We start from the raw sequence: 72,089 nt of genomic DNA on the forward strand, positions 1-72,089 counted from the left end.
CCAGACTTAAGGTGTGATGTAGGAAACTCGGATCGCTTCCTCTTTGAGATGATGTTCCACTTCAACCTTGGCATTGGCGTCGCGGAGGGAAAGCTTAAGTTTCTGAATCTCTAGGTCGGATTTATCTCTCAATGCCTTCTTCTCTTTAACGACCAACTCAAACCAACAGTGTTACACTATTACTTTTCTTCTTTCATGTTTTGCCAAAAATAAATTATTTATCGATTCAAAAACTAACAAACTAAAAATATGGTAAATATTTGAAAATTTGAAAATTGAAAGAATTATATTAACAAATAGATAAATATTTGAAAGAAATAACAATGATGATCGAAAGAATTGAATTAAATACGAGGCTCTAAACAAATAAACAAACTTAACGAATTGAATAATTTAAGATGAACAACACATACTTGTAAACAGTTACTTAACACAAGATACAATTTGAGACTTGAGGTGGACAAGTTAATAAAATAAAAAGTTAAAGAGACTTGAAAGCAATATTATAAAATTAAAAATAAGAAAAAAAGCGAAAAGAAAGAAAGAGAATGATATATTCTAATAAATATAGTTAAAATTTTGAAATTTAAAACAAGGATTTTGCTGATTTAAAGATCTGACACATCCTTGACTTAGTCTTTTAGACCATGTTTAGATATACTCCCTCTGTCTCATATTATAAGTAAAATTCACCTATATATATATATATATATATATATATATATATATATTAGATACATTAATTATTTAATAAATCTAAAAGGGTGAAATTTACTTATAATATGGGATGGAGGAAATATTAATTATTACTTGTACGTTGTTATGTTGTTACGTGTATAAATTCATTATTGATCTTATTATAGTACTCCTAATGATAATTATTCTTACGACACATTTCAAGATTTTTGTCTTATATCTGACACAGAATACGAGGCAAACTTTTTTAAACAATAATTTGAAAAATAAAGTTTTAAAAAGCCAACAATTTTAAATAATGACTTTATAAGTAGTGTTTTAAAATCTAGTCCACACATTAAATCCATTAACGTGTTATTGACCGGATTAATGGTTATTGATTAGTTAAAGTTTACTATTATTTTAGTTTATACAAATTAAAAAACAAATTATTGTTTTGTTAAGACACTTCAGTCTCAATTAATAATTATATATAAATATTATCATATTTATTCATTTTTAATAAAATGGACTTTAGTTATTAGATTATTTAAAAAAAAATTATAAATTAGTTTTTTCCATCTTTAATAAGGTGGATTCGAACCATTAAACTATATAAAAAAATAAAGTAAAATTTCAATAATAACATAACTTCTAAACATAAAAATCATAAAAATATAAATATAGCAAACATAAATAAATTAAATTATTTGTAGTCAAATGATAACATAACATAACAACAAAAATAATACATAGTCTAAAAAAGTATAATAAGGTATTCAAAAAGTACTCAAAGATATGTGAGTGCTTCCATGATTATGATTACTTTAATCAGAACGTAGAGCAAGTTGTGATTGTTTATGTCTAAAAATTTCACATTAAAAAGACAATTGTTCTGAGTCCTGTCCACATTAGAGAGAGAGAGAGAGCAATGGCGATGGCTGCACGAGACATTGATGAATTGCCAAAGAACGCAGCAAACCATACAGCATTAACGCCATTATGGTTTTTGGAAAGAGCAGCTAAGGTTCATCCAAACAGAAAGTCAGTCATCCATGGATCTCGTCATTACACATGGCATCAGACGTATCAACGTTGCCGTCGATTCGCTTCTGCTCTTTCTACCTTTTCCATCGGACTTGGAAACACTGTAATTCTCTCTATTCCTTCCATCTCTTACTTTTCTGTCAATTCATATTACACTTTTTTTCTTTCTCCCTATTCAAGTAAATGAGTATAATTTCTTGGTTCAAAGTTTATTTTTTACGATAATATTTATTTATATGTTCTAGAAAACTATCACGGTCGCGTTACGATAATATTTATTCTTTACTTTTTACTCTACTCTACTCTCCTTGAACTCTCTTCCTTCTTAGTCTCAATCTGCCTTACTCAAATAAATATTTTAAATTGATTAAAAAAACTCAAATAATTTTGAATATATTTGGATTTTCTTATATAAAAATCTTTCAGATCAGATCAGTTTTAGATTGATTTTTTTTAAGTTTATCTAAAATGGAATTATCACTTTTAGATTCACTTTTAAATCGAATTAAACTTCGATTAACTTTATTTTAAATTAAACTAATTATAAAAAATAAAACAACAAAAAGATAATAACAAACGAAAAAGATAATCATTGTGGATATTGTATAACATAACACATACAAACAAAATTTTGGACTTGATTGTTGTCGGTGCTGTACATAGCTGATATTGTTAAGTTGATAATATTATTTGGCTGTCAAAAAATATAATAAAATTATGTTAGTAAAAATACTAATAGTTGTTAATTTAAAATTTTGTTTAATTTTGTATATCAATAATAAAATTAATCAATTGATTATTTTATGAGATATTAGTGATTTATAAACAAAATTATTAAACAATTTATAACAGAAATATAATAAAAAGTTAAGATTTTTAAATATATTGTTGATTCTTTTAAATCTATAAAAAAAATTAAGATTTTTAAATTTTTTATTATAATTTAATCAATAAATAGTAATATTATTAAGTTGAATATTTTATAATAAATTTAAACTTTAAACTGCATATTGGTGGGTGGATTTCTTTTATTATTGTCATTTTATTCTAGATCAAATGAATAATACTTTTTCCAAATATTTATTTTTATAATTTTTACTCCAATTAATACTACCTGCAATTAATACTATCTCTCTGACTCACTTAATCTATCTCAAAATATATATATAACCAAAACTAAGTACTTTGTCGGGATCACCATGTTTAAAGTTGCCATTATGGATATTATTCTCGCACTCAATTATTTTGGATCTAATTGTCATCATTAATTCTTTTATTATTGTCATCTTTGTTTTTTTATGGTGTTGAAATTATCGCCACTTTATTAAACTACTTTTTTAATTTATCATTTCACGTTTTTCAATATCATATCTAATCTTAGTTTGTCTTTTTAAAGAGTTTTACTTACTTAAATCTTTTTTAAAAGTATTATTATATTAAATCGTTATTAGTTTTATTAAGCTTAAGTTGTTTAGTGTAGGTTAGTATTTTGTTTACGTGACATTATTGTTTGTATATATAAATAAGTGTGGCTGTCAACAGTGGTGTGTACAGTGAATGTGCGTAATCATTTGTTATAATTATTTTGAAGAGTAGTGGAAGTTTATTATTGTAATTCTCTCTCTTCTCACATCTTCATCTTCTTCACCTTGTGCACCAACAATTGGTATTAGGAGCTTTGATTCAGATTCACAGGAAAACACAAGTGAACGGTGAGGCGTTGTATGATTGATTTCGTTTCTTAAATTCGTGTTGATTTTTTTTATCAAAATCGTAATAGAATCACATTTATTGATTCTGCGGGATTGGGAGACATTAGTCTTTGGTGAGATCTGAGTGAATTGCACAAGGTTGAAGATGAACGGAAACGCTAATCTGAGTACTAAGCTTTCAGTGTTCAATGGCAAGAACTGGAATCGGTGGATGCTTCAGATGCGTGTGTTGTTTGGCGCTCAAGATGTTCTTGATCTCGTCAACGACTGTTACATTCCAGTTGCACTTCCGAAAAATGCAACGGATGCGCAGAGGAATGATCAGCGTGATCTGAGGAAGAAGGATCAGAAGACATTGTTCTACATCCATTAGTGTGTGGATGCGAACGTGGTTGAGAAAATCGTTGATTCTACGACAGTGAAGGCTGCGTAGGACACACTGGTATGGTGCTACGACGGTGATGCATTAGTGAAGAAGGTGAAGCTTTAGTCTCTAGTAAGAAGTATGTGAATCTCAGCATAAAAAACAATGAGAAGGTATCTTACTACATCTCTAGAGTGATTCTGAGTGAGATGAAGTTGTGTGGAGAAACTCTCTCTAAAGAAAGGATCATTGAGAAGGTACTTAGGTCTCTTACTGCTCAATTTGATTACATTGTTATAACAATTGAACATTCTAAGGATCTTAGCATCATGAGAATTAAAGAGTTGTAAAGCAGTCTAGAGGCATAAGAGTTGCGTCTGACTGAAAGAAACTCTGAAATAGAGGTAGAGCAGCAGACTCTGAAAGCAACTTCTAGTAAGAAATATCAGAAGCAGTCTTGGTCAGAAGCCAGGAAGAAATCTGATGGTGTTCAGAAGTCAGGAACCTCAACTTCTGAAAGGCAGAAGAGTGCTCATAAGGGGAAGGAGAAGTATGACAAAAGGAAAGTTTAGTGATAATGTTGTTATAAGTTTGGCCATTTCGTTGTTGGTTGTTGGTCAAACAAGGAAAGGAAGTCAGAATAAGAAAACATAGCCAGAGGAGATTCTGATGATGAACCTATGTTATTAATGGCTTCTGAGTCTGAGAGTGCATCTCTGAAAGATTGGTGGTACATGGACATTGGTTGTTCAAATCACCTTACTGGAAATAAGAAATGGCTGGTTAAGTTTGACTCTGGTAAGAGGACTAAGATCAGATGTGCTGATGATAAGTATCTGAATGCTGAAGGAATGGGAAATGGCAAAGTAGTTATGAATAATAGTAAAACTGCATTGATTCAGAACATGTGGTTTGTTCCTTGCATGAAATACAATCTGATGAGTGTAGGTCAATTAATTGAGAAATGATTTCCAGTTACCATGAAGGACAATCTTTTGAAGTTGTATGGCTGTAATCAAAAGCTGATTATGAAGTCAAAACAAGGTAGGAATAAAACATTCAAAGTGAATGTTAAAACTGCAAACTCTGAATGCCTTAGTGCAACAAGTGTTATGAAGGAAAGTGAGTTATCGCACAAAAGATTTGGTCATCTGAACTTCAGAAGCTTATGACATATGAATTCAAAGAAGTTGGTACATGGAATTCCTGCAATTAAGAAGCCAGATAAGTCATGCAATGTGCAGATGAGAGGGAAGCAACCAAGACTGTCATTTGCACCTGAAATGCCTCCAAGAGCAAAACATGCTTTGGGTATGATGCATTCTGATGTGTGTGGACCATTTCCAGTACCTTTACTTGGAGGGAATAAATACTTTGTGTCATTTGTTGATGAGCTCACAAGGATGACTTGGGTATCCCTTATAAAGTTCAAACACAAGGTGTTTTCTGAATTTAAGAAATTCATAATCAAGGTTGAGAATCAGAGTGGTCAGAAGCTGAAAGTTCTCAGAACTGATGGTATATGTGAGTATAACTCTACAAAGTTCGGAAAGTTTTGTGAGGAGAATGGAATTGATAAACAAAATAAATTATATTCTCCTTCTAGTACCACTTTATCTTTTGCTCCTTTTGGGTTATTACACAGTGATCTATGAGGCCCTTTTCCACTACTTCTATTTTAAGACATAAATATTTTTCTTACTCTAGTAAATGACTTTAGCTGGTTCACTTGGATCATCTCCCTAAAAACCAAAGATGAAACCAAAAGACACATCATGAAATTTGTTACTTACATTGAAAACCAATTAAGTACATCCTTAAAATGTTTCAAGACTAACAATGGAATTAAATTCTCCATGGACATTTTCTTTCATTCTAAAGGAACTATTCATCATAGATCTTGTGTTGAAACACCTCAACATAATGTTTTAGTAGAAAGAAAACACCAACACATTCTTAACATGGTTAAATCTATGACCTTTCATTCTAAACTGCCTTTATCCATGTGGAACTTTAACACTCACCATGTCATTAACATCCTTAATAGGCTACCTAGTCCCTTCCTCAAATAAAATGAATTTATTTATGAAGAACCACCTTCTCTCATTCACCTAAAGGTTTTTAGTTGATGCATCCACATTACAAATCCATAGAACTAAGTTTGTTTCTATAACAAGAACAGTTATTTCTCTAGGTTCAAAGATGGCACAAATGGTTATCTCATTTATGATCTTACCTCATATAATCTCTTTGTCTCTAGAAATGTAATTTCTATGGAACTTATTTTCCTTTTAAACCATCTCACCTTGTGCCACCCTCACCTATCATTAAACCTCCCATATATGTTCTATCTTTATCAGATGACTGTGTACGTGTACCTCTAAGAATGTTCCTGACATTACGCTTAGTCTTGAACTTGTGTGTCGTATTGAACCTATGTTTAATCCTACACATGGCCCTGATTCCCCTCATAATCATGATACTTTTATTCCCTCGTCACCCCTTAACACATCTTCATTTGAACCTACAATAGTCATGAATGATGTCATTTCATCTCCTTCTAATCCAACATGATTGAGAAAGTCTACTAGAATGATTAAGAAATCTGGATATTTGCAAAATTTTCATTGTAATTCTTTAACTAATTTTGTTACATGTCATTTATCTTCTGTTTTGTCTTAACAACATTACATTCCTAAATATAAAACCTTTTATTGTTCCATATCCACACATTCTGAACCTAAAACCTGTAACCAAGCCTCTCAACTTGATTATTGGAAGCAAGTCGTGACTACTGTGTTACTTACTCTTGATAGAAAAAAACTTAGACCATTGTTGATCTTCCCACGGGAAAAAGTCCAATTGGTTGCATGTGGATTTACAAGATAAAAAGCTAGATTGGTAGAAAAAGGTTACACTCAATTCGAATGAGTTTATTTCTTTAACATATTCTCTCTGATGCCAAAACTATAACAATTAGAGTTCTTCTAGCGTTGGCATCTATTAACATTGACATCTTGAGCAATTAGATGTCAACAATTATTTTCTCTATGGTTATTTGAATGAAGAGGTATATATATGTACTAACCTCCTCGTCATCCTGCTTACAATGCTAACTCTTCAAAGGTATGCAAACTCCACAAACCTATATATTGTCTTAAATAGGCTAGTAGACAATGACACTTCAAACCATCATTAGTCTTACTCACTTTGAGATACAAACAATCTCAAGTAGGTCATTCTCTATATATCAAGTTAGATGGATCCTATTTCAGGACTATTTTAGTATATGTTGATGATATTGTATTAGTCAGAATCATATACCAAAAATTCACAAAGTTAAGATAAGATGCTCCTTGATCAATAATTATGTATTAAAAATCTTAACAATTTTCTTTCTTGGTTTAGAAATTATAAGATCATAATGAGGCATCATTATTAACCAAAGGAAATATATTATTGTGTGACTTAAAGATATTGGCTACTTGAGTGTCAAGCCATCTACTATCCATTTTAATCTAACCACCAAACTTTCTCCTCATGATGGTAATCCCCTTGCAAATCCTATATCGTATCGCATGCTCGTTTGCAGACACATATATCTCACAAATACCATACCTGATATTTTATTCTCTATGCAACATTTAAGTCAGGTCATTTCCAAGGCTTTTTCTCCTCACTTTACTACAACCACATACATTTTAGAGATATCACAGATCTTTTCCTCGAACAAGAATTTTCTTCCATAGCAATGCACAATTGAAATTACATGGATTTGCTTATTCAGATTGGGCACGGTATTGTGAAACAAAAAAATCTATTAATTGCTATTTTGCTTTCCATGGATCTTCTACTAAAGCCGAATAACGTGCTTTAGCTTCCCCTGCTTGTGAAATTCAATAGATGCATCATCTTCTCTAAGACATTGGCATTGCTCTTTCCAATCCTACTGATCCGCTGTCGCGCGCGGATCAAAACGAGTAATTTTGTTAAAACGTAATACAACGACAATTAAACTCGGATATCATCTCAAGGATTCTTGTTTGTAATAATTAAACGTAATCGAATGGGGGGGGTTGATTTGGTGTTCAATTACAAAAATGCAGAAAATAAGTGATTATGAAAAGTGATTATTTGAATAAGCTGAAACGAATCAACCCACTATATCATCTTCCGACTTATCATTGATCCCTATAAAATTCCAATTCCCTAAACGAGTCTGATCCTATTCGATTACAAAAGCTACTGACAAGCGCAATAACAATTATACGAAGTATGCCCCTGAATTCCGAGTAAAGCAAACGGATTAAAACTATTGCGAATTAAGCAAACGCAATATGATCGAACGCGATAATGCAAAAGCTACACTAATCACGAAATTGATTCAAAAGCAGACAACAATCAAATTAAAGAATTCTATCATGTAAAAACAATTAAATTAAGCAAGTAATTGTGATTATAGATATAATTCAAAGGAACAGATTAATGGAAAATTATAAAAGAACCTCAAAGTGGCATCCGATTACAGTGAATTGATTCTTGGGAAATTAGTTCTCCATAGTCGTTCCTTGCAAGCTCTCAAATTCGTGCATGAATAGTGATTTTTCCGTTCAATTCCTCCTGGTGTCCGGCTGCTAGACCTAGGGGAAAACAAAGACCCGTTTTACAACTCAACTGGGTCGACCCAGCCCACTACAAATGACCTAACAAAAATATAAATTCTAATGCTGTAACTTGAAACGAAATTCTGGAATTTTGAGCTCCGAATCTGACTTCGACTCCAACACGAAAGTCGTAGCTCTCTCTCTTAGCTTTCCGACGATTTTTAGAACACCTCAAACGGATTCCCGGAACTCCAGTTATGATCGTTTCCGCGCAGAATGCTAAAGCTAAAAAATAAGTGCGAAAATTAAATTAAACTAAAAATAAAATAAAATATGAAAACATAATAAAATATAAAAATAAACAAAATAAAATAAAGAAATGCCTAAGTAAAAAGTAGGAGAATTGTGCATAAATATGCACTTATCAAATTCCCCCGGACTTGAACTTTTGCACTCCGAGCAAAATTGAAATAAAACAAAGAAAGCGCACACACATCAATAGCTACTCATTCCAGGCTACAAGTCTTCTTCGGTTAAGTTTGAATTGATAGGTACTAATCTTGCACACTAAGGATATTGTAAGAACACTAATCCACAGTTATGCAGACATAAACCCCCTGAATACACAAATCAACTTGAATCATATTATTATACTAAAGCCTAACTTACTCATCCTTCTTTTGCTCTTTTTCATTCAGGCGCAATCACATTAAGCCCGTTATTTCCACACACTCATAGCAAGGCGACCGGTTAGTGACTCTGATCCTTTTCTGCACGGGGTTCTGGTACTTAAGTGGCATAACCCTTTGCTTACTCACTTGTAGTTGCGGGGGATCGGACCGTAATTCGCCCTACCAAGTTCAGCACCAGAAACCGCTGAACCAACTAACAACGAGTCAAAAACTTTTTTTTTGAAGGTTCTACAACCGTTGGGTTAAGTGACCGGGTGAGGGTCACCAAACTTAGAAGGTGCATTCCTTTATTTTTTTCTCTTTTTTTTTTCTTTTTCGGAACACTCACTTATATTCATCGGCTTCCCTGCGTAGAGTGTGTGTGAGATGGTGCTGACTGCTGAAATAAACTACTCAAGAGCTGTCAGAGAATGAGAATTTAAGGCTAAAACATAATAAAAATTCAACTCAATTTCCATATGCAGGAGACTTACGGTGTTAAAACAATACCGATCTTGTGAATTTTTCTCAAGTCTCCGCAAACTCGACTCAAAGTAATCTATAGCCTAAAACTTTCAAGAAGATGCAATTTTTTTAGAAAGAAAACAAAAACAAAACAAAACAAAGAACAAAAACAAAGAAACTAAAGTATTCCCTCCCCCACACTTAAAATATGCATCGTCCTCAATAAAAGAAACAAACATAAAATAAGAGAGAGAAGAGAGAGGAAAGAACACACCCGAGTAGTCAAGGAGGATAGGTGATCACATAAGCAGCCTTTCCCAAAGAGATATATTCTACATTTTCTTCTTCCAAAGTGGGGTTGTCATGGAATAGCTTTGGGTAATGTCCATTGAACTTGAAATTTTTATTAGTATCTTCGCCTTTTATTCCAGGATCAAAGAATCTTCTAAAAGTAAAAGTGTCAAATGGACACGTGAAGGTGATATGACTTGGAATGTTAGCCAATGTCCAACCAAATGCCTTTTTATGCTTCCTTAAAATCTGCAAAAGCTTATTTTCTTGATCGAAATCAAGGTTAGAAGAGATAATAACAGGGAGTTTCTCATTACTCTCCAAGTAAGCATATTTCAGGTTTTCAGGGAGCTCTTTTAGCTCTAAGGACGGGGGCTGCTCGGTGGATGGAGTGCTTAGGGCAGCCGGGAATGCAAGAGCATCAACTGCAAAAATAAGTTTATTGGTAACAACTTCACCTGTCGGAAATGTATCAGCCTGTAAGGCAGCATCAATCTCAGCATAGACAACACAAACGTTAGTGTCAGTACAATCAGAACATGAATAAATATCATCAAAACCAGAGAGAGATGGAAAATCAAGCGCAAATAGTTCAGAACTAGAGTCATCAACTAATTCAGAAATCAGCTCAATATGAAAAACAGAATGCTCCTCCACATGGTGTTTCATGGCATCAAAAATGCAGAAAATAAGTGATTATGAAAAGTGATTATTTGAATAAGCTGAAACGAATCAACCCACTATATCATCTTCCGCCTTATCATTGATCCCTATAAAATTCCAATTCCCTAAACGAGTCTGATCCTATTCGATTACAAAAGCTACTGACAAGCGCAATAACAATTATACGAAGTATGCCCCTGAATTCCGAGTAAAGCAAACGGATTAAAACTATTGCGAATTAAGCAAACGCAATATGATCGAACGCGATAATGCAAAAGCTACACTAATCACGAAATTGATTCAAAAGCAGACAACAATCAAATTAAAGAATTCTATCATGTAAAAATAATTAAATTAAGCAAGTAATTGTGATTATAGATATAATTCAAAAGAACAGATTAATGGAAAATTATAAAAGAACCTCAAAGTGGCATCCGATTACAGTGAATTGATTCTTGGGAAATTAGTTCTCCATAGTCGTTCCTTGCAAGCTCTCAAATTCGTGCATGAATAGTGATTTTTCCGTTCAATTCCTCCTGGTGTCCGGCTGCTAGACCTAGGGGAAAACAAAGACCCGTTTTACAACTCAACTGGGTCGACCCAGCCCACTACAAATGACCTAACAAAAATATAAATTCTAATGCTGTAACTTGAAACGAAATTCTGGAATTTTGAGCTCCGAATCTGACTTCGACTCCAACACGAAAGTCGTAGCTCTCTCTCTTAGCTTTCCGACGATTTTTAGAACACCTCAAACGGATTCCCGGAACTCCAGTTATGATCGTTTCCGCGCAGAATGCTAAAGCTAAAAAATAAGTGCGAAAATTAAATTAAACTAAAAATAAAATAAAATATGAAAACATAATAAAATATAAAAATAAACAAAATAAAATAAAGAAATGCCTAAGTAAAAAGTAGGAGAATTGTGCATAAATATGCACTTATCAAATTCCCCCGGACTTGAACTTTTGCACTCCGAGCAAAATTGAAATAAAACAAAGAAAGCGCACACACATCAATAGCTACTCATTCCAGGCTACAAGTCTTCTTCGGTTAAGTTTGAATTGATAGGTACTAATCTTGCACACTAAGGATATTGTAAGAACACTAATCCACAGTTATGCAGACATAAACCCCCTGAATACACAAATCAACTTGAATCATATTATTATACTAAAGCCTAACTTACTCATCCTTCTTTTGCTCTTTTTCATTCAGGCGCAATCACATTAAGCCCGTTATTTCCACACACTCATAGCAAGGCGACCGGTTAGTGACTCTGATCCTTTTCTGCACGGGGTTCTGGTACTTAAGTGGCATAACCCTTTGCTTACTCACTTGTAGTTGCGGGGGATCGGACCGTAATTCGCCCTACTAAGTTCAGCACCAGAAACCGCTGAACCAACTAACAACGAGTCAAAAACTTTTTTTTTGAAGGTTCTACAACCGTTGGGTTAAGTGACCGGGTGAGGGTCACCAAACTTAGAAGGTGCATTCCTTTATTTTTTTCTCTTTTTTTTTTCTTTTTCGGAACACTCACTTATATTCATCGGCTTCCCTGCGTAGAGTGTGTGTGAGATGGTGCTGACTGCTGAAATAAACTACTCAAGAGCTGTCAGAGAATGAGAATTTAAGGCTAAAACATAATAAAAATTCAACTCAATTTCCATATGCAGGAGACTTACGGTGTTAAAACAATACCGATCTTGTGAATTTTTCTCAAGTCTCCGCAAACTCGACTCAAAGTAATCTATAGCCTAAAACTTTCAAGAAGATGCAATTTTTTTAGAAAGAAAACAAAAACAAAACAAAACAAAGAACAAAAACAAAGAAACTAAAGTATTCCCTCCCCCACACTTAAAATATGCATCGTCCTCAATGAAAGAAACAAACATAAAATAAGAGAGAGAAGAGAGAGGAAAGAACACACCCGAGTAGTCAAGGAGGATAGGTGATCACATAAGCAGCCTTTCCCAAAGAGATATATTCTACATTTTCTTCTTCCAAAGTGGGGTTGTCATGGAATAGCTTTGGGTAATGTCCATTGAACTTGAAATTTTTATTAGTATCTTCGCCTTTTATTCCAGGATCAAAGAATCTTCTAAAAGTAAAAGTGTCAAATGGACACGTGAAGGTGATATGACTTGGAATGTTAGCCAATGTCCAACCAAATGCCTTTTTATGCTTCCTTAAAATCTGCAAAAGCTTATTTTCTTGATCGAAATCAAGGTTAGAAGAGATAATAACAGGGAGTTTCTCATTACTCTCCAAGTAAGCATATTTCAGGTTTTCAGGGAGCTCTTTTAGCTCTAAGGACGGGGGCTGCTCGGTGGATGGAGTGCTTAGGGCAGCCGGGAATGCAAGAGCATCAACTGCAAAAATAAGTTTATTGGTAACAACTTCACCTGTCGGAAATGTATCAGCCTGTAAGGCAGCATCAATCTCAGCATAGACAACACAAACGTTAGTGTCAGTACAATCAGAACATGAATAAATATCATCAAAACCAGAGAGAGATGGAAAATCAAGCGCAAATAGTTCAGAACTAGAGTCATCAACTAATTCAGAAATCAGCTCAATATGAAAAACAGAATGCTCCTCCACATGGTGTTTCATGGCATCAAAAATGCAGAAAATAAGTGATTATGAAAAGTGATTATTTGAATAAGCTGAAACGAATCAACCCACTATATCATCTTCCGCCTTATCATTGATCCCTATAAAATTCCAATTCCCTAAACGAGTCTGATCCTATTCGATTACAAAAGCTACTGACAAGCGCAATAACAATTATACGAAGTATGCCCCTGAATTCCGAGTAAAGCAAACGGATTAAAACTATTGCGAATTAAGCAAACGCAATATGATCGAACGCGATAATGCAAAAGCTACACTAATCACGAAATTGATTCAAAAGCAGACAACAATCAAATTAAAGAATTCTATCATGTAAAAATAATTAAATTAAGCAAGTAATTGTGATTATAGATATAATTCAAAAGAACAGATTAATGGAAAATTATAAAAGAACCTCAAAGTGGCATCCGATTACAGTGAATTGATTCTTGGGAAATTAGTTCTCCATAGTCGTTCCTTGCAAGCTCTCAAATTCGTGCATGAATAGTGATTTTTCCGTTCAATTCCTCCTGGTGTCCGGCTGCTAGACCTAGGGGAAAACAAAGACCCGTTTTACAACTCAACTGGGTCGACCCAGCCCACTACAAATGACCTAACAAAAATATAAATTCTAATGCTGTAACTTGAAACAAAATTCTGGAATTTTGAGCTCCGAATCTGACTTCGACTCCAACACGAAAGTCGTAGCTCTCTCTCTTAGCTTTCCGGCGATTTTTAGAACACCTCAAACGGATTCCCGGAACTCCAGTTATGATCGTTTCCGCGCAGACTGCTAAAGCTGAAAAATAAATGCGAAAATTAAATTAAACTAAAAATAAAATAAAATATGAAAACATAATAAAATATAAAAATAAACAAAATAAAATAAAGAAATACCTAAGTAAAAAGTAGGAGAATTGTGCATAAATATGCACTTATCACCTACCTCTATCTATTCTAACAACAAGTCTTCCATCTACCTAGCATCAACCCAACATTCCACGAAAAGAATCAGCACACTAATTTTGATTGTCATGTTATTAGAGAGAGAACCAAAGCAAACATGTCCATCTACTTCTTGTCATTAATACTGCTGAATTAGTTGTTCCTTTTTCTAAGCCACTTCATTCAACTTTTTTTATTCTAATTTTTCTATGTTAGGTCTATGCAATCTCCATAGTCCAACTTGAATAGGCGTTAAACATGTACATGTTACTTTCAAGTAACAACTGAGTTGAGTTGATTTACAGTTCATTTTTTTTCTTTTATGGAAGTTCGTTAGTTACTAACTACTTAAGTTAGTTAGAGTTAGTTTCTAACAATTCCTAGTCTTTCTATAAATAGCTAATAACTATGGTATTAAATGTTATGCAAGACTCTTTATTTCCCTTGCTTTCAATCGAAGGAGAATGAACTTTCTTATTCCCCAATCTATTGGTTTAACATGCCACTATTATAAAGAAAACTAATAAATTTTACCAAGGTTAAAAATTTAAAAGTAGTTATTATTTTTTTTGAAAATAAGAGGGTCAACCCAATAAAGAAAATTATACGTGAATCAAACGCGGAGCCGAGGATACATTGTTATCTAAGGAAAGTCACACTCATTCAAATCACACTATAGTTTATACGTGGAAGAGACAATAAAATTACCTTGCTTCTCATTCGACCAAAGGCATAAATCATCTCTAATTTTAAATATATATATATATATATATATATATATATATATATATATATATATATATATATATATATATATATATAATTAGATCAACAAAATTTAATATATTTAGTTAATCTAAAACATATATTTTTATTGATCAAATTTTCTCTTAAATTTAGAATTAGAGTAAGTCTTATTTTCCATGTCTAAAATTATATAATTTAATATGTCAAACTATAAATAGTAGGAATGTGTGTAACATAATTTTCTTATACTACTGCTACATGCTACAGGTATCTGTTATTGCGCCTAATGTTCCAGCTATTTATGAAGCTCATTTTGCAGTTCCAATGGCAGGGTCAGTGTTAAACACAGTGAATATTAGGCTAAATGCCTCCACAGTAGCTTTTCTTCTAAGTCACTGTAATGCATCAGTTCTAATTGTGGATCAAGAGTTTTTTTCATTGGCAGAAGAAGCATTGAAAATATGGTCTAACAAAACAAACACATTCAAGCCTCCAATTTTAATTGTGGTTGGCGATGAAAATTGCGACGCTAAATCACTTAGATACGCGTTGAGCAAAGGCGCCATTGATTACGAGGATTTTCTTCAAAGAGGAGACCCTGAGTACGGTTGGAAAGCGCCCGAAGATGAATGGCAGAGCATTACTTTGGGGTACACGTCTGGAACCACTTCGAATCCGAAGGGAGTGGTACTACATCACCGCGGAGCGTATCTTATGTCTCTTAGTGCAGCAATGGTTTGGGGAATGAATCAAGGAGCTGTTTATCTTTGGACTTTGCCAATGTTTCATTGCAATGGCTGGTGCTATACTTGGACACTTGCAGCTCTCTTTGGAACTAGCATATGTCTCCGCCAGGTAAAACTAATGCGGCCCGATACGAATGGTTTCGTTACAATTTATAACCATTTTGATTAACCAATTGGTTTTACAAAATTTGCAGGTATCTGCGAAGGCCGTATACGAAGCCATTAACAAATACAAAGTGACTCATTTTTGTGCAGCGCCGGTCGTGCTTAATTCGATAATGAATGCCCCGGCTGAAGATACCATACTTCCTTTACCACATGTTGTAGATGTGAATACAGGTGGTGCACCTCCTCCTCCTTCTCTATTGTCCGGCATGTCCAAACTCGGGTTTCGCGTCATGCACAATTACGGTCTTTCAGAAACCTTTGGCCCGTCTGTCTACTGCGCGTGGAATCCAGAGTGGGATTCGCTTCCAGCGGAATCCCAAGCCAGACTCCACGCGAGACAAGGTATTCGCTACATAGCCTTGGAAAACCTCGAAGTAATGAACCCGAAAACAATGCAACCCGTTCCGGCCGATGGCAAAACCATCGGCGAGATCGTGATGCGTGGTAATGTCGTGATGAAAGGCTACTTAAAGAATCCTAAAGCTAATGAAGAGGCTTTTGCGAATGGATGGTTTCATACTGGTGATCTTGCTGTGAAACATGAAGATGGATATATAGAAATTAAAGATAGGTCAAAAGATATTATTATTTCGGGTGGTGAAAATATAAGTAGTGTGGAGATAGAGAATGCTCTATACGCACATCCTGCAATATTGGAGACTTCAGTGGTTGCTAGGCCAGATGAGAAATGGGGTGAGTCTCCATGTGCATTTGTGACATTGAAACCAGGTGTGAGTAGTAGTAATGAAAAGAGGTTTGTTGAGGATATAATGAATTTCTGTAAGGCTAAGATGTCTGCTTATATGGTTCCAAAATCAGTTGTGTTTGGGCCATTACCTAAGACAGCTACTGGGAAGATACAGAAGAATCTGCTGAGGGCTAAGGCTAAGGAGATGGGGGCTGTCATGATGAGCAAGATGTAATCAAAGGTTTTAAAATAACGGTCGCGGTTGCTTTACGATTTCGGTTCGGTAGCGATACTGATTATAATCCTCGCGGTGAAATAATTATAATTTATTCATTATCATAAAAATGGTATCTGACACCTTCAAATACCTTATGTCGCGATCATTTTTGCAATACCGTACCGTTTTTAAAATCTTGGTTGTAATAATAGTAGTAACGGGATTGCTTGATAATAAATAGAAGCTTGTAACTGTTGTTAAAGATAATTTTGATTACATTATTGATAACTTCTTAAAGGCAAATTTTTAAAAGATGTTTGTGTAAAAGGTTTTTGCCTGCTCCTCTGTAATGAATAAGGACAAAAGGGATAACAAATCACAACAGAATAATCAACACGTGGCATATGATCCTCAAATTCAGGAGTTGGGACGTGGAGTGAGAAACAAAATTCCCAACAGAAAATATACCACTGATTTCATTTAAGTAGCTCAATGATTGGTAATGAGTGGTGTGGAATTTAGTGGAAAGAATTGGATTCTCTTCTCCCTATGAGTACTATGCTTTCTAGATCCTTCCTTTAATTTTTCTGTACTTACATTTCTGCAAGTGGAGAACCACAATCATTTTATCATTTACGAAACAATACTTGAAATTTGTACTGTTGCATTGAGAAAATTAGTACAAATTTACCTTAATCGCTGTGTATTGTGTGCATCTATTTTGAACCACAACAATTGGTGCTCTCATTGACCTCCCATGGCTGAGGGTACTCGTATGAAGGGTCTTGAGAACTCCATCGTTGAGATCAACAAAACTTTGCAGCAATTTTTGGAGGATTCGGATCGTCGTCACTCCGAATACACCCAACATCGTCTCATGGACCAAGCCCGTTTGGAACGCGTCGAAAATCAACTGAGTTCGCTCCATTCAACACCGCACCCCGGGAACAAGGGCTCCGTCGTTCCTCCACCACCACAGCACCCGTTTCAGACCTGGAACATCAAGCTTGATTTCCCACGATTTGACGGAACAGAGGTAATGAACTGGATCTTTCGCGATGAACAATTTTTTGATTATTATGCCACACCGGATTTTCACCGCCTTACCATAGCCGCCGTACACATGGAAAAAGATGTAGTGCCATGGTTTCAGATGATTTCACGTAATCATCCCTTTCAGTCGTGGGTTATGTTTACTCAGGCCTTAGAGATGGAATTCGGCTCATCCCCTTATGAATCCCCTAGATTGACCTTGTTCAAACTTACCCAAACATCCACTGTTGCTGACTTTTACTCTGCTTTCACTGTTTTAGCCAATAGAGCCCAAGGACTCAGTCCAGATGCTACCCTAGACTGCTTTGTTAGTGGGCTCAATCCAGAAATCAAACGAGACGTCATAAGCCAAACACCAACCACCATTTCTCGTGCCTTTGCTCTGGCAAGGTTGTTTGAGGATAAATACAACCCACCTCCATGCAAGAACCCACCCCCCACCAATTCCAGACCTTACCATTACCCAGGCCCAAACACTAACCCCAAGCCTACCAATAATGTACCCATTTTACCTAACCCCAAACCACCCAATCCACCACCTAAATCCCATCTAGTCAAAAACATCACCAGAATAGAGATGCAACTTCGCAGATAGAATGGGCTCTGCTATTACTGTGATGATAAGTTCTCTCCCACACACAAATGTCCAAACCGCCATTACTTTCTGTTTCAAGTTGAAGATGATGACACTGCACAGGCCATCGAAAACAATGATTCTGCTATTCCTAACTCATATATTGTTGACGATTCTGAGCATCATCTTTCCTTGAATGCTTTGAATGGGTCACACGGAACGGGTACCATGCGTTTCCAATGGCGTATTCAAGGGGTGGCTATCACGGTGTTATTGAATAGTGGAAGTTCCGATAATTTTTTGCAACCTAGAATTGCAAATTGTCTTCAACTCCCTATTGAATCTACTGCACAATTTCCAGTTTTGGTTGGTAACGAAAATTCTTTAACTACCATGGGGTACATTGCTGATTTACCGGTGGATGTCCAAGGCAATACATTGCACCTACCAGTTTACCTACTCCCTATCACTGGCGCGGATCTGGTACTAGGAGCACCTTGGTTAAAGACATTAGGGCCACACATAGCAGACTACAATGTTTTGTCCATCAAATTTGATGTCAAGGACACATTTATCACCCTTTATGGTGATCAACCTAAAGGTCCAAGACATGCTCAGTTTCATCACATTAAGCGATTGCACAACACTCACTCAATTGAAGCTTCATTTACACTTCAGTTTCAGAAAATTGAGCCTTCTTCCACTGGTGCACCAACTGAATTACATCCGGACCTAGCCACCATTGTTACTACTTTCTCTGATATCTTTGACGAACCAAAGGGCTTACCACCACCGCGGTTTCAGGACCACACTATTCCATTGCTAGAGGGTAGCAACCCGGTCAAAGTGAGGCCTTATCGCTATCTACATAGTCAAAAGGCACAAATAGAGAAGATCGCTGCGGAAATGCTAGAGCAGGGCATTATTCAACCAAGTAATAGCCCTTTCTCTTCACCTGTGTTATTAGTGAAAAAGAAAGATGGTTCATGGCGTTTCTGCACCAATTATCGTGCATTGAATTCCATCACTGTCAAGGACAACTTTCCTATTCCCACTATCGATGAACTACTTGATGAGCTATGTGGAGCACAGTACTTTTCCAAGCTTGATTTACGTTCCGGATATCACCAAATTTTGGTGACCCCAGAAGATCGTCATAAAACGGCCTTTCGAACACACCAAGGACTCTATGAGTGGCTTGTCATGCCTTTTGGACTCTCTAATGCCCCAGCCTCATTTCAAAGCTTAATGAATCACGTGTTTCAAACGCAACTTAGAAGGTCGGTTTTGGTATTCTTTGACGATATTCTTGTCTATAGTCCGACTTGGTCTGCCCATCTTACTCACTTGACTGAAGTTTTGACACTGATGCATCATCATTCCCTCTTCGCAAAGCTATCTAAGTGTTGTTTCGGATTTACTACTGTGGATTATCTTGGTCACACCATCTCTAGTCAAGGTGTGCATGTGGATAAGTCTAAGGTCCAAGCGGTACTTGACTGCCTGTTCCACAAAATCTCAAGCAGTTGCGTGGTTTCTTAGGCCTCTCAGGTTATTACAGACGCTTCATTCGCAATTATGCGACCATAGTTGCTCCTTTAACCACCTTGCTAAAGAAGGATGCTTTTGGTTGGAATTCTTCAGCTGCCACTGCTTTTACTGCACTTAAGCAGGCCATTACTGTTGCCCCTGTTCTGGCTTTACCGGACTTCTCTAAGCCATTTATACTAGGAACTAACGCGTCAAGGACTGGTATAAGTGATATTCTCAGTCAGGAGAAGCATCCCATCGCTTATTTCTCGAAGAAGCTCAGTCATTCGATGCAGCATAAATCTGCGTATGTGAGGGAATTATATGTAGTCACCGAAGTTATGGCTAAGTTTCGGCATTATATTTTAGGCCATAAGTTTATCATTCCAACAGATCAGCAGAGTTTGAAAGATTTAACTTAACAAATGATACAAACACCAGAGCAGTAGAAATGGCTTCACAAATTTCTGGGCTTTGACTTCACCATTGAGTACAAACCCGACAAAGAAAATGTGGCGGCCGACGCCTTATCTCGTTCGTTCTTTATGGCTCTATCAGGTCCAGTTAATCCACTATTACCACTCATATCCACTGCTGACTTATATCAGATTAAGTTACAATGCATCCATGGTTCTTGCCCTGACCCCTCATATCAAGTGAAACAAGATATGCTTTATTGGAAAAACCGTATTGTAGTACCTCAGGTGCCTAGTATCATTCAAGCTATCTTAGAAGAATTCCATTCTTTTTTATTGGGTGGCCATGCTCGTATTGCTCGCACCAAAGGTCGCATCACTTCACACTTCTGGTGGTCTTCTATGTCTAAAGATATTCGCCTATTTGTATCAAAATGTTTGGTCTGCCAACAAGCTAAGACCGCTACTACAGCTCCTGCCGGCTTGCTGCAGCCTTTGCCCATTCCATCACAAATTTGGGAGGATGTCTCCATGGACTTTATCACCGGTCTCCCACCCTTCAATGGCTTTACCGTCATCATGGTGGTTGTAGATCTACTATCCAAATACAGTCATTTTGCTCCATTGAAAGCTGATTTCACCAGTGTTAAAGTTGCTGAATCCTTTCTTCACAATGTAGTGAAATTACATGGTTTTCCCAAGAGTTTGGTGTCCGATAGAGATAAGGTGTTTACAAGTTCCTTTTGGAAACACTTATTCAAGGTGAGTGGTACTACTTTGGCGATGAGTTCCGCTTACCATCCACAATCCGATGGGCAAACCGAGGCAGTCTATAAATACTTGGAAATGTACTTAAGATGTTTCACTGGCCAGGTACCTCAGAAGTGGGCTAAGTTACTTGACTGGGCCAAGTTTTGGTATAATTCGTCGTTTCAGTGTAGCATTGGGATGACACCTTTTCAAGCTGTGTATCGTAGAAAGCCTCCCATGCTACTTAAATACGACAATGTTGTTCCTGTTCCACCTTCACTGCAGACTTTACTGACAGAAAGGGATCATACTATACAATTGCTTAAGGCTAATCTGCATCGCGCTCAACAGGTCATGAAACATTATGCTAACATCAAGAGGAAAATTGTTGAGTTTAAGGTGGGTGATATGATTTTAGTGAAGCTGCAACCATATCGGCAACACTCATTATCCTTACACCAAAATCAGAAACTGGGGTTGAGATATTTTGGTCCATTTCCTATCTTGGAAAGAATTGGTGTTGTGGCTTATAAGGTCTTACTCCCTCCTTCGCCTAAAATCAATCATGTTTTTCACATTGCTAACTTGAAGTTGTGCAAAGGAAATCACTCAAATCAGTATATGCCTCTTCCTCTACTTACCACTGAAACAGGCCCAATACTATGTCCCGAGACTATTTTAGACTCACGAGTGTTACTGCAACAAGGCAAGGAAGTACCACAAGTGTTGGGGCAATGGTTTAACTTATCAGCAGCTGAAGCTACTTGGGAAAATTGGTCAGAATTTTCCTCCAACTATCCTAACTTTAACCTTGAGGACAAGGTTAACTTTAATGGAGGGAGTAATGTAATGAATAAGGACAAAAGGGGTAACAAATCACAACAGAATAATCAACACATGGCATATGATCCTCAAATTCAGGAATTGGGACGTGGAGTGAGAAGCAAAATTCCCAACAGAAAATATACCACTGATTTCATTTTAGTAGCCCAATGATTGGTAATGAGTGGTGTGGAATTTAGTGGAAAAAATTGGATTCTCTTCTCCCTATGAGCACTATGCTTTCTAGATCCTTCCTTTAATTTCTCTGTACTTACATTTCTGCAAGTGGAGAACCACAATCATTTTATCATTTACAAAACAATACTTGAAATTTGTACTGTTGCATTGAGAAAATTAGTACAAATTTACCTTAATCGCTGTGAATTGTGTGCATCTATTTTGAACCATAACAATTGGTGCTCTCATTGACCTCCCATGGTTGAGGGTATTCGTATGAAGGGTCTTGAGAACTCCATCGCTGAGATCAACAAAACTTTGCAGCAATTTTTGGAGGATTCAGATCGTTGTCACTCCGAATACACCCAGCACCGTCTCATGGACCAAGCCCGTTTGGAACGCGTCGAAAATCAACTGAGTTCGCTCCATTCAACACCGCGCCCCGGCAACAAGGGATCCGTCGTTCCTCCACCACCACAGCAGTCGTTTCACACCCGGAACATCAAGCTTGATTTCCCACGATTCGACGGAACAGAGGTAATGAACTGGATCTTTCGCGCTGAACAATTTTTTGATTATTATGCCACACCGGATGTTCACCGCCTTACCATAGCCGCCGTACACATGGAAAAAGATGTAGTGCCATGGTTTCAGATGATTTCACGTAATCATCCCTTTCAGTCGTGGGCTATGTTTACTCGGGCCTTAGAGATGGAATTCGGCTCATCCCTTCATGAATCCTCTAGATTGGCCTTGTTCAAACTTACCCAAACATCCACTGTTGCTGACTTTTACTCTACTTTCACTATTTTAGCCAATAGAGCCCAAAGACTCAGTCCAGATGCTACCTTAGACTGCTTTGTTAGTGGGTTCAAGCCAGAAATCAAACGAGACGTCATAAGCCAAACACCAACCACCCTTTCTCGTGCCTTTGCTCTGGCAAGGTTGTTTGAGGATAAATACAACCCACCTCCATGCAAGAACCCACCCCCGCCAATTCCAGACCTTACCATTACCCAGGCCCAAACACTAACCCCAAGCCTACCAATAATGTACCCATTTTACCTAACCCCAAACCACCCAATCCACCACCTAAATCCCATCCAGTCAAAAACATCACCAGAATAGAGATGCAACTTCGCAGAGAGAATGAGATCTACTATTACTGTGATGATAAGTTCTCTCCCACACACAAATGTCCAAACCGCCATTACTTTCTGTTTCAAGTTGAAGATGATGACACTGCAGAGGCCATCGAAAACAATGATTCTGCTATTCCTAACTCATATATTGTTGACGATTCTGAGCACCGTCTTTCCTTGAATGCTTTGAATGGGTCACACGGAACGGGTACCATGCGTTTCCAAGGGCGTATTCAAGGGGTGGCTATCACGGTGTTATTGGATAGTGGAAGTTCCGATAATTTTTTGCAACCTAGAATTGCAAATTGTCTTCAACTCCCTATTGAATCTACTGCTCAATTTCCAGTTTTGGTTGGTAACGAAAATTCTTTAACTACCATGGGGTACATTGCTGATTTACCGATGGATGTCCAAGGCAATACATTGCACCTACCAATTTACCTACTCCCTATCACTGGCGCGGATCTGGTACTAGGAGCACCTTGGTTAAAGACATTAGGGCCACACATAGCAGACTACAATGCTTTGTCCATCAAATTTGATGTCAAGGACACATTTATCACCCTTTATGGTGATCAACCTAAAGGTCCAAGACATGCTCAGTTTCATCACATTAAGCGATTGCACAACACTCACTCAATTGAAGCTTCATTTACACTTCAGTTTCAGAAAATTGAGCCTTCTTCCACTGGTGCACCAACTGAATTACATCCGGACCTAGCCACCATTGTTACTACTTTCTCTGATATCTTTGACGAACCAAAGGGCTTACCACCACCGCGGTTTCAGGACCACACTATTCCATTGATAGAGGGTAGCAACCCGGTCAAAGTGAGGCCTTATCGCTATCCACATAGTCAAAAGGCACAAATAGAGAAGATGGTTGCGGAAATGCTAGAGCAGGGCATTATTCAACCAAGTAATAGCCCTTTCTCTTCACCTGTGTTATTAGTGAAAAAGAAAGATGGTTCATGGCGTTTCTGCACCAATTATCGTGCATTGAATTCCATCACTGTCAAGGACAGCTTTCCTATTCCCACTATCGATGAACTACTTGATGAGCTATGTGGAGCACAGTACTTTTCCAAGCTTGATTTACGTTCTGGATATCACCCAATTTTGGTGACCCCAGAAGATCATCATAAAACGGCCTTTCAAACACACCAAGGACTCTATGAGTGGCTTGTCATGCCTTTTGGACTCTCTAATGCCCCAGCCTCATTTCAAAGCTTAATGAATCACGTGTTTCAAACGCAGCTTAGAAGGTCGGTTTTGGTATTCTTTGACGATATTCTTGTCTATAGTCCGACTTGGTCTGCCCATCTTACTCACTTGACTGAAGTTTTGACACTGATGCGTCATCATTCCCTCTTCGCAAAGCTATCTAAGTGTTGTTTCGAATTTACTATTGTGGATTATCTTGGTCACACCATCTCTAGTCTAGGTGTGCATATGGATAAGTCTAAGGTCCAAGCGGTACTTGACTGGCCTATTCCACAAAATCTCAAGCAGTTGCGTGGTTTCTTAGGCCTCTCAGGTTATTACAGACGCTTCATTCGCAATTATGCGACCATAGCTGCTCCTTTAACCACCTTGCTCAAGAAGGATGCTTTTGGTTGGAATTCTTCAGCTACCACTGCTTTTACTGCACTTAAGCAGGCCATTACTGATGCCTCTGTTATGGCTTTACCGGACTTCTCTAAGCCATTTACACTAGAAACTGACGCGTCAGGGACTGGTATAGGTGCTATTCTCAGTCAGGAGAAGCATCCCATCGCTTATTTCTCGAAGAAGCTCAGTTATTCGATGCAGCATAAATCTGCGTATGTGAGGGAATTATATGCAGTCACCGAAGTTATGGCTAAGTTTCGACATTATATTTTAGGCCATAAGTTTATCATTTGAACAGATCAGTAGAGTTTGAAAGATTTAACTGAACAAATGATACAAACACCGGAGCAGCAGAAATGGCTTCACAAATTTCTGGGCTTTGACTTCACCATTGAGTACAAACCCGACAAAGAAAATGTGGCAGCCGACGCCTTATCTCGTTCGTTCTTTATGGCTCTATCAGGTCCAGTTAATCCACTATTACCACTCATATCCATTGCTGTTGATGCAGATACTAACTTATATCAGATTAAGTTACAATGCATCCATGGTTCTTTCCCTGACCCCTCGTATCAAGTGAAACAAAATATGCTTTATTGTATAAACCATATTGTAGTACCTCAGGTGCCTAGTATCATTCAAGCTATCTTAGAAGAATTCCATTCTTCTTTATTAGGTGGCCATGCTGGTATTGCTTGCACCAAAGGTCGCATCACTTCACACTTTTGGTGGTCTTCTATGTCTAAAGATATTCGCCTATTTGTATCAGAATGTTTGGCCTGTCAACAAGCTAAGACCGCTACTACAGCTCCTGCCGGCTTGCTGCAGCCTTTGCCTATTCCATCACAGATTTGGGAGGATGTCTCCATGGACTTTATCACCGGTCTCACACCCTCCAATGGCTTTACCGTCATCATGGTGGTTGTAGATCTACTATCCAAATACAATCATTTTGCTCCATTGAAAGCTGATTTCACCAGTGTTAAAGTTGCTGAATCCTTTCTTCACAATGTAGTGAAATTACATGGTTTTCCCAAGAGTTTGGTGTCCGATAGAGATAAGGTGTTTACAAGTTCCTTTTGGAAACACTTATTCAAGGTGAGTGGTACTACTTTGGTGATGAGTTCCGCTTACCATCCGTAATCCGATGGGCAAACCGAGGCAGTCTATAAATGCTTGGAAATGTAGTTAAGATGTTTCACTGGCCAGGTACCTCAGAAGTGGGCTAAGTTACTTGTCTGGGCCAAGTTTTGGTATAATTCATCGTTTCAGTGTAACATTGGGATGACACCTTTTAAAGTTGTGTATCGTAGAGAGCCTCCCATGCTACTTAAATACGACAATGCTGTTCCTGTTCCACCTTCACTGCAGACTTTACTGACAGAAAGGGATCATACTATACAATTGCTTAAGGCTAATCTGCATCGCGCTCAACAGGTCATGAAACATTATGCTGACATAAAGAGGAAAATTGCTGAGTTTAAGGTGGGTGATATGGTTTTAGTGAAGCTGCAACCATATCGGCAACACTCATTATCCTTACACCAAAATCAGAAACTGGGGTTGAGATATTTTGGTCCATTTCCTATCTTGGAAAGAATTGGTGTTGTGGCTTATAAGGTCTTACTCCCTCCTTCGGCTAAAATCCATCCTGTTTTTCACATTGCTAACTTGAAGTTGTGCAAAGGAAATCACTCAAATCAGTATATGCCTCTTCCTCTACTTACCACTGAAACTGGCCCAATACTATGTCCCGAGACTCTTTTAGACTCACGAGTGTTACTGCAACAAGGCAAGGAAGTACCATAAGTGTTGGTGCAATGGTTTAACTTATCAGCAGCTGAAGCTACTTGGGAAAATTGGTCAGAATTTTCCTTCAATTATCCTAACTTTAACCTTGAGGACAAGGTTAATTTTAATGGAGGGAGTAATGTAATGAATAAGGACAAAAGGGGTAACAAATCACAACAGAATAATCAACACGTGGCATATGATCCTCAAATTCAGGAGTTGGGACGTGGAGTGAGAAGCAAAATTCCCAACAGAAAATATACCACTGATTTCATTTAAGTAGCCCAATGATTGGTAATGAGTGGTGTGGAATTTAGTGGAAAGAATTGAATTCTCTTCTCCCTATGAGCACTATGCTTTCTAGATCCTTCCTTTAATTTCTCTGTACTTACATTTCTGCAAGTGGAGAACCACAATCATTTTATCATTTACGAAACAATACTTGAAATTTGTACTGTTGCATTGAGAAAATTAGTACAAATTTACCTTAATCGCTGTGTATTGTGTGCATCTATTTTGAACCATAACATCCTCTCTTTAAAAATTGATCTTTAAAAATATATATTATTTTTTAATGAAATTTTAGAAAGTTAAACTCATAAATTCATTTATTTATATACAAAAAAAATGAAGTTTCATATTTCCTTCGTATCAAACAACAAAAATGGATTAAACACAAACAAAAACTTCGACCAAGCTAATCTGAAAGTTAATTCTGAAATATCTCAAACCAATGTGGGTTTTGAATTGAAGAGTAATAACTCTTTAAACCTACTAATGATAAACAGATACATAAAACTTAATACAACATGTTCTCACCTATTAAACCGAGATAACAAAACAACAATCAATAGAAAATTATATTGGAAAAAAATTAAAAGAAGTTGTTTCATGTTATAATAATTTAGTCTTAGTGTTTCATATGAGTAGGAAAATTAGTTTAAAATATGATTAGTGTATATTTAAAATGTTTTAATTTTAATCAAAATTTATAATAATTTGTCTTGTTCAGTCAATTCAATAAATCAATTTATAATAGTTTGTCTTGTTCAGTCAATTCAATAAATCAATTAAAATAGGATTGCATATTTTAATTCTTCAATTAACTACTTTTCATTCGAGGGAACCCAGTGTATATCTAGGTGATTTTATTAATGGTCAAGACGTTAATAAATCAATTAATCTCAAATGTTTACTCAAGTCTATAAATAAATAAACTTGGTTTTAACATTTAGGTTAGTGTATGCTTATATAACTACTTTTTATGTGATGATATCAAATAGAAAATGTGAAAATTTAATTGTATATCTTGGTGTTAACGGAGTGCAATTAGGCATAGTCTTAAATATTTGTTATCACGTTTTTCATTAATTTAAAGATCAATTTAAATTAAAAGACCAAGTGTTAAAAACTTAGGTCAAGATGCTCGGATGTTCGATGGTTGATTTTTTCAGAAGAAGAGGATAAAACACAAGTTTGAGATCATGGTAGTTTTAAAATTCATGGTTTCAATTGTGTTAGTTCGGGTTTCTTAAAAGAATTATGGGAGTCTTAAAGGTAATTTTATATGTATTTTTAAAGGAATTTCATCTGTTTGGAAAGTTGGTGAAGGGATCGAATTGTGTTTTCATAATATTTTTTGAAAAAATATTATCCTTAGGAATTGAAAGATTTCAAATCTATTTTTTTAGTTAGTTGCATTTATAAAATTATATCTATCCGTTTATGCCATGATAAAAAGAAATTCAACCGTACCATTTATAAATGTAATTATTATAATAGTTATGATCATCTAAAATCTTTATACTTTTTTAACTTGCAAAATTTAAAATGTAAGTTGTACAAAGCTTAAGTTTGAAACATCCGTCAAAGAAAGATGGTTTTGATAGCCTCAACGTTTGAAAAGATATTTGTGAAAGGATCTTTAAGATTTATTTCTCTCTAGAAGGAATAATATTTTTGAATCACCTCTCAAAACATAATCTTTTGTTTTTTTCTTCTCAATGGGGGATTTATGAGTTCTCTTAAAAAGTTTAAGGTAACAGAGATAAACAAGTGCTCCTTCATTTTGCCTAATCCATTTAAATTTATTTTTGTTAATATTTTGTCTTTAAGAAAATATGATGTGTTTAAGCAAAGGGATGCAAAGCTAATAGAAAAAGGTTGCAAACCTACTAAAAGGGAGTGTAATAAGAAAATCAAAGTCCAAAGTCTGAGACAAATTTAAAAAGTTGAAAATAGTGGCTTAATCAATTAAACTCTCAAGAATAATCGACTAAAGACTAAATCTCACTTCAAATCTAGCATATTAATGAAGATTTCAAGATATTAGAGATTTATATCTTCACCAAATATTCATCAAAGTGATATAATCTCTAGGATGATCTAATCAATTAAACAAATCTTTAATTGATTATGAAGTTATTTTTATATTAGATTTTTGAATCAAAATTTCTTAGAACAATTATCTCTTATCAACTAGGATTTCTCTTGTCCAAATTAGGTCCAAAACATCTATAGGCAAAAAGTGCATCCCCTCTTCTCCTTATTCATCCTAAATCTCTTTTTTATTTTTATTTTTTATTTTTTTTTATTAAATTTTCTTCATGAATACATATTTAGTTATAATCTCATACAACCAATTGACTCTGTGTTCAATTACAATCCAACTCATTCACATATTAAATGTGTGAAATTGTGACCCTAACGTTTCATGTGTAACCAAATTATCATATTATATATTTATTTTAATACATTTAAGTTTATACTTAAATGTTACATTTTTATTTACATGTGCATTTAAAATTCTAGTATATAATGTATTTAAAACATATAAGTTATTGGTTTGATTAATAAAATGGATGTAAAATGTTAGTTAGACTAATATAGATATTCATAGAATTTAATTTAATTTTAAGAGAATTTGATATCAAAATCGATCAAAATATATGGATTATTTGAATTAAATTTGTTTAATTTTACGATAAATATAAATCAAACCGAACTGAGAAACAACATGTTGGTTTAAGTTTAATAGATCAGATATATTTAAAAATATATATACAAAAATATTTTTAAAAAATATCTAATTTACATTAATTAAATTATTATAATATTATAAAATTCTTAATTTTTTTTTCATTTCTCCATATATAAAAAATGACACTTCATTTTTTTCTTCTTAAAATTTAATACTTTATACTAAAATAATATAAATTATACGAATTAATTATTATTGATTTGAGTTGACGTTCACAGATAAAATTTACAAAATTCATTATTCAAATCAATGAATATCAAATTTCATTAGTTTCGATTTTTACTCAAATTAAAAAAAAAATTTAACTCAAAGACCATAATTTGATTTAGATTATGGTTTGGTTTGGTATTACCTAATATACTCTATAGACCAATATAGACCTCGTATAAAGATAATGCATCAAAAGGGTGCTTTTGCCTCTCTTTTTTTGGTGTGGCATGTGAAGGGTATTTCCGTAACTTCGACCCCAAATCCCCGTTCATTCACCAGTGGCCGACGTGGCTCCCAACCTTTCTTCTCTCGTTCCCTCGCAAAACCCTAAACCAGAAACAAGCTCAATTGAAGAATTCAATCTCGCATTCAAACCGTTCCGCCATAACCAACTTCAAACTCCATTCACAACACTTTCAATCGAGTTTCCACTATGACTGCATCGAAGAAAAACCACAAAGACAAACCAGTTCGCCGCAAGTAAGTTTTCTGGAATCTCATTTTTCTCTCTCGAAATCATAGTTTTTGATAAAGGGGGAGTTGCACATAGTAAAACTCCATGGGTGAAATTCCGTATGAATATTACATGTTTGTTTATGATAGTTGAATTTGTACAGGGAAGAGAAACCGGAAGAACCAGAATTGCCGAAATACAGAGATCGAGCTAAAGAACGTAGAGAAGATCAAAATCCTGATTATGAACAAACTGAACTTGGGTTTCATGCTGTTGCTCCTCCTGGTACTGTTGATATTACGTAAGGTTTCCACCACCTTTATTTTCATTTCATTTTTTTTAATCAAAGCATGCAGCACAAAAGAATACTTTTTTTTTTGTTGTTGTTGTATAACCTTTATCAATGGCTGGTCTTTTCTAATGGTGATAGTGTTTTACAGGTCATCTGATGCGCACAAATTATCTATTGAGAAGAGCAAGTACCTTGGAGGTTCGTATTTTACCTTTATTTTGTTCTACATTGAACAATAGCGGTCTTGGTTTGCAAAGAAATAGTTAATCGATAAACAGTGTTGTCAAATAGCGACGCTATAATGTAGTGGAGTTTTAACCAACTGCCATACCCACTATAGCGGTATTATAGTTATGTGATACCCAATTTAGTACAAAGCGTTGTCACTTGTCAAATAGCAGCTGTGGCAGCGCTATTGCACTGCACGCATCGGAATTGGAACAGACCGATCTTTTCTTTGATCCGCAATTGACATACTATCTAGAAGTTTGTTTTCTTCCCCTTTTTGGCTAACTATTGAAGGTTTAGGTCTCTTCTGCATGTGCATAAAAATTGTTAATTGTTATAAAAGATTTGTTTCTAGGAGGGTTTATTACTTTGGTGCATTCAACATGACTTTAGTTCAACAACAAAAGTTGAAATCTTTTCCCACCAGATGTGGTTGACTACATGAATCAAGCAAAGCTATAATTCTTTAACGTGAATCATATATAATAATAATCTGTTTAACTGCAATACTCTCTTAATGATTTTGTCTATAGTCTCCTTTTATCCCTAGTTATTGGACTATCTTCTAATTTCTCGTCATCCACAAATACCCAAGCCATCTTACAGGGTCTCTACTCTACAATCTATTATACAATGGGAGCTACCCTTACTTTTTCTCTACTGTTTTTGTTCCTACTCTTATCTTGCTTTGCATGACCACTTATCGATTGTGACATTTTTATTTGTTCAACACTAAGCTTCCTTTTTCATAGGCTCTTTCCTGCTACTACCCAACATTCAGTCTCATACAATATTGCCAGTCTTGTAGTTGTGTGATAAAGTTATCCTCCAAGTTCTGAGGGGTACTTTTCTATCAAAATATTACCTCTAAGTGTTCTTCCATTTCATCTACTCTGGTTGGATCTTGTGATTGGCATCTTCTATTTCTTTGTTATTTTGTGAATTAGACCCTATATACCTAAACCATGATACTTACAAAATAGTACATTCTCCAATTTTCACCTTGAAACTGGCAATTCTGTACCTCCTTGTAAATCATCACTGATATGTTCTATAAAGTCAACAAAGTTTTAATTGTCTAACACCACCCTCCTTATTTTTACGAGAGGGCTTGGGACTGGCTTTGTAATGAACATAGGCATAATTGTCATCCTAAACCGTGGTGAATAGGTTAACTTGGAATTTAGAATTCCCCATGCTACATATTCTCATGATTTTTCTTATTCAGGTCTGTTATGCTTTTGATTACATTTTGACATGCTTGCTTTATGATAGAGTATTTGTCTTTGATCCATGTAGCCACCCTACTTAGTGGGATAATGCTTGGTTGTTGTTGTAAAACTTTAAGTCCTTATCCTTACTTAATCTCTTATGTTAATAACTTAGCTTGTTTGCTTTAATTATATTGTTCAGGTGATGTGGAGCATACACATTTGGTTAAAGGTTTGGATTATGCTTTACTGAACAAAGTAAGGAGTGAGATTAAGAAGCCAGATGCTGGGGATGACGGGGACGGGAAACCCAGGTGACTGAGCCAGTAGTTGTAGTTATGTGGTTGTACTGCTGTTGATTAAAGCATTCTATCGTCCTTTCAAAGTTGTCTTCAGTAAAATTTGCTATGTTTTTGTGTTTTCTGACAGAGTACCCAAGGAAGACCAGCAAGTGTCAATTCGCACAGCAACTGCTAAGGTTCTTTTGTAGATTTGTATAGAATAGGAACTGGAGAATTATTTTACAATTTAAGTTGAGATTGAAGCTGCTAGTTTGAGAATTATTTTCACCCGTTGGTAGTGACTCTTTTAATCTTTGTTTCAGTCAGTTTATCAGTGGATTGTGAAGCCTCAGACCATTAGCAAGACGAATGAGATGTTCCTTCCCGGTCGAATGACATTCATTTATAATATGGTGAGTATTTCCATTTTGCTGACAAGGCTCTGGTGTTTTTTAGTAACATATGATTGCTATACTCTTTTAGTATCATAGAATTAGCATCTATAGTCAGTCTGGCAGCATGTATGTGTGTGCTCCAAGATAGAAACATTTGCAATTTACAGGTGTCCTCAAATGCTCTTGTTTTCTGTATAGAAACCTAATCTTATAATTATGTGAGAAATGAGAGGAGTAAATATTGACTACATTTTATATGGACAAAGAAGGCTCAAGATTAAACCATCAAGTCATGTGACTTAATTTAAAAAGCCATCCTATGATCATACGACTTGATTTAAAAACCATCAAGTCATGTGACTTTATTTAAAAAACCATCAAGTCATGTGACTTAATTTAAAAAGCCATCAAGTCCATTTACTCCTAAGAGTAACTGTAGTTAAAGTTACTCTGCCTAATAATTCGCTGGAAACGTTGATTCTTACCAATCCAACCGTTGAATATTCTCATATTATAAACTAAAGATCAAACACACAGTTTCATATAAATTCATAACTTATTATATGCTTAATTGAAATTATTCAATGAAATATTAAATAGTTATATTTTTTTTAATTTGTGTATTTGATTGATATCTACTAAATTATATCTTTTTGCTTATCTCTGCACCTAAATCTGATAGGCATTCTCTTGTACCTCATTTTGTGCCTTTCTTTTGCTGCGTTCATAGACATGTAGTTATAATCTCAATTCTGAACGCAATGCTATAAAACCTAAATTGTTGAAAGTTATTAATCAGATTCACTAAGATGCACTCATAATCTCAATTATGTTACATCTTTGATGATTTAGCTGTTCCACACTTCCCGAAGCTAGGCCAATCACATTGGTTTTTATCTTCCCCATTCCACCTCTTCATTTGTTCGTCTTCTCAAGTAATATTGTTCCATAGCCCAAACAACAAAAAATCTAGTTGAAAAATCCATGTGGATTGGTTCAAAAAAAAGGAATTTCAAAATGGTTCTTCTTCCGCAGAACCTTGAGAAAAAATAGTCAATGAAGGAAACTATATGCAATTATCACAACATGCATATGGCAGATAGAAGATCTGATGGAATAAACCATTTGCATAAACATTGAGATTTGTACAAGAAGACCCTATAGGGAGGGATCCATCATATAGGGTCTTCCACTTATTTGAGTAACTATTATTTTGACTTAGAGAGATCAAGAGAAGACCTTATGAGGATCTGCTATTTTTGGAATACTTTGAGTATTTGTTGGTTTGGATGTTTTAAGTAAGGAAAATGTTTTGATTTCAATTTGATGATATTTGAATGGCCTTTTTTAGACTTACTGTTATTCAATGTCCCAACCAATACCACTGAACCTCTTTTTTGAAGACTTTGAATGGTGCTTTATTTGAGTTCTAATGATAGTTTGTCATTTATCTATTTTGTTTTTAGTGGGTTCTTTGTTGATTTATTAGTATAGTTTAAATGCAAGTAACGAGTATGAGTACAAGCACTTAGGTATTCAGCAGGTATATATATTTTTCCAATGGGGGCATGGGGATGAGTATTACAGCACCCTACACATTGCCATCTCAGTGATACCTTAACATTATAATACTCTAAGTAATGACAGGAAAGATCATTTGCGAGATTCAGAGTAAAAACTCGTGTTTGTAGACCGGTGGATCCAATCTTTTTATAATCTTTCTACTTAAAAACAAAAATTCTCTGAAATCAATTCTGACTTAACTTATGTTTAATCTGGTAGGAAGGTGGATACCATCATGATATTCCAACGACCTTGCACCGCAGTAAAGCTGATTGTCCAGTGCCCGAGGTCTGTGATCATGAATTTACTCTCTTATGCTACACAGCTTGTCTATACTTACATTTTCCTTATATACTTCGCTTTTATTTGGGACAGGAAATGGTTACAGTTAATGTTGATGGATCTGTTCTAGATCGCATTGCTAAAATTATGTCATACCTCCGTCTTGGTTCTTCTGGGAAGGTCCTAAAGAAGAAGAAAAAGGAAAAAGATGCTAAAGGTATTGTTCTAAGAAGATTATTTTGGAATTATGGTTACTATCTTCTAGATGCATGTTAATATTGAACTCATAGTTTTCCTCAAAAGCATGTTTCTGTTGGGTGCATTATTGTTAGTTTTTGTAAAAGATCACAATGGTTTGTTGTGCCCATTTTTTTATGTAGGGTGAAAAGCTTTTGATTAGTTTGAGTGGCATAGATTGATGACGTGAAACACCTACCTTCCTTGTTTCTTTTCAATGTTAAAGAAATAAGAGGGAAATAATAAACGATAACATTCATTATGTACGTTCTTATATGCACTTTACATAAAAAAAGAATTGATGGTTAATAAATTTCCAACACTCTCTTATTACCCAGGGAAATTTTTGGCTGTCGGTAATGGATATGACAGAGAGGATAAGCTGTCAAAGGTTGAAGGTGTGGTCACAAAGAATCAAACAGAAAGAGAATCTATCCTTCCACCTCCACCCCCCTTGAAGAAAAATCCTATTATTTCAAGGGAGAATCAAGGTCCAGCTGTTGCTAGAGAAGAAGATGATGACATTTTTGTTGGTGAAGGTGTTAACTATGAGATTCCTGCTCCCCCGAGTCCTGTCTCTGAGGACATGGAAGAATCTCCTAGAAACAAAGAAAGACCTCAATATTTCACTGAACCTGTTTATGGTCCTGTCCCACCTTCTATGATGGATCAAGGGTGGCAAGAAACGGTAAGTTGCTGCCGTATATTTTGATTTTGGATTGCTGGTTTACTTTGCAACATTATTCGAAAAATTTCCCTACTCCTGTTACGAATATAACATACACATTATCTATGCTGATGGAACAAATGTTTTAGTATGGATATTGGATACCCTTAATTCCCATTTTCTTCATTGTCATCATCTTCAGCACCTACTCGCTCATAATCATGAGATATTACTTTTCATGATGAGAACAAAATGTCACACTTAAGTTTTGTAGACATTGTCATCACTCGTGTTTTTTCCTTTTCAAAACCTATTTTCATGTCACTACCTCTAACATTTTCAAATCCGTTGTCCAGTCCTACATTTCTCTTACACTAATTGTCACTGTTGTGAACTCCACCCATGTTATCATATCGTCCCTACCTTCATTAGATTACTACTATCTTTAGCATAGGTCCCTTCATAAACATCACCATTCTCTTCTGCTACTATTTCATCTAGTGTAAGTCTTGCACTGGGTATTGGGTTTGCTACCCCTATATCTTCTACATATATTAGTCTCACCTATTGTGAATTGTGAAACTAACCATCTTGATGACATGGTTTTCTCAACATAAAAATCAACCAATCTTCAAAGCTTGACCCATCTACTCTCGATCTCAGTTTTACAGCATCCTCATACCTTAATTCATTCATGAATGATCTGGTTCCAAAGTTTGACCATATTATCTATATGTCCCTATGCTTGGATGTCTCCTCCTCCCCTGCAAATCAGCTTAGTCTCCTTGACAGATGCTTCTCTAGGGTGACTCTCCAGGGCAAAATTCATGCATAGAGTAGGAAAAATATTTATCAAACTCTAATTAAAGACTCCTATAAATCTTCTCATTAGGCCCCCCTCACCACACCCATAAAACACAGACTAAACCTTAAGAAAATGTTGGTTATTAGATGTATTTTAGGCATTCTGTCCGCACATGCTTTTTAATTTCTTATGCAAAATTCTGGTTTCGAGGAGGAAACACTCGCACAAAGCCCCTCCTCCCCCACTCCAACAGCTTTGTCATGCCCTAAGCTAGCCCATGTCCCACCCTTTGTAAACTTCATTCCATTGAGAGCTTTGTCCATGTCTCATACATCAACTTTCTTTTTTTAAGGTAGATGAACAGACTACTTTAGGAAGTGTCAATCCTATTTGAGCCCTAAACTAAGTCGTCAAAGGATAAAAATTGAATACAACAATGCATGTTTTCCACATGAATACGGCTATACCAAAAAAAAAACAATATTTCAAGAAACTTCAAATATCCTGCCTTCCTCATCAGATCCCAAGTGGCATCAAATGTGCCATATGGGATGAGTGCCGGCACAGCAATGATATATGGTCTTCCGTTAGTTACTTCATCATTTAAATCTTCGCCTTGAAACAAAGACAATGTAGGTAGGGACCGAAGGAAAAAATTCTCATGTTGTAGGGACTATCGTTAAATAAGCCAAATTTATATGAAGTCAAGAACTATTCAGAAATTAATTATACTACTTATGCTTCTCTCTCTTTCATAAGATTTATTTTACTTGTTATGTTTGATGGTTTATTAAGCTCCTATATTTTTTCTTTCATTGTCTGGTCTTAGAATGGATATGATGTAATGCAAACACAAGCCGTGGTTGGTGGCTACCAAGGGGAATGGCAGGAGTACCAGTATGCTGAACAACTGGCTTACCCTGATCAATATCTTCAGCAAAATATGCAGGCTTATGATGTCCAATCAGATTTAAATGTTCCACAAGATCCACGCTTTATGACTCAAGAAGAAAAGGACCGAGGTTTAGGATCAGTGTTTAAACGAGATGACCAGAGACTTCAGCAGCTGAGAGAGCAAGATGCTCGTGAGAAAGACCCTAACTTCATCTCGGAGAGTTACTCTGAATGTTACCCTGGGTATCAAGAATATAACCGTGAGGTGGTAGACAGTGACGAGGAAGCTGACTTGTCTAAAATGGATATGGGAGGAAGGGTAAGTAACATTTATATATCTTGTCATTGTTTCAGCAAGCTAATTTATAAATAAATTAAAAAACATGCATAATGACCTTTATACATTGATACTTGTATTTATAACCAAACAATGTGTTGAAAGATCCAATATTGAAATGTGCTTTGGACAGGCAAAGGGCCGTCTTCATAGATGGGACTTTGAAACTGAAGAGGAATGGGCGACTTACAACGAGCAGAAGGAAGCAATGCCAAAAGCTGCATTCCAGTTTGGTGTGAAGATGCAAGATGGTCGGAAAACCCGTAAGCAAAACAAGGACCAGAAACTAAACAACGATTTGCACAAGATCAACAAGATACTTTCAAGAAAGAAGATGGATAAGGAAGGGAATGGTGAGGCTGGCCAATATGAAGATGAGCCCACCCCTGGAAAGAAGCTTCGAGTATGAGTCGTATTCACCAGACTGTACTGTAATATTTATGTAATGAGACGATGATTTTCAATTTATATCTTATGATGGTGATTTATTGATATTTTATATATTTTTTTCCCATCTGTAGAAAGTAGAAACCTTGTGTCAGGCTTTGTTGCCATACATAAAATGAAAATAATTAGCATTAATATCAACTGTGTGTCTAATGTCCTACTAGTACTAGTGTTCATGAAAACTGAGGATATCAATTTATGGCTGGCGGCTGGATTTTACTGAATGGTTTGATTTTTAAAAGACTAGGAATCTACATATCTACTGTGTTAAATTTGTTGAGGACGGATATTTTTTTATATAAAAAGCAATTTTGTAATTATTTTTTACCATAAGATGATTTCATATAATTGATTGGATACATGTTAAAATTCTAATGATATTTTTTAAAGATGACGACATTGATGGAAAACAAGAAAAGTGCATATGTTTAAAAGAAGAAAAAAGAAAGATAAATCGAGGGTTTAACATGCTAGCTCATAGATATGCGTGACACTCCCTATAATTTTAAAATTATTTTTGGTAGATAAATCAACATTTTTGATTGAAATAATTTTTTTATAGTATATTTATAATTTTTGGTATATTGAAATTTCTGAAATTTTCACGAATTTATAATTATTGAAAATTCTAAAAGTACCATTTTAAACATTCAAGATGGCGGTGACAATACCAACAATTTTGCGTGTTCTAGAATAAATGGAAAGTTATATAAATAAGGGGGTCACTTGTTGTTTGATAAAAACATCTCAAAATATCTTTTTCTCAATTTTTGATTTTGGAAGAAGTGTATTTCAATGGAGCTTCACCTCCGTAGAGTTTTGACGTCTGGATGACACCACATCTCTCGTCGTCTTGACATCCAAGTTGAATGAATTGTTGCCAGATACCGAAAATAGAAAGGTGAGAAAGACCGAGTTTCGTGAAGATTGAATTGATACTGATGAAATGGTGAAATACAATCTTATTGAGTTGAAGACCGATGAAGACGTGAAGGATATGTGGATATCATTTCGCCATAGGTTAACAAAGAAGTCGATCGAGTTAGATGCTAAGATTTTAAGGTCTGTCGACGACATAATTAAGATAATGAAACGTCCGGAATCATCTGGTAGTGTCTAGATTTTCTTATTTATTATTGTTTTCTTATTTATTATAGTTTTCTTAAGTTATGTTTAAGTTATTTAATCCATTGTCAAATGTTAATTTACGTTCATGTTGCATCAATGGAAGATAAAAAGTATTATCTAATAAAAAGTTCAGAAGAAGATGCATGAGTAATGTTACATGTAATATACAAATAATTCATAAAGATAACAATAATGTCCAAATAGGTCACCTGCGGGTTATGTGTGCAACCCAAAATAATCCAATAAAAACCTCTCAGTATGGGTTTACCAAACATATGAGATTATCCATAATAACTGCAATCATCTGGAGACCCTGCTGGTCATTGGCAACAGCTGGAGGAGGCGGCGACGAGACATCATCGACAGGTACCTGTAACACCCCAAAATTTACCCTTCATTTTTCCTGGAAGCATACGCTTTACACCTCATGCATGCATTCATTTTTAGGTCATTTAGCATTTGCATTTCATCATGGCAATCGGAATCGGATCCAAGAAGCTTGAACATCATCCAGGACACTTTGTGGGCTCTATTTAGATGATCAGTCAACACAAGGGAAAGACTTGAGTTACTTCCAACAGGGGTCTATTCGTCAGTCAAAACGTTAATCTCGAAGGAGTAAAGGTTTGTTCATGAGCTGTCATGCTCGCTAGGCGAAGCCCACGTGTTTTGAAAAATAAATAAAAATAAATAAAACTAAATAAATAAAAAAATAAAAAAATAAAAAAATAAAAGAAAAAATCTTGGACTTGGGCCTCTCTCATTTGAGCCTACAGGTCCACAAAAATCAGGTTATAAATTCAGAGTTTCAGTGAAACAAAAGGCCATTCTATTCCTATTACCCTGTCTGGGAAAAAGATAGTGAGAGAAGAACCCTGGGAAAAAAGATAGTGAGAGAAGAGCTAACAGAGTTCAGAGCAACCTCCAGGCAACTCTGAAAGGTTCATTCTGACTCACACACTTTCAGCTCAAGCAAACCCTAACATTGGTTTGCAAATCCAGCCGTGCCATTTGATTTCAACCGATCTCTCCAATCAGGTTTGCCCTTATTCCCATTACCTTTGTGCTTTGAAGTTGAATACTCTGAATGTTTGAGGTATGATGGATGAATTTCATTAGGTTTTTGCCCACGGGTTCATAATTATGTATGAATGTATAAATAATGCCTTGAATGCTTAATCGTTTAATTTCTGAAGTGTATGCCACAGGGTTTGAGGTTTCTGAAACCATACTGTTATCCATGAAAAACCATACTGTTTTGCTCTAATCTGACTTACGTTTGTCATAGCATGTTTTCTCCTAATCCTTATCTTGTTTCACCAACCCTTTTGTTGAGTTTTTGTGAAGGCTCACATGACTTCTGCAGGGATAGCTCGCTGGATATTCCACTTTGCTTGTGGGATACCATTTGGGAGATTTATTCTGATTGCCTTGTTGGCACATTTACTTTATACATGTTTGTTTTGTATGTGTTCGTATCCCCGCAGGTAGCGCGGTTCCTTCGTCAAGGACTGCCTTTTTGCATGAGCATCCCAAACCCTAACCCTTCCTTGATTTTTCTTCTCCTAAACACACGTTTACTCCTTCTACTACAGGTGAGTAAGTCTCCAAAGGTCGAGCATCCGGTAGATTGCGTAGTAACGTCGTCCGCCCCCAAAACATAACCCTTAACCCGTAGTTAGCCGAACTACGGCTTGCTCTGATTCTCATTCCAGATGAGATACGTAGGCATAAGACGCGATGTCTTAGCGAGCACACATCCCCCAACCCATAGGTCAGCCGAGCTATGAAGACTCTGATTCTCATATTCAGATGAGATACGTATGTAGTGGATGCGACATCCGCGCGAGTCATTTTCATTTAACCCCCTTTTTTAGTAAACAACACAAGATAAACTCACACTCTTTAGACAAGAACTATAAAAGTGGATCCCGTAGAGTACTACGGATGCGTAGGGGTGCTAATACCTTCCCTTCGCATAACCGACTCCCGAACCCAAGATTTGGTTGCGAGACCTTGTCTTTTCCTTTCCTCTTTTCAGGTTTACTTCGAGCGTTTCCTTTCCCTCCTTTGGGATAAATAACGCACGGTGGCGACTCTTTTGTCATTTTCTTTCGCCGGTTGTTTTTTCGCACACTGTATTTTTTCAAGTTGCGACAGCTGGCGACTCTGTTGGGGACCCGGTTTCCCTAAGCGAGTCCCTCCTAGCTTTTGTAGTTTGTTTGTTTATTGGATGTTCATGCTTTTGTACAGTTATTTATTTACCTGCTTTACCTTATTGCATTGTGTACATATCATTGCTGTATCTGTTGGCTGGCTATGGCTGCTTGGTGATCTTTGTGAGATGAGTTATATACCCGAACTCGAGTGCACTTAGGATAGGAGAATGACATAGTCTTGTCGACTTGTGTGGAGTTATTCCTTAGCAAGTTGACTTGCAAGCCCATTCACTTGGTGGAGGTCATGTTGAGATCAATAATGTCACACAAGTAAGTTGTGGTTAGACATTACTTTTTCCAATATAGACCTTAGAAGCCGAGGACCTTAGTTTACCAAACCCATCTTGGCCTATTCGTAAGACGTAGTGCGAAAGTCGTTCAAGTGTAAGATTTGATACGATTGTTACGCGATACTACACTCATAAGAGTCTCTCTTGAGAATATTTTTGGAATACGAGTAGTCGTTCCTCCGATAATATCCGAAAGATGGGATTATGACTATGGGAACCTTTTGTAGAACATGTTTGGCAGGTTTAAACCTTAGTACACTCCTTTTGGGTGGTTCTTAACCTAAACTCCATGCTCGTGACTTGCAACAAACCCTTGATTCATGGTTGATCCGATCAGGTATCCTTAATATCAATGAAACTTGGGTGTTGATAAGGTGTAAACCATAATCCACCAAAATGGGTGGTTGATATTAAGGGTAACATGATCCATCCCATGACCTTTGTTTGATGTGCTCTTAATTTCTCTCCAGACAGTGCAACCTGATAGATGTTCAAGCAGATACAACAATCCTGATTCCCATGCCACTGCACTGCATTCACATCATTTTGCATCACATCATTTTGCATTCATAATCATTCACACATGTTTATCCATTTCTGTGGGGTTTATATCTTCTACTTGATTCTAGTCGGAATTTTCTTGGTTCTCATCAACAACTTAGTCTTTTTTTACATCGTTTATCTATTGAGAGACTGGAATCAAGGGGGTAGAATACCTTTGGAATTGATAAACATGTCATTGCATTTACATATTCATTAGCATGTCTTGCATAACAGGTACCGCCACAGTGTTCTCAGTTTGTTTGGTGTTCCATCAGCAGGATAGCTTACCCAGGCATTCACCGGTATGGTACCCGCAGAAACCAACAGAGAGTAATGGAAAGCCTACAGGCAGAGTTCGCCAAGATGAAAATCCGCATGAATCAATTCATGGATGTGGTTCAAGGGGTGGCTCAGGGACAGCAAGAGCTCAGGCAGATGATACAGAGGAATCCCCCTGCTCAACCAGAGACGGTGACTGATCCTCCAGCTGAAGAGGCTAATGGACCCAATGGACCAGGGCCTATCCCAATCCTACATGTCACCTCCGGTCAACAGCCCGTTCATGATGATCAGGACGATCAGTTCCCCCTGCTGCAGGAAGACTTTGGTATGGGTCATGGTGTGGACCCCATGTTTAGAAGATTGGAAGAGAGGTTGAAGGCAGTGGAAGGACAGAATCCTCTGGGAGTAGATGTTGCTGACTTGGGGCTGGTCCCAGGTGTGAGAGTGCCACCGAAATTCAAGGTCCCGATATTTGACAAATACAATGGCAACTCTTGCCTGAAGACCCATGTGCAAGCCTATTTCCGTAAAATGGTTGCATACTCCGATGACGAAAAGTTGCTTATGTAGTTTTTCTAGGACAGCCTAGCTGGGGCATCCCTGGAATGGTATATGAGGCTGGACAGAGCCCACATCCGTTGCTGGAGGGATTTGGCTGAGGCTTTCGTGAAGCAGTATCAGTATGATGCAGACATGGCTCCGGACAGAACTCAACTTCAAAATCTGTCTCTTAAAAGCGATGAGTGCTTCAGAGAATACGCTCAACGCTGGAGAGAAACAACTTCCCGTGTTCAACCTTCTATGTTGGAGAAGGAAATGGCTAACATGTTCATGAACACTCTGCCAGGACCTTATTTGGAGCGCCTGGTGGGTTGCAATGCCTCCAATTTTGCTGATGTAGTCTCTACCGGAGAGAGGGTGGAGAATTACCTGAGAACATACAAGACCCAGAGTGGAGGTGGATCCTCATCAGGGGTGAAGAAGCCGTTCATTCAGGGACAGAAGAGGAGAGAAGGGGATGCAAGTGCCATATCTTCTTATCAGAATAGGGATAACCGGAGGAATAACTTTCAAAACTATCATCAGCAACCGTATGTTACGGCTGTGACCATTCCAGCTGCAGCACCACTACAACAACAACAACCACAACGTCAACCAGCTCAGTACCAACCACAACAACCGGGTAAAAGACCCACCTATCAACCGAGGCCAAGGACGATGGACCGGCGTTTCGACACTCTTCCAATGTCGTACGCTCAGTTGCTTTCTAGTCTTCAACAACTACAACTTGTCCAGTTGCGCACTCTGGCTCCTCCCGTTGGTAGGCTCCCGGTGGGTTATGACGCCAACGCTAGGTGTAGCTTCCACTCTGGGGCACCTGGCCACAATATTGAGAACTGCAAAGCTTTTAAGCACGTAGTTCAGGACCTCATTGATTCAAAGGCCGTTAACTTTGCACCAGCTCCTAATGTCGTCAACAATCCCATGCCCCAGCATGGTGGAGCCAACGTTAACATGGTTGAAGGAGAAGTCAAATTAGTCTCTGCGGTCAACAATGAAGATGGGGATAGTGATTGCGACATCGATAACTGGGTGCGTCCGAGGATCCCGGGTGAAGTTCTCAACAATTGGTCTTCTGAGGAGATTGTCCAAGCCACTTGTCTGGAGGAGTAATTTTCTTTGTTTATTCATGCATATCCAAGTCTTACGTTCCGCCAGGGCGTAATGACTCATTATAGGGCTCATCTATGTGACACTTGCATTTTTTTATCATAAATAAAAGACGTCTTTTTGCACTCAAATATTTCGTTCCCTGTCTTTCTATTTTTGCAGTTTTTCAAAAAAAAATGGCAATGTTTTGTTTAGTTTCCACTTTTTTTTTTCACACTCATAAGCACATACCATCACTCATGCAGATGCACATCACCGGATCCTATTGATAACGGTTCTGCTATGGCTCACTTCGACTTTGAAAATCCAATCTTTCAAGCTGAAGAAGAGGGTGATGAAGACTGTGAACTCCCTGAAGAACTTACCAGGTTATTAAAACAAGAGGAAAGGGTCATTCAACCGCATCAAGAGTCTGTTGAAGTGATTAATCTCGGCACCGAGGACGCCAAGAGAGAAATCAAGATAGGGACTGCTTTGGAAGACAATGTGAAGAAGGGGTTGATTGAATTGCTGCAAGAGTATGTTGACATCTTCGCTTGGTCTTATCAGGACATGCCAGGGCTTGACACAGACATCGTGGTACATCGCTTGCCGCTCAAAGAAGGTTGTCCTCCGGTCAAGCAGAAGCTCAGAAGAACAAGACCATAGATGGCTGTCAAGATAAAGGAAGAAGTGCAAAAACAGTTGGATGCAGGGTTTCTAGCAGTCACAAATTATCCGCCATGGGTTGCAAATATCGTTCCGGTACCTAAGAAGGATGGAAAGGTACGGATGTGTGTTGACTACCGAGATCTGAACAGGGCTAGTCCTAAAGATGATTTCCCCTTACCTCACATTGACGTTTTGGTGGATAACACGGCTCAGTTCTCGGTATTCTCCTTCATGGATGGCTTTTCTGGCTATAATCAAATTAAGATGGCACCAGAAGACATGGAGAAGACAACATTCATAACCCCATGGGGCACCTTCTGCTACAAGGTGATGCCGTTTGGTCTGAAAAATGTCGGAGCAACATATCAGCGAGCGATGGTGACTCTGTTCCATGATATGATTCATCATGAAATCGAGGTTTATGTTGATGATATGATTGCCAAATCTCAGACAGAAGAAGAACATTTGGTGAATTTGCAGAAACTGTTTGAGCGTTTGAGGAAATTCAAGCTGAGGCTTAATCCGAACAAGTGTACTTTTGGGGTGAGATCTGGAAAACTACTGGGTTTTGTTGTTAGCGGAAAAGGGATTGAGGTGGATCCGGCCAAAGTGAAAGCGATACAGGAAATGCCTGAGCGAAGAACAGAGAAACAAGTTCGTGGTTTCTTAGGGAGGTTGAACTACATTGCAAGGTTCATCTCTCACCTAACAGCCACGTGTGAGCCAATATTCAAATTGTTGAGAAAAGATCAGGCTATCAGGTGGAATGATGATTGTCAAAGGGCGTTCGAGAAGATAAAAGAGTATTTGCAGAATCCTCCTATCCTTGTGCCTCCGGTCCCAGAGAGACCGCTGATTATGTATTTGACAGTACTAGACAATTCCATGGGTTGTGTTCTCGGTCAACACGACGAGACATGTAGGAAAGAGCATGCCATCTACTACCTGAGTAAGAAATTCACAGATTGTGAGTCGAGATACTCAATGCTTGAAAAAACATGTTGTGCACTTGCATGGACTGCGAAGCGATTGAGACAATACATGCTGTCTCACACAACCTTGCTGATCCCCAAAATGGATCCAGTCAAGTATATATTTGAGAAGCCAGCTCTCACCGGAAGAGTTGCTCGTTGGCAAATGGTACTGACGGAGTACGACATCCAGTATACTTCCCAGAAAGCCATCAAGGGGAGTATTCTGTCAGACTATCTTGCTCAACAGCCGGTTGAAGATTATGAGCCGATGAAGTTTGATTTTCCAGATGAAGACATCATGTTCCTCAAGATGAAAGACTGTGAAGATCCAGTTGTTGAAGAGGGACCTGATCCAGACGAAAAGTGGACTTTAATGTTTGATGGGGCCGTCAACGCCAGGGGAAGTGGAATTGGTGATGTCATTACAACTCCGAAAGGTGCCCACATGCCTTTCACCGCTCGTCTGACTTTCGAGTGCACCAATAATGAAGCTGAGTATGAAGCTTGTATCTTGGGTATTGAGCAAGCCATTGATTTGAGAATCAAGACTTTGGACATCTTCGGAGATTCAGCTCTGGTAATCAATCAAGTGAATGGTGATTGGAACACTCTCCAGCCTACTCTGGTCCCCTACAGAGATTACACGAGAAGACTGTTGACTTTCTTCACAACAGTAAAGCTGTACCATATACCTCGTGATGAGAACCAGATGGCAGATGCTCTTGCTACTCTATCCTCCATGATCACGGTGATCCGTTGGAACCATGCTCCCAAGATCGACGTGATGCGCCTTGATAGGGCCGCGTATGTGCTTGCTGCTGAACTGGTAGTTGATGACAAGCCCTGGTATCACGACATCAAGTGCTTTCTGAAGAATCAAGAGTACCCTGCAGGGGCATCCAATAATGATAGAAAGACTTTGAGAAGATTGGTAGGCAGTTTCTTCTTGAACAAAGACGATGTTCTGTATAAGAGGAACTTCGACATGGTTTTGCTCAGATGCGTGGACAGACACGAAGCAGACATGTTAATGCAGGAAGTTCATGAAGGCTCCTTCGGTACTCATGCCAGCGGACATGCAATGGCTAAGAAATTGTTGAGAGCAGTTTATTACTGGATGACCTTGGAATCTGATTGTTTTAAATATGCTCGGAAGTGCCATAAATGCCAGATTTATGCTGATAAGGTGCATGTGCCGCCAAATCCTTTGAATGTGATGTCTTCGCCGTGGCCTTTTGCTATGTGGGGCATCAATATGATTGGAAAGATTGAGCCGACCGCTTCCAATGGGCATCGCTTCATCCTTGTTGCCATCGACTATTTCACCAAGTGGGTCGAAGCAGCGTCATTTGCGAAGGTCACCAGACATGTGGTTGCCCGTTTCATCAAGAAAGAAATCATTTATCGCTATGGGATTCCCGAAAGAATCATTACTGATAATGGTTCTAATCTCAACAACAAAATGATGAAGGAGTTGTGCCAGAACTTCAACATTCATCATCACAATTCTTCCCCTTACCGCCCTAAGATGAATGGTGTTGTTGAAGCGGCAAATAAGAACATAAAGAAGATTGTGCAGAAGATGGTCGTTACGTACAGAGATTGACATGAGATGCTACCCTTCGCCTTGCATGGGTACCGTACTTCAGTACGTATATCGACCGGGGCAACCCCTTACTCCCTTGCGTATGGTATGGAAGCAGTCCTACCTGTTGAAGTGGAGATTCCTTCTCTAAGAGTCCTGTTGGATGTCAAGTTAGACGAAGCTGAATGGATTCGGACAAGGTTCAATGAGTTGAGTCTTATTGAAGAAAAGCGAATGGCAGCCATTTGTCATGGGCAGTTGTATCAAAGTCGGATGAAGAGAGCCTTTGATCAGAAAGTGCGTCCTCGATGCTTCCAGGTCGGAGATTTGGTGTTGAAAAGGATCCTTCCTCCTCAGACAGATCACAGGGGCAAGTGGACTCCTAACTATGATGGACCGTATATTGTCACCAAGGTTTTTGATGGTGGGGCCTTAATGCTTGCAACGATGGATGGTGAAAACTTCACTTCCCCGGTGAACTCAGACGCAGTTAAAAAATACTTCGCATGAAATAGACCCGCTGGATAATAAAAAGAGTAGTCCAGGCAAAAATGGGCATCCCGGCGAACCAAGAAAATGAAAAAGGTTCGGGCAAAAATTAGGGATTAAAAGTGAAAAGATTGTACACCCGGTAAGTTGAAAACCTAAAAAGGCAACTTAGGCAAAAATGGTTATCCCGGTGGATTGAAAACCCGAAAAGGGCGATCCAGGAAAAAGTTAGGGATTAAGCGAATGACTGCGTTCTGAGTAGTTCTGAATCTCATCTCGTGTCAATGACTGGAAACTTTTGAAGGATAGGAAACAGTCCAATCACTCTTTCAGAAAGTTGATCATCTAGAGGATCTTGAAGACGAGCAAATCATAGCAGAATTGGAACCCAATAGGAATTCATTTCACATTGCCATTAGATTAATTTCTGTTTTTATCTTTTGTGCGATTACCTCTTGTCGCAACCTGAAAAATGGAATGCGAAAAAAAACAACCGGCGAAGAAAGAAAGGAGAGTCGCTGTCATACGGTGAACTGACTTTGTGTGTTTTTGCTTTGGAAAGCAAATGTCGCGGATAGCAAGAGTCGCCACCGACTTTTCTTTTATCCAATAAGGAAAGGCGGAAAAGAACAGGAAAGACCTTGATTAGATTTTGGGTTCGGGAGGTACATTATACAAAGGGAAGGTGTTAGCACCCTTTGTATCCATGGTTATCCATGGGCTCTTAATTGCTTGATCACTTATGTTTTTCTTGTCTGAAAAAGTGTGTGAGAGCTGTTTAGAAAATGTTTTGAAAAGAGAGTTTAACTTTGTAATGATTCTTGTACGAATGTATACAAAGTATTTATCTCGTTTAATTTGGAAAGCTGTTTAGAAAAATATAACTTGGCAATGATTCTAGTACGAATGTATACCAAGTGGTGATTTTCTAATAGATATTTTGCAAAGTGTGAGGTGTGAAAAGTATTTTGAGTCGTGATTCAGCATTTAAGAGTTATACCTACCCAAGGTCTTTATGGGTATTTCCTATCCTTGTGAGGGTCAAACTGTCCTTACTATTGAGAAGTAAGTAGTTTTATCCTTTGGATGTAAAAGGGACATCGTAGGGTCATCGATTGGTCATTGAAGGCAACATTTGTAAGGATACCTTAGCATTCGAAGGGACGATCATCATTTAACCGTAGGCTATAACGATGGGTCATCGAGGGACAAAAATCATATATTCGCAGGCAACATCCGAGGGACTATGATTTATCTTATAGGGACATGATGATTTAACCGAAGGGTCTTTGCTAAGTGTATCCCCACATTCGCGGGACATGACCGTAATACCGTAATCGTAAGGCAACAAAGAGAGGTCCAAGATCACATATTCAAAGGCAATATTTTATAATCAATTAGGTAATTAGGATGAATCTCCACATTAAAATCAATTAAGTAATTAGGATGAATCTCCACAAGGGTATCCCACAAATAAAGTGGAATACCTAGCAAGTTACCTTTTCCGGGAGTATGTGAACCCTTACAAAATTCAGCAAACAGGTCAGAATACCAAATCAGGGTACAATCGAGAATTGCACCAAACAAAAGGAATCACAACAGTAATAGTGTCAGATAAATAATGCATGGTGATAATAAAACATGTCAGATGAGCAAAGATCAGAACAGAAAAAAAATCAGCGACTGTCACGTTCGCTGCTGCCTCGCCTAGCGAGGGCTTAGCGAACACTCGCTACAGGTTCGCTTAGCGATGTGCTAGCGAACGGCTGCGGGTTTTGAATTTAAGAACAGTACGATTTCAGCGAGCTCCAAACCCTATGGCATCCATTACAGAAATTACATGGTTAAACGTTCAAGATATCCATACATACTTAAATCCACATGCAAAACTTAAGATGTTTTTATAAATTCAATCATAATGCCACATGTAAATTAAGAACATAAAGCGGGAATAGTAATGCAAACCTGTTTGCAATTGAATTCCAACCTTGAATTGGCAAGTCACTCTTAGGGTTGGCGCCGGATTGAGTTGGGCGGAGGTAACCTTTGTGCAGATGCGTTTCCTTCGGGGTTTCCTTTAGGGTTGCTCTGAATTCTCTTCGTTAGCCTCCAGGGTTTGCTCGGTTGCTTCTGTTAGGGTTTCCTTGCTAGGGTTTCTTTTCGTCCGTCTTCCTCCCGTTTGTGAATGAAGCTCTACTATTTATAATAATTTTTGTGACCTAATGGGCTCAGAATGAAGCCCAAAATTTCTAGTATTCGCAAGCTTCGCTAGGCGAGTGGTGTAGCGAAGGGTTCGCTAGGCGAAGGATTTTGCTCGCCTAGCGAGCAAGCCATTTTAAGCCATTTTCTGGATTTGGGCCACCTGTGTGCTGGGTCTTTGTTCCTGTAAGACCAGTGTCTTGAAAAATGAATTGGAGTGCCTTGAAAAATGTCTTGCAAGATTAACGGGCAAATTTTGGGGTTTGACAGCTGCCCCTGTTCAATATTCTTGAACCGAGAGAGTTAGAATGGTATGTACGTCATTCGTGGTCTGGAGGTGGAAGATTATTGAACACTTAGAATGCCCCAAAAATTTGCACTTGTTAATTAGTCTTGACGGAGATGGGCTTAAAGATGCCATCCGGGAAGTTTGATGATGAGAGCTTCAGAGGGCGTCGTACATCAGACCAATTCGAAGACATGGGTGCCACACCAGGTCATACGCTAGACCGTATGGTGAGCCATCCATTAGGTGATATTAGGGTAAGCTGAACCTGATGAGATAAGGATCCGAATGGATCATACCCTGCTGGGGATAAAGGATCAGAATGGACCATTTGCTAGCTCGTATCTGAATAGCAGAATGAGTTGTCCATTAGGCGGGTGACTTCACTGGGGATGAAAGATCAGAATGGATCGTACGCTAGATCGTATCTGAGTTGCAGAATGAGCCGTCCGTTAGGCCGTATCTGACGAAATAAGAATCGGAATGGATCGTACGCTAGACCGTATCCGAGTTACAGAATGAGCCGTACGTTAGGCTGTATCTGACGAAGTAAGAATCAGAATGGATCGTACGCTAGATCGTATCTGAGTTGCAGAATGAGCCGTACGTTAGGCTGTATCTGACGAAGAAAGTAGTCGTGCGCTAGACTACACCTCGGAATGTACCGTACGCTAGGTAGTATTTGAGGATTTGAAGATTAGAATGGATCGTACGTTAGATCGTATCTGAGCTGCAGAATGAGCCGTACGTTAGGCTGTATCTGAAAAAGAAAGTAGTTGTACGCTAGACTACACCTTGGAATGTACCGTACGCTAGGTAGTATCTGAGGATTTGAAGATCAGAATGGATCGTACGTTAGATCGTATCTAAGTTGCAGAATGAGCCGTACGTTAGGCTGCATCTGAAAAAGAAAGTAGTCGTACGCTAGACTACACCTCGGAATGTACCGTACGCTAGGTAGTATCTGAGGATTTGAAGATCAGAATGGATCGTACGTTAGATCGTATCTGAGTTGCAGAATGAGCCATACGTTAGGCTGTATCTGAAAAAGAAAGTAGTCGTACGCTAGACTACACCTCGGAATGTACCGTACGCTAGGTAGTATCTGAGGATTTGAAGATCCAAATGGGTCGTACGCTAGACCGTATTGGAGTTGCAGAATGAGCCGTACGTTAGGCTGTATCTGAAGAATAAAGTAGTCGTACGCTAGATACACCTCGGAATGTACCGTACGCTAGGTAGTATCTGAGGATATGAATATCCAACTGGGTCGTACGCTAGACCGTATTGGAATAATTGAAGGAATCATATGTTGAGCTGAATCAGAATGAACCGTACGTTAAGCTATATCTGATAACATTTGTATATGTTGTATTTGCAATAAATGTCTGGGATGGGCTTAAAGATGCCATCATTAGGAGGATATCAGAATGCTTGTCAAAATGAATATTCACATGGATTATATCTGAAAGATGTATCTGAATCTCGAATGTAACCGCTGAGGGTGTCTGTCTGAATAAACCTTTATTTTGACTGTATCCGAAGGATAATTAACCTAAAAAATAAAGTTAGCTTTATGCCATGTCATGATGCATGAGATGTTTTATGCTTTCGAAAATAAATGCGAACATTGTATGCATGTATATGATGTGAAATGATGCATGAGTGAATTATGCGTCTGAGAACTTTGCCAGGGGAAAATAAATCCCAATATTCTGGTTGGAGATATTTGTATTGATGGCCCTTTCTTAGCTGGGGATACTTGATTTCGGTCTGATGGTAGAAATATTCAGCAGAGCCTGGCTGGGGATGGAAGAGATGATCAGTCTGTTTAGCGATGCCAATTTCTTCTGGGGAGTAACTGGTTTTTTTGCTGGGGAATAGGATTAGCAACCGGATTCATCAGAAAGCATGGTTAGACCTTATCCACGATCCTAACGTCTTTTAGTAACTGTTGTTGCTATTTTATGCATGTATTTTCGGTAAACATCAATCATGTTCAAATGCATATATTAATTCAAACTAAATCAATGGACGTTTACGCAAACAAAACAGAGGAAGTAAAACAAAATCATTTTTTTTTGGAAGTAAAATTGTATCGATTTTGAAAGAAGGCCTATAAACAGGCAATTTGTATACAGGGAGACAAAAATCCTAGTAAGAGGAAATTGTCAAGAAAACAAAGAGAAAGCTATGCAGAAAAAGTCCCATCGATTTTAATTCCACTACTGTCATTATGTCTTCAAGCCTCTCATCTCCTGCTGTCGGATAGAAGTGATTGACTTGTTCAGTCCCTTGAACTTGGGTGAAGCTGACCGAGAACGACACATAGTCATACGCTTTAATCCCTAATTTTTGCCTGGACCGCCTTTTCAGGTTTTCAGTCCACCGGGATACCCTTTTTTGCCCAAGCCGCCTTTTCAGGTTTTCGACTTGCCGGGTGTATGTTTTTATATGTTAATCCCTAATTTTTGCCCGAACCCTTTTGGTTCGCTGGGATGCCCTTACTTTTGCCTAGATACGTCGACCTAACGGGTCTCTTTTATGCGTAGTATTTTTTAACTATGTCTGCGTTCACGGGGTGCGGGAAATCTTCGCCATCCATTGTAGCAAGTATCATGGCTCCACCAGAGAATACCTTCTTAACTACAAATGGCCCTTCGTATGTGGGAGTCCATTTGCCTCTGGGGTCACCTTGTAGCCAAAAGAGGGATTAAAGCGAAGACTACAGTCTGAGTTATCTGTACTTCATCACGCTTCGTCATCTGCCATCTCGAAAGATGTGATCGGTCCAGTCATTCTTCTCAGAAAGCAAGGAGTTGGGAGGAAAACTGATGATCTGTGAATTATAACAGAATTGGGAAATAGTGGATGCCGTGTTCACATTGCCATTAGGATAGATTTTTTCCTTTTGTGCGCAATTGCCTCTTTCTAGGAATTGCTTCCCAATTGTATTCGCCTTTTCAGGCGCATTTTCAATCAATAAAAGTCGTTATTCAGATAAATTGCTCTCTTGTTTTTATTTTACTGTTTTGTTTGCAAAAACGTCCGAATTTTTGATAAACATTGCATATAAAAACACGAAGGCTTAACAATAACTTGCAGGAAGATAAAACATTTGAAAATCATTTTGAATGTTGAGGACACTTGAGCGTACCTTGTCCATGTATCCCTGGGGCATGTTGATTGTGGTTGTTTTGCAGGTCGTTATCCGTGAGCATTCCCCCAACAGATATTTTCTCTCCAAGCAATATTGAGAGCTATCAGAGTCTATTCTCTCCCCAGCAGTCGGGTTTGAAATAGTATTACCATCCCCAGCATGGTCGTGAGCGTTTGTTTCCCAGCAGGGTTGTGAATGTTTCTTCCCAACACAGGGTCTGATGTGTGTTTTTACCCGCCAGAATTTTGGTTCATCCTCAACAGAGAAGTGTTTCATCCCCAACAGAGGTTTTCCCCAGCTAGTCCCCGAGTGAAGCGGGTTTCAACGAAATATTTCTCCAGCAGAGTTCATCCTACCAGCGGATTTGACGAGTTTTCGTAGCAGATTGATGTTTGCATCCCCAGCCGAGTCTATTCTACCTGTGGATTGCGTGGGTCGTCCCCAGTGGAGTAGCAATTATTTCCCAAAGCTATCGTAACTGAGGTTTGGTTGAGTCTTCCCCAGTGAAGTCGCTTTATCATTCCCCGGTAAAGTCGTCTTGTTACTCCCCGGCGAGTAGTTTCACCAGAGAGTTGCCTGGTTTACTTTCCCCGGTGGAACAGTATTGATTAATCCCCGAAGAGTTGCCTGGTTTGTTCCCCAGCGGAGTCTATCCTTTCCCCGGCAGCAGTTTTGTTTTTCCAGCATGAGTGAGAAGTCGGTGCTTCCTCGGCAAAGCATTCCCCGATAAGAGGCTCTCCCCGCAGATTATTCTCCAAGCAGAGTCTCCCCGCAGAGTTGGAGTATCTGATCTTTTGGCTCCCCGGCCGGAGTTCATTTTGCCTCTAGCATGTAGTAATCATTGCATCTTCAAAAATGCGTAGCATTTCCATTCGAGATGGAGCATTACGCCATAGAAAAATTCAAACATATGCATTCATGTGTTCGGAACCCATCAGACTGTATCCCCCGGCAGAAGCGGATATTTGTTCAACCTGTACGGCATGTTTGCTACAGTGGCTCCAGTCAACTGTTGATGTTGACAATCCCCACAGAGGTTTACTTCCTTATCCGTTAGTGAAAGGAAAGCTTGTTTCTCCCCAGCGAGACCCCTGCAAGTGTTCAGCCTTGCCCTGTCATCTTGTAAATGTCAGTATCCTGTCAGCACCCGCGTGTGTTGTTTCTTTGGTGTCGGTAAACACCATCTTTCGGTGCTTTCCCAGTCATGCGTAAGTGTCTGGTCTTCTTTGGTGTCGGTAAACACCATCTTTCGGTGATTTCCAGTCATGCGTAAGTGTCTGGTATTCTTTGATGTCGGTAAACATCATCTTTCGATGTTCGTAACGTCGTCCTCCTTCCCTAGTGAAGTAGCTTTCCTCCTCTCCGTTGGTGTCGATAAACGTCGAGTTTTTCCCGATCATTCGTTGATGATTTGGTTGTGTTCACTCTCCCCAGAAGAGTCCTCTTCTCCGTTGGTGTCGATAAACGTCGAGTTTTTCCTAGTCGTCCGATGGCGTCTAGTTGTACCCCTCCCTATGCGGATTTACCTCTCCGTTGGTTCCGATAAACGTTGAGTTTTTCTCATTCGTCCGATGACGTTTGATTGTATACCCTGTTCCCAGTCATTCATTAATGTCTGGTTGATTCCCAGCCAGAATCCCCAGTAGACGTCCTATTCGGTTTCTGATTGTGGTGCCTTTCCCTCGTGAAGTGGCTTTCTCCTTCTCCGTTGGTGTCGATAAACGTCGAGCTTCTCCCTTTCGTCCTATGACGTCTGGTCGAGTCTTCCCAGTTCATCCGTCGTCCGTTGATGTGTGGTCTCCTTCTCCGTTGGTGTCGATAAACGTCGAGCTTCTCCCTTTCGTCCTATGACGTCTGGTCGAGTCTTCCCATTCATCCGTTGATGTCTGGTTACCTCTCCGTTGGTCTTGGTAAACGTCGAGTTTTTCCTGGTCGTCCTCCAGTAGAGTTACCTCTCCGTTGGTTTTGGTAAACGTTGAGTTTTTCCCACTATGTCCGCTGACATATGGTTGTATCTTTCCCAGTTCATCCGTCATCCGTTGATGTCTGGTTACCTCTCCGTTGGTCTTGGTAAACGTTGAGTTTTTCCTAGTTGTCCGTTGGCATCTAGTTGTGATTCCGATTCCCATTCATCGTGTTGAGATGTCTGGAGGTGGTTGTACCTTTGAGAAGAAAAAGAATCAGAAAAATCAAATTCCCAGTAATAAATATCGGATCCCAGTGGACGTTTCCGTTGGTGATTCCCAGTATTATGAAAATTTCTACGGTTCTTGGTATTCAATCCCTGTTTACCCTGAAAGTCTGACAGCTGTTGCTCTCATCGATTCGGGTTCCCAGTTGATTGAATAGGGGCAGCTGTAGCACCTCAAATTTGCACCCTACCATTGTACATACATTTTCATCATTAGGTCATTAGCATAACAAAGCCCATTGCATATCATTGCATAGCCATTTGCCCAAGTGCAAGTTCAGCTGACAAATTAGGTCAAACTGGTCAGGAGATCAGGTCAGACAAGCAAGCATGTGCTATTTCCATTGAGACAAGGCCCTGAGGTTGGTTTATCAAGTTCATATGGTCTAAGGATCATTTTGAAGTGATTTGGCCAAAGATTGGATGCTCAGAAGTCATCAGTCAAGCTGAATTTCAGCTGAAACCATAAAAAGTCAACTGTGGTCAACTGTGCCTGATTTTATGGATTGGAAGGTGGGAGATGGTTTGAAAGGCTTCATTCATGTCCATACAAGTCTCATTTGACATACCAAAGATCAAGGTTGAAGAAAATAAAGTCAGATCAAAAGTTTCCTAAATTGGCAGGTGACCTGTAATTTCAACTGCCCAAAATGGAAAGTTTTTCTCCTCAAAATTACTTCATCATACAAGCTTCAAATGGAATTTTGTCCAACATGAAAGTTGAAGATCTTGATCTCACCATTCCAAAAAGTCCAAGAACTTGAAATTCCCATGTGTGGTTGGAAAGATATGGTCCATTCATTTTCAGAAAATGCCCAAATTCAAAGTGCCATAACTTTCACATGGAAAGGCCAATTTGGCTGATTTTTCTTTGAGCAAACCACATTTCATGTGATCTTTCATGGTGCGTAATCACATTTTATCAAAAACTCTCATAGCAAAATGGTATTTTTCAAGTGAATTCATTTGCATTTTTGGCATGACATAGTGATTTTCAGAAATACATGGCCTATGCACATGGGACCAGTTGCAACACTTCACAAATAGCACTTGGAACTTGCTTGAACCAAATTTGGACTGATACATTGACTAGTTTGGAAAAGGGCATTTTGGCCACTTTGATTGAAAATGCACATTATGCTAATCACTTCCATTTGCTTAATCTTGATTAAATTTTGGATTAGTGTGAGGTATAAAGAGATAATTATAACTGTTTCTCATAATCACAAATCATTTTCTCAGATCCAAACAGAAAATCATCACAATTCTCTCCATTTTTCTTCAAAGTTTCACACACTTCTTCACCAATTTTCATCAAATCTCATCATTGTTTGGCATTGTTTTTGCTTGCATTGCTATTTACAGGTGAAATCATCCATCTGTTTGAGCTCAATAGTGGCCAAGGGATTGAAAATCACAACTGTTGAAGCAAGAACAAGTTCATAACAGCTGGAGAATTCAACCACCTGGAGCATAGTTGAGCTGCAAAACGTGTTCCAATCCACTTCTACACCATCGAGCGTCATCTGTTTTGGTAGTTTGCGCCTCGAATCCATCAAATTCCACAGCTGTTATCATCGAAGGTTAGAACTCGATTTCCATCATTGCTCAAATTATGATATGCCTTTGGTAGAGTGAAGCTCATAGGACACGATTCCGCTTGTGGCTTAGAAATTCATCAAGATTTGAGAGAGAAATCGTGAATTGAATTTTTGATGTGAAACCTATTCTTGATCGATCCGTCCAGTACATTAGGAATTAGGAAATTTCATGATGATATTATGCTTGTGCTTGCTTAGACGGTTCTATCCATGTATGATTTGTTGATTTTGGTTAAAATTTGTTCATCGCGAATTTCTGGAATTTTTCTTGACGAGCCTGATGAAGAAGACGGTCAAACGCGTGTTTCGATCTGATTGCCTGGCTCAAGTTTTCAAAATCCTGTTTCTCGCGGATCACATCCAATCACACGTTGCCAGCGTTTTTAATAAAACGCAGAGTTTTGATCCTGGCCTCATGTAATTACCATAATGCCACGCCATTTAATTAATTCCATTTCAAAACTTAAATAATTATTTCATTTCACCAATAAACTTCAAAAAATCATAATTAAATCATGGATTATCCAATTTGAGTGGGGATTTTTATGATGATCTCCAAATTTTGTCTAGTTTTTTTTAGGTATGATAACAAAAGTTGTGCCTGGTGATTTTTTTGGATTTGTCTAGTGATCTTTGATATGTATGCATTTGATGTATGTTTCACCATTTCCTTCATAAAATGATCAGGCATTATCCAAAATGAATGAAATTTCACATGCTTGTTCTTGACTCTCTTCTGGTGATTTTGATGTATAGTTTGTTAATTTTGGATTTATGGTTTGAAAGATATGATGTGTTCAAGTTGAGTGTGACAATGTGTGTCACATTATGTTATGCTATCTTGATGAATTTTGTTTCCCTGCTTGTGCTGTGTCATTTGTTCCCAATTTTTACATGTGATATCATTTGTATGTCTAGTTTCACCATGATTTTTTGTAGGATTTGTTGAGCCATTTCCTATTTGATTGGTATTTTTGTTTGTTGTTTAGTCATTTTAGGGTTTTTCTTGAGTGACTAACTTCCATGTTATGTGAAATTCTCATACTTTACCATATGAAGATGAAATTTGATGGAGTGTTTCTTAACATGTTTAAGTTCATTTTGGCTTTGGTCCCATTCATTTCTCATTTGTTGTCACTGTTTTATATTTGCTTGAAGTTGACACATGCTTTGTGACCTAGTTTGGATTGATTTTTGCATGTCCTGACCTGTTGAATTTAATTTCCCTACTTCCTCTTGTCCAAATAGCATGAAATTTGATATGAAGCTCATTGAATATGTTCTGTTTAGACTTGAATTTTTGTGGAATTTATTGAGCTGTTTTGGTATTTGTTTGAGTGTGATCATTCTGTTTACTCATATGTGGTTCATACTTGCCTAGTTTGACTTAAATTGTGCATGAAATGAATTTAGTGCATAGTTTAGATGTGAGACTAATTGGATTCTCTTCTTAATTGATTTATCTTGGTTTTGATCATTTGTCACTTGCTGTTTTGGATTTTTTATCTCCTTTTGACCCTAGTCTTGGACTAGTGGTTTGTGATCTCACTTTTGAGTTATGTTTCAGGTTAATAGCACAAATGGCCTTTGCTTGATGGTGTGCTTCCATTGGACTTGATTTGTGACTTGTGTATAGCTAATTTTGACTTTGTTTTGCAGGGTTTGATACTTGAGTTTGAGCCTTAATGGCTTGCACCTTTGTGCATTGGCTTGTGTTTGTCTGTATAGTTAATTGTGAACCATTTGCTGTTTGGTTTTGTGATTGGTATACTGACTGTATTTGATTGATTTCAGGTACATTAGTTGCTAATATTGCTTTGCTTTGCTTGATAAGCAATTTGCATTGAGGTATAACATTCTTGTCTCCATGTAGTCTGGAAGACCTGGCTTGTTACCTAGCCAGGCACCTGTCTGAAGTCCTCCTTAAGAGGCGATGTTTGTGCTTGTTTATTTTTGTCCCCAAGCAGGTAAAGACCTCTATGAGGCAATTGGCGGATAAGAGAGATATGCAATCTATCTCCCGCTCTTCTGTTGAGTCATCCCTCTGCTCACACCAAGGTGTTGATGCATTGGGATACAAACCCAAGATCTTGTACAATGTACAGTTGTGTCAGTGTCTTAAAGTGTAGAAGGGTTCCCACTTTCTGGACCCACACTTCTTTGTCTAAAGCTCTCCCCGGCCGGGGATAAGAGCTGTGAAGTCTCATCTTCACTCACCTTTCATCTGCTTCACCTTGGCTCTCAATGTCAAGGTAAGAGCTAACACCACCCCTATACAGATGACTTGCTCTTGCAGTCTTACCCTTTGATTGAACCCCACTTGTGTGTATATAGTGTGTGCTACTTGTGAACGCTTGGTTTGATGTTTGTTTGTGCTGATTAAGATAGGCTTGCTCCCTGTGCAAGTTAGCTAGAAACCTTGACTTAGGGATGATATGCATGATAACATCTAGGCTCGAGTCGTAGTCTCCCTAGTTGTGTCTCCCTCTGTTATCGGGTTAGGCTAGTCCTGTGTCCCTTCGTAGGGGAACTACGTCGCCCTGATCCTCATACCAGATGAGGTACGTAGGCAGGAGATGAGCAGATCTCTCCGGGCGCCTGTGTCTTTGTTTGTGTTGTTGTGTGCTGGGAAGCTGATGTAAGTCCATCGAGTGGCATTCGGGTTCTAGTGTGGGTTTGTTTGGTTCGGATGTTGATGTAAGTCCAGTGATTGGCATTCGGGCTCCACGTTTGCCTTCTTGTGTGTGTTTTGGTTCGGATGCTGATGTAAGTCCAGTGATTGGCATTCAGGCTCCACGTTTGCCTTTGCCTGTGTTGGTTTGTGTGCGTGTTAGCCGAGCTACGAATGCTCTGATTCTCCTTCGTCCAAGGAGATACGTATGCATAGGATGCGATATCCTAGCGAGCATGTGTCGTTTCCCCCGTCGAACTACTTTGACTCTGATGTCTATGCTTGATAGACTAAGTAGGCCCAGGATACGATGTCCTGCCGAGTCAGTCTCTCGTTTTCTTGTGTCTCTTTCAGCCAGTGCGTGTGTGTTTGAGCAGTGTTTTAGCAACCATTTTCCTTCCTATTGTGCGTGGATCCCGTCGAGTACGACGGATGCGTAGGGGTGCTAATACCTTCCCTTCGCATAACCGACTCCCGATCCCATTCTCTTTGGTCGCGAGACCATGCTTTTTCCAGGTTTACTCTGAGCGTTTCCTTTCCCTCTTTTGGGACAAATAACGCACGGTGGCGGCTCTGTTGTTCTTGTTTTCCCGTCGGTTTTTCGCGTAATGCGACACCAGTCTTTGTATGTTACTGTCATCTTTTGTATAATCTTCTTAATATTCTTATTAGCAGCCTCCACGGTGCCGTTCATCTTTGGCCAGTACGGAGAAGAGTTATGGTGTTTTATTTTGAACCGCGTGCAAAGTTCAGTAATCATCTTGTTGTTCAAATTGGTGCCATTGTCCGTGATAATTCTTTCAGGGATGCCATATCGACAAATAAGACTATTCTTGATGAACCGTGCCACCACATTCTTGGTGACAGAAGCAAATGAGGCTGCCTCTACCCACTTTGTAAAATAATCAATAGCAACAAGAATGAAACGATGTCCATTAGAAGCATTAGGTTTAATCTCTCCAATCATATCAATGCCCCACATTGCAAAGGGCCAAGGGGCTGTCAACACGTTTAATGGAGCAGGAGGCACATGTACTTTATCCGCATAGATCTGACACTTGTGACAAGTTCTGGAATGATGGTGGCAATCAGCTTCCATGGTAGACCAATAATACCCTGATCTCAGAATCTTCTTGGCCATCGTATGTCCACTAGAATGAGTCCCAAAAATACCGTCATGCATGTCTTCCATAATCTTTTCTGCTTCCTTCTTATCCACACAGCGAAGCAAAGTCGAATCATGATTACGTTTGTATAATACTCCATTACTCAAAAAGAATTTAGCAGAGAACTTCCTCAGAAATTTTCTGTCGTTGATGGACGCCCCTTCAGGGTATTCCTGAGTTTCTAAATATCTTTTCACTTCGTGGAACCAAGGTTTCTCTCCTACTTCATCAGCGTTAAGTTCATAACAATATTCTGGTTCATCTAATCGTTCAATGGTGATCATGGGAGCTTCATCATCCCATCTGACCCTGAACATAGATGACATGGTAGCCAATGCGTCTGCCAACTGATTTTCTTCTCGTGGAATATGTTCAAATGTAATCTCTTCAAAGCATGGGATTAATGTCATCACCCGCTCTCGATAAGGGATGAGATTCGGATGCTTAGTGTCCCATTCTCCTTTGATCTGACTAATTACTAATGTTGAGTCTCCGTACACACTCAAAAACTTGATTCTTAGGTCTATAGCAGCTCTGAGTCCCAAAATACATGCTTCATACTCAGCCATATTATCGGTACAATCAAAACATAGTCTAGCAGTGAAAGGCGTATGGCAACCCTTGGGGGAAATAATTACAACACCAACACCATTGCCCAATGCATTATAAGATCCGTCAAAAACCATAGTCCATCGGGATTCCCTCTCGGGTCCTTCATTCGGTCCAGGTTCTTCATTATCAGTAACAAGCATGACATTCTCATCTGGGAACTCAAAATTCATAGATTGGTAATCATCCACCGCTTGATGAGCCAAATGATCAGCTAGCACGCTTCCTTTGATTGCTTTCTGGGTAGTATATTGGATATCATACTCTGTTAAAATCATCTGCCATCTTGCTATTCTTCCGGAGAGGGCAGGTTTCTCAAATATGTATTTGATAGGATCCATCTTAGAAACCAACAAAGTGGTATGATTCAACATATACTGTCTTAGTCGGCGAGCAGCCCAGGCCAAAGCACAGCAAGTTCTCTCGAGCAGTGAGTATCTTGTTTCACAGTCGGTAAACTTTTTGCTAAGGTAGTATATGGCATGCTCTTTTCGACCAGACTCGTCATGTTGCCCCAACACACACCCCATTGAATTTTCTAACACGGTCAAATACATGATTAGAGGTCTTCCTTCAACTGGTGGCATCAGAATTGGAGGTTCCTGGAGATACTTCTTGATTTTGTCAAAAGCTTCTTGACACTCATCATTCCATATCATCTCTTGATTTTTCCTCAATAACTTGAAAATGGGTTTGCAAGTAGCGGTCAAATGGGAGATAAATCGGGCAATGTAATTCAAACGTCCCAAGAAACCTCTGACTTCTTTATCTGTACGAGGAACTGGCATTTCTTGAATAGCTCTCACCTTAGCCGGGTCAACCTCAATTCCTTTGCCACTGACAATAAAGCCCAAAAGTTTACCAGATCTTACTCCAAAGGTGCATTTGTTCGGGTTCAATCTCAACTTGTATTTCTTCAGCCTCTCAAACAGTTTGTATAAATGATCGAGATGTTCTTCTTCAGTATGAGATCTGGCTATCATGTCATCCACATATACTTTTATTTCATGATGAATCATATCATGGAACAAAACCACCATAGCACGCTGGTATGTTGCCCCGGCGTTCTTTAAACCGAATGGCATTACTTTGTAACAGAAAGTGCCCCATTGCGTCACAAACGTAGTTTTCTCCATGTCTTCAGGTGCCATCTTAATCTGGTTATAACCCGAGAATCCATCCATGAAGGAGAATACCTTGTGTTGAACGGTGTTGTCTACCAGAACATCAATGTGCGGGAGTGGAAAGTCATCTTTGGGACTCGCTTTATTCAGATCTCTGTAATCGACGCACATTCGCACCTTACCATCCTTCTTCGGTACCGGTACCACATTAGCAACCCATTGAGGATAAGAAGTAACGGCTAGGAAACCGGTGTTAAATTGTTTCATAACTTCGGCTTTGATTTTCTCGGACATTTCAGGACGCATGCGACGAACCTTTTGCTTAACAGGATGACAATCTTCCTTCATTGGCAAACGATGCACTACTATATCAGTATCCAGTCCTGGCATGTCTTCATAAGACCAAGCAAAAATCTCTATATAGTCATGTAACATCTGAATCAACTTTTCTTTGACACTGTTTTCCAAGTCTGCTCCTATTTTGACTTCTTTCTTGTCTACTTTTGTACCCAAATTTACAGTTTCAATTGATTCTTCATGCGGCTGTATAGTCCTTTCTTCTTGCAGTAACAGTCTGGAAAGTTCTCCAGGGACTTCACAATCTTCCTCACTTCCATCCTCGGCTTGGTAGATCGGATTTTCAAAGTCATAATGAACAGTAGCAGAATTATTATCAACAGGATCCAGAGTGGATATGGATCTGCAATTTGTTACGTGAGTGTGTGTAAGAGAACATAGCTTGTTAAAGATGACAGGAAAGATAAGGAGCGCAATATTTGAATGCAAAAAGTCCATTGATTTATTGAATGTGGATATGCTTATGAAAATGACAGAACCCTTAACAAGTTAGCTATTGTGCCCCGGGTGTAGACACAATGCGTTAAGAAGTTCAATTGTAAAAATTAAAAAAATTGCAACCCTAAAATAGACAATAACAATTACTCTTGACTAAAGGAAATCGGGATAGTGTCTTCGGCCTTCCAATTTTTGAGTCCGTCACCAATTGTTGGGAAAATCCAGCTATCCAAGTCAGAATCGCTATCAGCATCTTCTACAGCATTAATCTGATCTTTGACTATGTTTTCAGAGCTAAACCCCAGGCCAAATCTATCAGACTTGTACGGTACATTGATCAGTTGACCCCAGCCAGTACGACCACCATCTTCAACCACGGCTTGAGTATCTTTCAGAGAAATCATAGCAGGAGGGGCATGAATAACCTCGGGCACAAGGGAAGTTGGCTTAAGGACAGGACTAGTCGGATGAACCATTTCAAATGACTGAGAGGGAGTCTCAAAGAATTCGCCATCCATCTCGACGTATCTGAAGGCCTGCACACTACTGACAATATACTCCTCTTCTCCACATACGGTGACGATCTTGCCCTCTATCGGATACCTCAGCTTTTGATGGAGAGATGAAGCTACAGCACTTGCCCCATGAATCCAAGGGCGTCCCAGCAAGCAGGAATAGGCAGGACGAATGTTCATTACGTGAAAGATAGTGTTGAAAACTTGAGGTCCTATCTTGATAGGGAGAACCACTTCACCATGGACAACGCTCTTCGCACCATCGTAAGCACGTACCACAACGTCACTAGGTTTCAGTTCAATGCTCTTACAGTCAAGTTTATCGAGCACAACTTTCGGTAGCACATTCAAAGAAGAGCCATTATCGATCAACACATGAGACAACGTGATCCCCTTACACTCAATGGAGATATGCAGAGCTTTATTGTGGTTCTTTCCTGCTGGTGTCAGGTCAGCATTGGAAAAGCCTAGGCCATTGTCAACAGCCAAGTGAGCAACATAATTTTCGAACTGATCGACGGATGTCTCCTGAGGTACATGAGCGGTCTTCAAGAATTTTATCAATGCATTGGCATGAAATTCAGAAGATAACAACAAGGATAGCATCGAAATTTTAGACGGAGTATGCCCCAGCTGTTCTACCACATCAAAATCACTCTTGCGGATGATTTTCAGCACTTCTTCCATTTCTTGTTTGGCAACATCTTGGTAGTAACTTCGACCGGTGTCTCTGACTGAGAAGGGTTGACTGGTTCCTTTCCTCGAGTTTCAGGGGCGGGAGGTGAGATTTCTGGAGAGAAGATCCTTCCACTTCGAGTAATTTTACTAGTCCCAACAATGTCATTAGGATTAGCAGAATTATCAACTTGCTTTATGCCATGGATGTAAACATCACCTCCATAATTCCACGGAATGGCTTTGCTCGAGGAATACGGTATTGGGCCAGGTGCAGTAATGATTAGGGGAGCTACCTTGGGCTTAGCAGTAATCTTCACAGGCGCCCTAGTAGTGGTAATCTTCACTGGAACTTTGGACCTAGCAATCACAGATATTTCTTCAATAGGGTTTTCCAGCTTAAGAATCTTTTCGTAGAGGATTGTGCGATCGTCCATCAGCCGTTGAATACCATTTCTCAACTTCAAGCAATCATTGGGTCGGAGTATACAGAGATCGCAATTTTCAGCACAACCTGGAAATAAACCAGCTTGCAATAAATTCTTCTTGATGGTCAGGAGAGGAGATGCTAAGTCAGCTACATTAGTAATGTGAGAATTGTTATCCATAGCATTAACAACCTTGTTATGGTTAGGCATAGGTGCAGTGATGACATTAGGAGTCTCTGGAGGATCAAATTCAATTTCTCCAGCGTCGATCATATCCTGAATCTTATTCTTTAACAACCAGCAATCGTTTGTATCATGCCCGGGGCTATCGGAGTGATATGCACACCTGGCATTGGGATTATAACGAGGAGAAGTAGTGTTGACATTTGCAGGAGGGCCCCTGAGGGTAATTAGATTTGCCTTTAGCATACCCTGCAGTGCTTGTGCTAAAGTCACATTGATCTTCGTAAACTGCCTTCTTGGCCTGTCTTGTCTGTGCTGGAAGTTTTGAGATGGCGGTGCTGCAATCGTCACTGCTCCAACAGCATGGTCACGATTTTTCTTGTTATGACCCCTTTGACCGTACACAACATTTGATTCGGTCTTCCCCTGATAGGACTTTTTGGTGCTTGCAGAGGTAGCCGCCTGTATCTTTCCACTTCGAATGCCGCTTTCAACACGTTCACCTGTCAATATCAGATCAGTGAAACCCGATGAAGAACTTCCCAGTAGATGGCTGTAGAACGGACCAGTCAGTGTACCCATGAACATGTCCACTAATTCTCGATCAGTCATAGGGGGTTTGACTCGGCCAGCCAAATCTCTCCATTTTTGAGCATATTCTTTGAAGCTTTCTTTAGATCCCATAGTCATATTCTGCAACTGTAGCCGAGTAGGTGCCAATTTAGAATTATACTGGTAGTGCTTGTAGAAAGCTGTCGCTAAATCAGTCCAGGTGCGGATGTTAGAGCTCTCGAGCTGGTAGTACCATTCTAACTGTGTGCCAGACAGACTCTCTTGGAAGAAATGGATCCATAGCTTCCTATCAGTGGTATACGGCTGAATCTTTCTCACATAAGCTCTCAGATGCATCTGAGGGCAAGATGCCCCATCATACTTAGTGAAAGTAGGGATCTTGAATTTGCGAGGAATGACCACATCAGAGACCAAACCCAAGCTTTCGAAATCCAGACCGGGCGCCTTCTGACCCTCCATAGCTAGCATACGCTCTTCCAGCAACTTATACTTATCATCTTTTGGAGAGTATTGTTCATTTTCATAATCTTCATCGTCGTCCTCCTGGCTGAAAGGATCAGCATTCTCATCTTCTGAATCTGTCCCCTCTTCTTGATCCTTCGGAATTCTAATCTTGACTCCTGCAGCCTGTCCTTTAAGCCTTCTTCCCGGGTTAATGTAACTCACAGGTTTCTTATCTTTCTTCTGCTCGAGCAAGAGAGCCTTCAGCTCCTCCTGCCCCTTGGATAAGTTCAAGATCATCTCCTGGAATTGAGCATTTTGAGTCTGGAGATCTTTGACAGTTTGTTCAAGGGCCATTTTTCTGTTTAGAAGGAAGACCGTGAGAACATCGATCTTTTAGAATACCTGTTATGCAATGTTATGTTATGATATGCAATGTATGAAATGTTTTCAAGGACTTTTGGAATTTAACTTTACGTAAACTACCAAAAAGAGGGAAACTTTTATTACTAATTTCTTTAATCACTGTTCATTACAAAAATGAAATAATAAAAATACAATGAAAGCTCAAGTCTCCCAGGGACGACTTCTTTTTGGGCGAAGATATGCATTGAGTCTTCGTTCCTCATTAAGCTGGCTGGTGAGCTCTAATACTTTCTTCCTTTCTACAACGAACTGAGTCTCAAAAGTATCCCTTTCCTCTCTCAACTGGATCCAGGATCTCTTCAGTTCTTCAACATTGGTAGGCATATCTAGATAAGGAATGATCTGAGGAGTACCTCCTTCAACTCCTGGTTCAACAATCAGCGGTCCGACTGCAAGATATGGCATGACAAGTTCACGAGCTCTTGCGCGTACCCATCTGAGATAAGGCTCCATAGGAATAGAGTTTTTATGTCCTAAAGTGCTTCTTTTCACCATGCCCCAAGCTCGTACAAACCTTTGACGGAGACCTTGAGAATCGTTGTCATAGTCAAACACAGTGCCTTGGATAATTATTTCATGTGGACCATCTCTTCGAGCATAACCAAACTGACGTAGGGCTAAAGCTGGGTTATAAGTAATACCTCCTCTTATCCCCAGGAGTGGCACGTTAGAGAATTCTCCGCAGCGGTCAATGATTATAACATTTTCTTTGGGTTGAGGACACCAATGGATGTCTGAATGGGAGAGCGACATTATCCTTTGAGACCATTTCAGGTTTTGCTCATTCTTCAAGACTGATTGAGGAAGGTGCGAAATAAACCACCTAGATAATAAAGGTATGCAGCACATGAGAGTCCCTTTCCTTTTCATAGTACGAGTGTGAAGGGAATGCAAAATGTCTCCAAGCAAGGTAGGCACAGGGTTATGAGTGAGAAATATCCTAACAGCATTCATGTCTATGAATTGGTCTGGATTAGGGAATAACACCAAACCATAGATTAGTAATGCTAGGACATCTTCGAAAGCATGGACATTCATAACTTTTAAGAATTCTCGGGCCTTATTTATTAGAAATTTGGCAAGTAAACCCTTAATTCCACTTCTTGTTACCCAATTAGCTTCAATGTCGGACTTTGCCATGTGTAAAGCCGCGGCAACTTCTTCAGACTTCGGAATCTTTTCTAAACCACTGAAAGGTGTTTGATCAAGGATAGGTATCCCAAGCAGCCTGGAGAATTCTTTTAACGTGGGCACCAACTGATAATCCGGGAAGGTGAAGCAATGATGTTTAGGATCGAAGAACTGGAATAGAACTCTCATCATATCTTCTTTGACACCAATGGTAACCAAATTGAGGAGAGAACCATGTTTCTTGATGAACTGAGCCTGATCAGGAAGTTCTGACACTAAACTCTTGAGTTGAGGAGAGATTGCTACAAAATTGATCCGGATGGTCTTCCTGGAAGCCATAGCCCTGTTACAGAGCAAAGTTAAATCCCTAAGTCCTTGAAATGGTTAGTACAATGCCATGATGTTATGATGTTATGATGTTATGATGTTATGATGTTATGTAAGTAACAAACACAAGCAAGTCACACAACAATCATTCCTAGGTTTTAAGGCTTGCATGAGTTCCATAGGTAAGTACCCTCCCCACTGAAGTTTGGTTGGTTCAACCTGTCCTAGAATAGTAACCGGGTTCTAGAAGGATCTCAAATCATTGACCTTCCCTTAAGTCCACTTCAGTGCAACACCCAGTGGTTGACCAAAGCTTCCTTAAAGTCCAATCTCAAAGAGTGTAGTATCGAGTCTCAACCAACCCCAGTCGGAACCGAAGTCAGTTATCTCACTACTTTCTAATGGCTAGGATGAGTCAATTAGGGTTCTAAAGGTCTGGTTAATGCTTTGATGACACCACGCAGACGCCAAATTTTTCCTCAAGTAAACATGAGGAACATCAGGACATCCAAAGTGTCACATTAACCGTAGCCATCATTTTAACCATTCCAGTATACGCCGGATAGTCGCGATGATCTATTGCTACTTACCTAAGGTACACTAGATCCGGGTGTAGGATCTTTCACTCAAGCACAACATACCCAAGCAATCCCTTAAAAGACAATTCAAATAAGTGATCTTTTTTTTTAAGGTAACCTCTCTTTGTCATCCCCAGCAGAGTCGCCAGTTCTGTCATACGGTGAACTGACTTTGTGTGTTTTTGCTTTGGAAAGCAAATGTCGCGGATAGCAAGAGTCGCCACCGACTTTTCTTTTATCCAATAAGGAAAGGCGGAAAAGAACAGGAAAGACCTTGATTAGATTTTGGGTTCGGGAGGTACATTATACAAAGGGAAGGTGTTAGCACCCTTTGTATCCATGGTTATCCATGGGCTCTTAATTGCTTGATCACTTATGTTTTTCTTGTCTGAAAAAGTGTGTGAGAGCTGTTTAGAAAATGTTTTGAAAAGAGAGTTTAACTTTGTAATGATTCTTGTACGAATGTATACAAAGTATTTATCTCGTTTAATTTGGAAAGTTGTTTAGAAAAATATAACTTGGCAATGATTCTAGTACGAATGTATACCAAGTGGTGATTTTCTAATAGATGTTTTGCAAAGTGTGAGGTGTGAAAAGTATTTTGAGTCGTGATTCAGCATTTAAGAGTTATACCTACCCAAGGTCTTTATGGGTATTTCCTATCCTTGTGAGGGTCAAACTGTCCTTACTATTGAGAAGTAAGTAGTTTTATCCTTTGGATGTAAAAGGGACATCGTAGGGTCATCGATTGGTCATTGAAGGCAACATTTGTAAGGATACCTTAGCATTCGAAGGGATGATCATCATTTAACCGTAGGCTATAACGACGGGTCATCGAGGGACAAAAATCATATATTCGCAGGCAACATCCGAGGGACTATGATTTATCTTATAGGGACATGATGATTTAACCGAAGGGTCTTTGCTAAGTGTATCCCCACATTCGCGGGACATGACCGTAATACCGTAATCGTAAGGCAACAAAGAGAGGTCCAAGATCACATATTCAAAGGCAATATTTTATAATCAATTAGGTAATTAGGATGAATCTCCACATTAAAATCAATTAAGTAATTAGGATGAATCTCCACAAGGGTATCCCACAAATAAAGTGGAATACCTAGCAAGTTACCTTTTCCGGGAGTATGTGAACCCTTACAAAATTCAGCAAACAGGTCAGAATACCAAATCAGGGTACAATCGAGAATTGCACCAAACAAAAGGAATCACAACAGTAATAGTGTCAGATAAACAATGCATGGTGATAATAAAACATGTCAGATGAGCAAAGATCAGAACAGAAAAAAAATCAGCGACTGTCACGTTCGCTGCTGCCTCGCCTAGCGAGGGCTTAGCGAACACTCGCTACAGGTTCGCTTAGCGATGTGCTAGCGAACGGCTGCGGGTTTTGAATTTAAGAACAGTACGATTTCAGCGAGCTCCAAACCCTATGGCATCCATTACAGAAATTACATGGTTAAACGTTCAAGATATTCATACATACTTAAATCCACATGCAAAACTTAAGATGTTTTTATAAATTCAATCATAATGCCACATGTAAATTAAGAACATAAAGCGGGAATAGTAATGTAAACCTGTTTGCAATTGAATTGCAACCTTGAATTGGCAAGTCACTCTTAGGGTTGGCGCCGGATTGAGTTGGGCGGAGGTAACCTTTGTGCAGATGCGTTTCCTTTGGGGTTTCCTTTAGGGTTGCTCTGAATTCTCTTTGTTAGCCTCCAGGGTTTGCTCGGTTGCTTCTGTTAGGGTTTCCTTGCTAGGGTTTCTTTTCGTCCGTCTTCCTCCCGTTTGTGAATGAAGCTCTACTATTTATAATAATTTTTGTGACCTAATGGGCTCAGAATGAAGCCCAAAATTTCTGGTATTCGCAAGCTTCGCTAGGCGAGTGGTGTAGCGAAGGGTTCGCTAGGCGAAGGATTTTGCTCTCCTAGCGAGCATGCCATTTTAAGCCATTTTCTGGATTTGGGCCACCTGTGTGCTGGGTCTTTGTTCCTGTAAGACCAGTGTCTTGAAAAATGAATTGGAGTGCCTTGAAAAATGTCTTGCAAGATTAACGGGCAAATTTTGGGGTATGACAGTCGCCACCGTGCGTTATTTATCCCAAAGGAGGGAGAGGAAACGCTCGAAGTAAACCTGGAAAAAGGAAAGGACAAGACAGGGTCTCGCAACCAAATCTTGGGTTCGGGAGTCGATTATGCGAGGGGAAGGTATTAGCACCCCTACGCATCTGTAGTACTCTACGGGATCCACTTTGGTAGTTCTTGTCTAAAGGGTGCGGGTTTATCTAATGTGTTATTTACTAAAAAAAAGGGGTCAAAAGAAAATGAATCGCACGGATGTCGCATCCACTGCATACGTATCTCATATGAATATGAGAATCAGAGTCTTCGTAGCTCGGCTGACCTAGGGGTTAGGGGGATGTGTGCTCGCTAAGACATCGCGTCTTATGCCTACGTATCTCATATGGCCTGAGAATCAGAGCAAAACGTAGTTCGGCTAACTACGGGGTTATGGATTGGGTTTTGGACGAACGACGTTACTACGCAATCTACCGGATGCTCGACCTTTGGAGACTTACTCGCCTGTAGTAGAAGGAGTTAACGTGTTCTTAGGAGAAGAAAAATCAATGAGTTGGTAGGGTTAGGGATGCTCATGCAGAAGGGAAATCCTAGACGAAGGAACCTGCATAAAGTAAACACACAAAACATTGAATTTATAACTTAATTGTTGTGGACCTGTGGGCTTTTGAGAGAGGTCCAAGTCCAAGATTTTTCTTTTATTTATTTATTTAATTAATTTTTTTATTATTTTTTTTTATATTTTTTTTTTTTGTTTTTTTTTGTTTTTTTGTTTTTTGCTTTTTTTTTTGTTTTTTGTTTGTTTTTGTTTGCATAACACGTGGGCTTCGCCTAGCGAGCAGGACAGCTCATGAACAAACCTTTGCTCCTTCAAGATTAACGTTTTGACTGACGAATAGACCCCTGTTGGAAGTAACTCAAGTCTTTCCCTTGTGTTGACTGATCATCTAAATAGAACCCACAAAGTGTCCTGGATTATGTTCAAGCTTCTTGAAGCTAATCTCGATTGACATGATGAAATGCAATGTATCTAATGTTAAATGACCTAAAAATGAATGCGTGAATAAGGAGGGCAAATTTTGGGGTGTTACAGCTGCCCCTATTCAGTCATCAGCTAACCCGAGCAGGATGAATGCGAACAGCTTATCAGACAAACAGGGTGAGCTGTGATTGAATACCAAAGACAGACCGAAAATTTGCGCTCCGAGAACACCACAAAAATGCTGAAATACACCGCATTGTTTATTT

General features: G+C 38.6%; 2 protein-coding genes across 2 annotated transcripts; both read left to right on the forward strand.

The window, feature by feature from the left end:
* Window positions 1–1,442: 1,442 nt before the first annotated feature.
* On the forward strand, window positions 1,443–16,907 carry LOC127136223 (acetate--CoA ligase CCL3). Its single transcript, XM_051062814.1, has 3 exons — window positions 1,443–1,825; window positions 15,068–15,655; window positions 15,741–16,907. The coding sequence occupies exons 1-3, from the start codon at window positions 1,607–1,609 to the stop codon at window positions 16,635–16,637; spliced, it is 1,704 nt and encodes a 567-aa protein (XP_050918771.1). The 5' UTR covers window positions 1,443–1,606; the 3' UTR covers window positions 16,638–16,907.
* A 13,003-nt stretch (window positions 16,908–29,910) lies between these two features.
* On the forward strand, window positions 29,911–37,969 carry LOC127136232 (suppressor of mec-8 and unc-52 protein homolog 2). The gene is made up of 11 exons (XM_051062823.1): window positions 29,911–30,215; window positions 30,353–30,490; window positions 30,630–30,679; window positions 32,123–32,234; window positions 32,350–32,398; window positions 32,525–32,614; window positions 34,379–34,447; window positions 34,535–34,658; window positions 35,017–35,366; window positions 36,980–37,363; window positions 37,515–37,969. The coding sequence occupies exons 1-11, from the start codon at window positions 30,169–30,171 to the stop codon at window positions 37,788–37,790; spliced, it is 1,689 nt and encodes a 562-aa protein (XP_050918780.1). The 5' UTR covers window positions 29,911–30,168; the 3' UTR covers window positions 37,791–37,969.
* Window positions 37,970–72,089: the final 34,120 nt, after the last annotated feature.

Source organism: Lathyrus oleraceus, chromosome 1, assembly GCF_024323335.1.
Source record: "Lathyrus oleraceus cultivar Zhongwan6 chromosome 1, CAAS_Psat_ZW6_1.0, whole genome shotgun sequence".
NCBI classification, from domain to species: domain Eukaryota; kingdom Viridiplantae; phylum Streptophyta; class Magnoliopsida; order Fabales; family Fabaceae; genus Lathyrus; species Lathyrus oleraceus.

What these genes read in the sequence shown, in the direction of transcription:
- LOC127136223 (XM_051062814.1), top strand. Translation starts at nt 1,607, where the DNA reads ATGGCGATGGCTGCACGAGACATTGATGAATTGCCAAAGAACGCAGCA. An exon ending in CCATCGGACTTGGAAACACT is followed by an intron (nt 1,826 to 15,067) that starts GTAATTCTCTCT and finishes TACATGCTACAG; the next exon opens with GTATCTGTTATTGCGCCTAA. An exon ending in CTAGCATATGTCTCCGCCAG is followed by an intron (nt 15,656 to 15,740) that starts GTAAAACTAATG and finishes CAAAATTTGCAG; the next exon opens with GTATCTGCGAAGGCCGTATA.
- LOC127136232 (XM_051062823.1), top strand. Translation starts at nt 30,169, where the DNA reads ATGACTGCATCGAAGAAAAACCACAAAGACAAACCAGTTCGCCGCAA. An exon ending in GAAGAGCAAGTACCTTGGAG is followed by an intron (nt 30,680 to 32,122) that starts GTTCGTATTTTA and finishes TATATTGTTCAG; the next exon opens with GTGATGTGGAGCATACACAT. An exon ending in AAATGGATATGGGAGGAAGG is followed by an intron (nt 37,364 to 37,514) that starts GTAAGTAACATT and finishes TGCTTTGGACAG; the next exon opens with GCAAAGGGCCGTCTTCATAG.